This window comes from Zosterops lateralis (genome assembly GCF_965231275.1).
Source record: "Zosterops lateralis genome assembly, chromosome: 5".
Classification (NCBI taxonomy): Eukaryota; Metazoa; Chordata; class Aves; order Passeriformes; family Zosteropidae; genus Zosterops; species Zosterops lateralis.
Genome location: NC_139766.1, coordinates 67,023,853 through 67,095,941, shown reverse-complemented (window position 1 = coordinate 67,095,941; position 72,089 = coordinate 67,023,853).

The window sequence follows — 72,089 nt, the reverse complement described above, 5'->3', positions numbered from 1 at the left end:
AAGCTGAAGCAGTGGTATTGGAAGTTTTTGAGGTCAGCATACAGGGATAACCAGAAATTCAGAGAATAACTATTTTTATTAACTCCCAATTTTATTACCCAAACACAGGCGAAGTGAAAAAATCTGGGGCTGGGCTAATCCAGTTAATGTATTGATGGATTTTCTTCTCCATTTACAGGAAACTTGGAAGAGACAAAGTAGACACTACAAATGCATGACACTTAGGATTTCAGAGTAATTTCATAGTCAGCTATTATTTCCTGATTTTTCAGATTCAATGTTAATGAGAATGTGATGAGATATAGATTACTAAGAAGATCAGCAGACTTGCAGTCACATACTAATGGTTAAAGGAGAGAATGTTGCTTCCACTGATGCCAGTTCTACATCCTGCCTAAATATGTGGTCTTGCTTTTAGACAGAAAGTATGAGGGAGCCCAAACAGTGTAATATTTTGTTTTGAAGCCAAGTCCCTCTAGACAGGGACCCATCCTTGACAGGCTGTCATCGGGCTCCTGCAAGGTAGGGTTGAGAGCCCACCTACCAGTGACTGATATTTTCCTTTTTGGACAGAGCTGAGTGTGTGGCTTCCAGGTCAGACAAAGCGTATCCCCCAAGGAGAAAGATCCGACTTATGGATTTCCTGTACTTTCCTATTGTCTAGCAGTGTCTGGGAGCTCATGTCAGTACTGTGCCTAGTTATCATCAATCCACAAATTACATTCATTTAGAGGCCAAAAAGTCCTCTCTGAGAGCCCTACTTGGTTCAGATTTCTGAAGCAAACCTTTTCACTCATCTGTGATCATTTTGGTAGCCATGGCTTTTCTCTGTGCAGATCACATTTGAAAGTTCAGCCTGTAATCAAATGAAATGAAAACAATGTCTTCCAATGTTTCTTTGGGTTAGTGGGTTTTATGCGACTCAGCGGCATCTGGTAATTTCTTATCATTATTGTCCAATTGCTTTGTAAAAGAAAAGCACATTCAGCAACTTGGCAAAATGACTGAGAGCTGAAAGAGGAGCACCCATTTTCCTTTCAAAGCTCCCTCTCTTGGAATGTCCTGGGGTGAGCAGGCATTATCAGTCCACAGTTACACATCCCTGGAAGTGTTTAAGGCCAAATTGGATGGAGGTCTGAACAACTTGGTCCAGCAGAAAGTGTCCCTGCCCATGGCAGGGGAGTGGAACTAGGTGATCTTTAAGGTCCCTTTAAACCCAGGGCATTCTGTGATTCTGTGATGATCTGATATGTATTATGGAGAAAATTTGTTTTTCAGTCTTGGAGGCCTGAGACAAAGAGCCAAAAGGAGAATCTCAGTTCCAGTTATGCTTGTGAACACAGATGCTTTAATACAAACCAGGAGAAACATGCATGGCCTCAGGCAATCTAAGAATACTGTGAAATCACAATCAATTTACTTAATTTCTTGATGTTCCAACTGGATATATACACAAACATTACCAGTGCCTGTTGTGTGCTTGATCTAAGTGATTCTGGAGAATGAAGCAGAAAAAGACCAGAGTCTTCCTTGTGAGTCTGTCTCTAAGTTTATAAGCATGCAAATACAGTACAAAATACTGGGGGGAAAAAAATCACTGCATGTAGATGTGTTATATACAGTACAGTCAGGGTTTAAAACAGATGTAGTGGGGTAACAATGTCACTATGACAAATTGCAGGGTCACTTGATAAACTGAGCCCTCCTCTGTTAAAGGGCACCCCAGTTTTGACCTCTTCACCTACAAAATATTTTTGCACCAGGATGCTTCTCAGGGCATTCAGAGCCTCTAACAACAGCTGCCTTGGAATAATAACCAAAGCACATGCATTGCCCCCTCCCACACAAGGTATTTATTTAAGATAAATATATTGCTCCAGATTGGAGTCTGCTGCAACAGTTGACGCTGGGTTTATTACAGGTTTCGGATCCAACAAGCCATTGCTTTCAATGCTAGGAATGTGTTACATCCTGACCTGGTTCTCATCCACATAGTTTTGGGTCTTTCCATGATGGTCCTTTGCAATCTCAGTCATTGGTCTGTGCAGTGGTGCTCCTAATTACTAAGTACTTCTTGGAAAGGAGCCTTGTTCACGTCAGCTCTGCGTGTTTTTCTGAAGTCTGCTCATATGGTTTTGTGGTGCAGGACTTCACAAAAGAAGGATGGAGAGCAGGAGCCTATAAAATGTATTTTGAGTTCTCTAAGGAACATCCAGAATAAGAGTTCTATAAAATAAGTGCCATTTACAGAAGGCAGAGTGATCTCATTTGCTCATTTACTGGCAATTGTTTTAGCCAGTTTGTACAAACTCATTGTGGATGTCTACTCTTTAGAGTAACTTCACAGATTCTACCAAAAAGTATTTTTAAGTTGTTGTCCCATTCCACGGTGCATAAATACCCATTCCCCATTTCAAGGTTATTTTGAGACAACAGAAACACTTACTGGAAAGCTTTCCAAAAATCTGGCTATTCAAAAATATGGAGTTCAGGTGAAGATCACAGTAAATCTTTTTTGCCCATGAGATCCACAGAATCACAAAATTCACTGCAAGGAATACAAAACCTTGAGCTGTTTTGTCTTTTCATCTCTCATGTCCTTATACTCTCCCCCATTATTTCCAGTTGTCGGAGTTATCCATCTCCAATGGTGTAATAATTATTAATTCTAAAGGTAAGAATGGATGGACAGATGGATGGATGGATGGATGGATGGGTGGATGGATGGATGGATGGATGTTTGTTCTTCCCAAAGCTGTCTGGTGGTTAGTATCCCAATTGTTTCTTAATGAGGACTGATGAGTTGTAGAAGTTGAATTTTCATTTCTGAATTTTTACGAAACTGTCTGCACTGTTAGTGTAGCAAAAATAAGTATTTATCATGTAGTTTTTTCTCTCTTTTTTATGTCTACTAACACATATACAAGTATTTCTTCCAGTTTTGGGTTGTGTATCAAGCTTCTTCTAAACAGGGTGTAACTGGGACCTGATCTCCCACAGATAAAAGTACAAAACATTTACCTTCAGCTTGTAAATATTGGTATCAAAGAGAGTTTTTACTTGCAATATGCTTTAATGTAAGAAGCGTCAAATGGGACTGAACAACCAGTAACCCACGCACCTGTCCACATTTTTCAGTGGCAAGAGGTGAGCTTCTTTCAGCTGTTCTCACACAGCTTGGTGTCAGCTCTTTCTGAGTCTGTCAAAAAGATTAAGGTTTGATTTTTGTAATTCACAGAAATGTCATTTTAAAATGAATTGCCCAACATGCCCTGCACAGAGGCAGCAGTTACAGACACTTATAAAGAAATATAAGTGAAATTCATTATATCTATGACTAAAATCCAAAGCCAGCCATAATACTGAAAATAAGAATGATATGACATTTTATAATGCCTTTTATAACTTTGGCATTTATTTTACACTGCATCTGTTAGGTGAAATTACCTGGGGCAGGCAGGAGGATCTAAGAAACCTTTCTTAAAACCTGAACCTCCACTCTTCTGCTACTAAACTAGATGCAGAGGTGTTTTCTCTTACTGGTGTGCACATCTAGCACAGCCAAGACCCTTCCTGCTGGGCCTTAGCCCCTGAAAAGTTTTCATGGGAGCAACACTTTTTTGAAGATCTCTTCTTGTACAGCATGTTGACTCTGCCTATCTGAGGTTGTTTGTAACATCAGGAACATAATTAAGGTCTGATTTCCAAGACAATAGCTGTCATGGCAGTTGTGAAGTGTTACCTTTCATCCTGACAGAAATACATAAACAGTGAGCATCACTTTCCTTCAGCCTCTGTGATGTGCTTGGCTAAAGTTGCTTTCCCAGGCATGGAGAAAATTAATCAGCCGCCCACTCGTTTGTGCATCCCCTAATTGTACACACAGCTGAAGTACAAATTGCACAGAACTGGGCTCCTGGAGCATGTCAAGAAGCCTTCCTAATGAGCAGCTCTGATGCTGATCACATAACAAGCACGAAGACAGAAGTGTGACTGTGACACTTGTGCAAACACACTTGGCTCAGCTCCTTTTTAATTAGCGCCTGGAAGCCGGGCTTGCCAAATTCTGGGGGCTGCCTGTGAAGAGGCAGTTTGATTGGGGTCAGCATCCAGTCGTGTGTGCTGCTGAGCCCTCGCTGCTGCTTGATCCCCACTGAAAGCTTGCAAGGCTGCAAGTTTTCCCTGTCCACGTCCAGCTGAACAAAAGTGCCTTGTCAGGCAGCTGAGGAGAATGGAAGCGGTATGAGGGAGGCAGAGAGTTTCTCATCTCTGCCATGCTTCTGTGAAAATGGTACCTTTTAACTTGCTGAGAGTCGCAGCCTTTCTTCCCTGGAGTTATGTCAGCTAGGTCCCTTTTGCTATCTCAGCAAATAAAAATGATTTAGTGCTGTTTCCTCATGCATTATCATGAACTGAAAATATCAAGCACAGTACACTGTGTGGTACTTGCTTCCTACTGTGCACAAAACACAGAAAACAACTTAAATTGTACATAACATTAAGCCTAGAGGGTAAACTCCTTTCGGTATACACATGTGCTATTTATAACTTCTAAATGTATTTCCTGGCAGAAAGTTTAAGGAAAGCCTGTGCAACATCCCCAAATTGCTTACACTACAACACTGTTTTTAGAAAAGAGTCTGAGGAAGAAAAAGGGGTTGATCTTCAGTTTTTATCCTTTAAGGAGGTCATGGCCAGTTGAGGAATAAGGAGTGAAATGAAAATACATCAAATGAGATGTTTTCTGAAGCTTCACTTTTTACAATTCTTTTGACATGTCTTCTTGAGAGACTTTGAAGGACTTCAGAGCTGTCACATGATTTGTGGGTGTCAAAAACAATCAGAAAGCCTTGGGGATAAAATCTTGGAACAATGTTTTTATTTCTCCAGTGTGGTGTAGTCGATGCAGAATAATTAATGTTAGTGAGATTCCTGAAGAACAAGGTACACATTATGGGCATATTTACAGAGTAAGTTTCTTCTACTTTATTTCACAGAGAATTATATGAGTAACTCACCAACTTTAAGTGATAAAGCAAATTAGACTGCTGGGAAACACAGAGTAGCCAGGCTGTTAATACATGAAATTGGTGAAGAAAACTATGTAAAATATTTTTTTGCTCTAAACTGAAGGGAATTGTACAAGAATTTAAGTCTGGAAACATCTGAATATGTCTTCATGTATTGTTCTACTTGCAGGCCCAGGGGCTCGAATACCAAACATAATGGGAAAAGCTCTGCAGTTTCTGTAACAAAAAGCTTTAAAAAAGTGCATTGGAAATCAAACTAAATAAAATAGCTTCAGAGAAACAAGAGTTGGCAGCATCTAAGAGGCCAGATATCTCTTAGAAGATATTTTGTAAGACTCTGGAATAGTTGGTCAGATAAAGAACTTCAGAGAACTTGCAAAAGTACAGAGAATCTGAGGAATAACCTGTTAGGTAGAAAGAGTTGAGGGCTAGATTGGTAGAGATGGTGCATGATGTTTAGTTTTTTCAAACCTAAACAGATGAGAGGAAGAAATAAGCAGTTGGGAATGGGGTGGAAAGAAAAGGAAGATCTATTGAGTCAGCGCTCACAAACCACTGGGACCAAACTCACTGCCTGGCAGGTTCCAGCTCTAATTTTCAGCTTGTTGTCCCTTTCTTTTTTGGAAAGTTTCTGTTGTGATTTGCAAATGGAAACCAGCCAGACTCAAGGTATTCTGAACAAAGGATTCATAATCTTGGCACTTTGTCTGTTACTTTGACAGAGGGAGGGACCAGCAGAAGATATTCTTTTAGAAAGTGAGCTGTATTTTGAATCCTGTTTTACAGCCTCTCTTCCTCCTCTGTTTAGCCAAGGAAAAGTTCTTTTTTGACCAAGTAATGTTTCACAAAATAAGTTGCAAAACAGCTGAGAGCTGCTTTCATGGCTCTGTGCTTTATCCATCCCCTCCCAGCACTGCTGGCATGGAATGCACCAAGCTCTGGCTCCTCATGGAGATCGAAGAGGACAGTGGTGCAGAAAGTGACAAACTGAGGGGAAATGGAACCTTGAAAGCCCTGCAAGTCTGGCATAATTTTGAAAGCCTTGGTGTTGGGCAGCCACACTCTCTATAAGATTTTGCCTGCTTAAATTAACCAGGAATTTATGACAGAAAAAGAAACAAGCCACAATGGGAGATACTTTGTCAGAAAAAACCCATCCTTTTATGAAAAATATTTTTGTGTGAGCATGATTTATTAAACTGCACATAATCTGACTACTGTGATTTTAAAGTAAAAGATTTTCCCCTTTCTACCCCTTATAAATATATTTTGACCCTTTTTTTTTTTTTTTTTTTTTTTTTGCCTCTCTTTAAGGGACAAATGAGTTCATGAACTTTATTGATAAACAACATTGCTCCTATCTGGACTTTTGTTTTCTTTTCAAGAGTTTTGCTGAGACATCTGTAGTTAAATCTTCATTATTTTGGACATATACTTTTCGAACTATTCCCTTCTCCTAGCTCCTAATATGGCAAAGCCATTCCTACTCAGCCATGCTCATAAACATTTGCATAAAGTGAGTTGTGTACTTGAACTGGGGCCTCCAACATATCCTGTTTGATATAATAGACCTCATAAAAACAAAGACAAGACAGATGCAATTTGTGCCTGTCTGGAATTGAAGTGCTTCTCTGCTTCACTCACATAAGCATCACAGTCTGGCAGGGAGCAGAACATCTGGGCACGGCCTGCATTTCAACCAGCCCTGACAGAAGAGGAATATTTTTATAATGCAATTAAGTAGTAAGTGTGTGAAAGCCATATCTGTAAAATATAAATAGTTTCTGAACAGTCCAAAGCATTTTTGGCCTTGGTTGTTGATATGAAGTGCTATATGCAGATTCTGAAAGTTCTCTGTCAGTAGTGCAAACTCTGCTAAAGTTAAAATGTGAAGAGTGACCTGAGATAATTTTAATTTTTTTTTTTTTTTTTTTATTAACAAGCAAGCCAGAAATGCCTGCAAAAGGGAAAGGACATACAAACTTGCCTTATTTTTTCCTAGCACAGGAGTGCAGAAGCACTTAAACGAAGGTCAATGTATTTTTCCATTAAAATCTCAATTAAAATGTAAACACTTTGTAGGGTAACAACTACTGTTCACGACTCTGGTCTCTGTAGAGAGCGTGCTTTGAGTCTGTATTAAGTCTTACTCTCTCTTCTGGGTACAAACCTTTCCTATGATGAAAAACCTAACCAATAGCAAGGTGAAGAAAGCCCAGCAGTCAATTTCTTGCTGTTAGCAAAAACACCTGGATATTTGGTATGAGCTTGGACAGCATCAGCCAGAGGATCTTCCACATGCTGGGCAATTGCTGAGGGCTTTGCCTTGAGATGTACACACCTTCACTCATTACTATTTTCTTATCCACTGCTGAAGAGTGTGGATGGTCAAATAAGTTGGGAATGCCTGATAGAAATTGATTTAATACATTGAACACCTCCCTGCAGTCCAGTCCAGACATCAGTGTTGGAGGAAGCTGCTCAGATGTGTCCTTGTTCATCAACTCCTTTTTTTAGGTCCTGTGCATGCCCTGGGAGGTACCAAACTCTCCATCTTCCAATTGCTGAGTCACCAGTGCCAGAACTGAGGTTAGCCCTTTCCAGGGAGTATAGACCTGAATATATGAAAAAGGCAAATTCTGTCATCTTGCCTTCCAGTAAAATCTGTGTTGGGGCAGAGAATTGAGCCTGGATCTCTGGAAATCAGCTTATATTGCTGGGCCTTCCTGCCTTTACACACACGGAGGACCTTAGACAAGAAAATTTATAGTTTATACATTAAAAAAAATAAAATCTCGGGTTGTATTTCTTGTATGATGTGCAGCAGGACTCACAAGGAAACACTGAACTCCCATCATTAAGGATTAACTATGTAAATACGACCTATCAGAGAGATTCAGTGAAGACCGTAGTGCTCTGTGGAGAACTGAATCATTTAGGTCAGGGGTTTTTTTTTTTTTTTTCTTCACTATTATTTTTAAAGGAGAAAAACAATCACAAGGTGGCCAGAAAGCCTAGGGGAACCATCCATGCTCAAGGTGTTAGTACTAAAAGGCACAGTAGGAGCAGATGTGCAGAAAAACAAAATAAAACTGCAGGCAGGAAGGACTACCTCGGGCTACGACTGTTCCTACTGTTACTAGTTAATGAGAACTCCACAAGGAATTGCTGATTTAATTACAGCTCACAGGCAACATGCTAGCTTATCCTTTTTAAATTATGCATCAGAAGTGTGCGTAGCAAATGTAGGCTTTGGCGTGGTTCGACATCTCACGAGGAGGAGGAGGAGGAGGAGGCCTTTGATATTAAAAATATTCAGTGTACAGGGGGCAGGCATGGTGCCAGCTGTCCAGAGAAGAGCAAAAATGCCATGTGGGAAGAATATCCTCCGTGATATCAGGTGGGAGCTGGATCTGGCTCAGAGGCCTGCCCTGTGCTGTAAGGTCAAGTGCTTGGGCTGAATTAGGGTTACCCTAATCAATTTCTCCATCATATTTCAGCAGATATGGCAGGTTCTAGGTTGAGATACGCTGAAATTATTATCAGACCTGAAAAAATGACTTTGAGTGAAATTTCAGATCATTCCCAAGGTTACATGAATCAGCAATTCTTCCTAATCCTTTTAGGTTGAAGAATGAAAGCAAAACCCAGGTTTCTAAGCTATTTTAGAGTCCATTTCCCTATTCAGATAAAAAAAATAATTTTAATTTTTTAGTTTGCAAGGGTATTATAGGAAACGTAACCCAGAGATTTACCCTGGTTTCTGCTCCTCTTACTAACCTGGTCCAAAAAAGGAGAAGGCAGAAGAGTCAAAATAAAAAAAAGCCTGCTGATACTAAATGGTCTCCTGAAGACAGAAGATGCCGTAAGGAACATTAAAGGAAATTTATGTACAGCTCCTGTGCTCAAATTTTTCCAAAAACTTTATTGTTCAACCGGATGTGTCAGAAACTAAACTGAGTGCAATTCTATGCCAAGAAGCTGATGGTAAAGAGCATCTAACACCATATATCACTGAGAAATCATTCCGGAGGGGATAAAGATATGCAATGATTGGAAACGAAAAAAGTAAGTTTCCCCATAAAATGGGCTTAGGAAGCACTTTTCTATTATTTCTACCAAAAATTCTTCTTAGTGAAAGATTTTGGGCTCTCAGTATGAATAAATATAAAGAGAAAAAAGGGGAATGTTAGATTTTGATAGCAGTCTCTGTGTCACATCAGCAGCAGAGGGCTGGGCACATACCTGGGCAGGCACTCCTGGCAGGGAAGAGCATTGATCCACAGATTCCTGCCAATTCGGGAACACCCATATTGATGCATGTATCAGATACTTGGGCTTTTCCCCGCCATGTGCAGACAGATTTTAGAGCACGGCTAAGAGATTTCTGTGTCAGGATTATTCTGACATTTGTTCCACATGAGATGGAAAAGGGCCAGGCTGGAAAAGCTGGAGGGAAGAAACATCCTTCCAGGCGGGAGGCATTTGGGGCTGCCCTCCCTGTGCTTTGCTTTGTTCCCTCAACATGAGAATGAGGGGGAACAGCTCAGACCCACTCATCCCATTTATCACCCTAATTCAATATTTGTTGCCTGGGTAATGTGGATATCAAAGAGTCCCTTGGGTGTTTTTTCACATGTGTGCTGGGCTGGATGGGGGAGCTGGCTGCTCTCCTGCCCTCCTACACATACAAGCCCCAGACGTGTGAGTGGTTAGTGTAATTCTGTACATGCAGTATGGAAACAGCTTTGGCAGCAACAAATAGGTTTTAGTTAGTCAGCAGCATCTAATACATGTATGTGTATAAGTTTAGAAATATAAGTATATATTGTTGGTTTATGGAGCTGTCTCAGGTGAGTGCAAAGTCTTCATTTCTTCTCACTGATCACAGAATGGTTTGGGTTGGAAGGAACTATTGGAGGTCATTTAGTCCAACCTCACTGAAATGAGCAATGATACCTTCAGCTAGACCAGATTGCTCTCACACAAGTCTTTTCATGCTGAACAAGCCTCAGATATTTTCTCAGGACCACTGAATAAATGTTTAGCAAAGGTAGTGGAAAGCTGTAACTGAGCAGCCTGTTTCATAGACCACACTGTCACACTGGAGATAATCATCATTTTGGCCAACAGCAGCAGGTCAAAATGCCTTCCTGAGTTTGTTTTTTCTTGATGCTTTGAATTATGTTTATTTAGAAGAGAAAGGATCCTAAGTGGTATTTCCATTGCCACATGTTAGGCATTATAATCCACAAACAAACACCTAGACAGCCCAATTTTTGTCAAGTTTTCAAAACTCAAACAACAAACTGCTTCATCCCTCTAGGTGACTAATGAAGAACTGAATTGGGATTGCTGTGTTGCTCTTAATTTAGTTTTGCAGATCCCTCCTGAAAACCAAAGTGAGCTCCAAAGGACAAAGCTCCCCAGCCAGCTGATGCTCTCTGTGAATGTTGAACTGCACAGTTCAGCCTGCTTTACTGAGTGGGAAGATATTTATTTCTCCCTCTTCTTAAACTGACTAAATGAATTAGGGTTCAAACTGTATATTTGCTCTTGAATTTCATCTAATTCCACTCTCATTGCAGCACAACATTTAAACATAAAATAAAATAGTAAACTCAGTCTTTCCTAGTCTGTGGCTTGTTGACATTGAACTTCACACAGTCCTTACACCGTCTGTTTGGGACGACATGGCGCTATTAGATCAACAATACCAGCTGTTTTTTTAATTCTCTTGGGAGCCAAATTTTAAATAAAGCTAAATATTAGGTCTGTGCTTAGATCTGTTCTATAAATATTGTCATTAATTTAGGAGACATTTGTTTTGATTTTTTTTTTTTTTACGTTTAATTTTTATTGTTGATCTTTGCAATCTTACATTTGTCATTGTTTTTTAAGGTATTCATAATAAGTGTTTTGTTTAGCATACTTCTGTGGTGCAATTTTTCTGTCATGATTAGATGTTTCTAATCTGCTCTGGGGTTTTTTTTGCTTTGTCTTTGTAGTAATTTTAATTACAGGACCACATTCTATTTGTCACTGAGTGTCAGAAAGAGCAGGGGGCTGAGACTTGAAAGGATTTGGAATAATTTGCCTTGTTCTGGGTGTTTCAGTGATGTTTTTTGACCCTCCCCTCTCCCACCAAATCACTTGCATCTGTGATATGAAATGTTGTGAGCTCTCAAATGGACAGCAAGAATCATGGGATGATTTGGGCTGGGAGGGACATTAGGGATTGTTTAGTTCCAACACCCTTCCACTAGACCAGGTTGCTCAGAGCCCCATCCAAACTGGCCTTGAACATTCCCAGGGAATGCTCTCTGGGCAACCTGTTCCAGAGCCTCACCACCCTCACTGTGATGAATTTCTTCCTAATATCCAATCTAAATTTTAAAGCCATTCCCCTTTGTCCTGCCACTCCAGGCTGCTGTAATAAGTCCCTCTCCAACACTCCTGTTGCCCCTTCAGGCACTGGAGGAACTCTAAGGTATCCCTGGAGTCTTCTCTTCTCCAGCATTAACACCCCCAGCTCTCTCAGCCATGGTGTGTGTCCTGTCAGAAGGAGGCAGAGTCATTCAGTATGAGAATACATCATGGAGGAAAAAAATCCCATATATACCTAAGACTAATGATCATTTGCTAAAGGTAAATGACTTTCATGCATGAAGATGCTGAGGGGTAATCAGCATTTGCTACCAGCAGATGAGATATTTTCATAGCACAGCTCCTATGTATCCAGAATTATCTGAATTCAGGATTATCCGAATTATTTAACACAAAGCTTGTGTGTTGTACATGGCTTTGCTCTCTGTGTTTCTTTTGCAGAGTTGTATCAGGTCACGCAGGCCCCAGAGAAACCACAGCAGTGCCTTCCTGCCATTGTGCACCAGGAAGGGACGGCTGAATGCCTGCATTTCCCCTCCCTCAGCTCTGGGATGCATTATTTTTAAACAGCCAGAGTAGCAGGATCAGAAAGCTGCTCCTCCATAGTGCAGGAACCACTGCTGAGTTATGGGACAAACAGATCCCCACTGCAGCCTCCTCAAGCTGGTACCAACACCTCCTCCACCAGTGCTGTAATCCAACATTCTTAGTGCACTAAAAGCAGAAAAATAATCCCAAATTTGTGTCACAGACTGAAAATCTGCGACCAGATTCATTGAGACCCTTCTGTACCTGGAAAGCAGAAGCAAAATTATTCAGCCCTTGCATCCCTTCACATATCTTTTGGTCCAGGACATATGAAGGGATGAAGCTCTAGCTTCACATGCCACAGTGAGCTACTATTCCCCCAAAGGTCAAATACTCTCTGTCTGTTCTGTTTCCTGGAAGATTAAGTTATCATTTTGGGCTGGAAAGGTTGTAATTTGCAAGGCTTCGCCAGAGATAACTGGGTTTTGTTTGTTTCTGCCTCACATGGGAACGTGGATAAGAGTTAACCACAGAAAATAGTATAATTTCCAACGTATTAGGGAGGATGAAGGACGGTAGCCGGAGAAAAGATGGTGGTGTTCTAAGCCTGATATTCCCACCATTTATGCCACAGTAAATCCGCAGGAATTGTCATTTTCTCTCAAATGCAGAGAGACACACCATCTTTAAAAGACTATGAAACTGTGGGAGGAAAAATGTCAGGGAAAGGGCACCAAAAAGAGATGTGAAAGGCTTTATGTAGGAAAAAAGTTAAGAAATGAAGCCTGTATGTTGGATGATTTGAAATGTCAAATACCTCAGCTTACACCATTGATTAAAAGTACACTCAGTATACCCCAAATACATGTGAGAGTCATCTGGAATTAGTGATGTGTTCCACCACATAAAGCAGCTATGGAAAGAACTTGATATCAGGTTTTTGAGGCAAATTAGAAAAATAAGATATTTTCTGCTTGTGATTTGACTGGCTTGCCAAATAATTCTTGAATATATGCAGCTTCATAGTCTAGATAGAGAAATAAGTGTATCAAGTTAATTTTTGCTTATGAAAAACAGAATTAAAAATAAATAGGTGTTTTATTACATTTTGTTATATAAAATCATATTTAAATGAAATGGAGGAAATTTTGAATACACCCTAATACAGAAAAGTGCAATTGGTCACTTATGTGTCAGGCAACATTTTTTCGTGTGCATGTTCTGGTCCCGTTTTCTTTATAAGCATTTAAAGTATAAAAAGGAATGAAATAGTGACAATAAAAAAAAATAAGGAATGAAATAACGTCCTGGGTTGCAGTGTAGGCTGTACACAAAGTATTTATTCTATCACCATCTTCATAAACTGTTGAAACCAGGTGGGCTAGTGTTTTCCCAAGCCCCCTGCCTTTTTCTGCTAATGGCCCATTAACGCCTTTGGGGTGTTTTCTGCTAATGACCCATGAGTCACAGGTAACTCCCTCCAGGGGTTATCTCTGTTAATGGGCCATCAAGGACCCATTTCACACTTCTCATGCTATTGTGAGATGCTCTGCCCAGGAGGAGGAGCCAAGCATTCCCACCTGGATATAAGCTGGGATTTGGGACAGTACAAGTAGCACTTATCCACTGGATTCCCAGAGGACCAGAGATCCCAGACCTTTCTACAGGATCACTGCTTCAGGAAGAGGACCTAACCTGGACTGCTTCCACCATCCTGCTCAGGTTGTATTCTGACCCTGTCAGTGATTCTTTGTGTTATTGCATTTATTTTATTTTATTTTTACCTTTTTACCTTTCTTCTCATTAAATTATATCTCTGACTTGGAGCCTCTCACTCGTTTTGCTTTCAAACCACAACATTTTTTGGCACCCAACGTGGGGCACGAGGCACTGAGAAAAGTCAGAACTACAGTTTTGTATTTGAGAAGACACATGTTTGCTATGACGCTCAACATGCTTACATGTGTCTTATACCTATCTCTCTATATTTTTCCACACATGGGGCACTATCGGCCGGTCTTAATGCTCCTGTGTAGACCAGGGTATGGTACTAAAATTGCCTTATTGGTCTATTATGCCCATTGCTTGATAAACTCCAAGGCAATGAACAGCATTCAAAATGTATACCCAGTTTTGGATTCGTGTCCTGGTCTAGGATGCTACATCTGGGGCCTCAACAATCTTACCCAGCCCCTGTGGGGAGGAGTAAAGAATGATTTTTTCCAGCTTTTCAGGCATAACACAGCAGTTTTTGAAAATATGGAGTACCCTCTTGATACCAAGGATAGTATGATGTTGTTGTTAGTCCTGCTTTCTCTTCTCTGCACAGCCCTTTGTTTTTTCTGCACCATGCTAAGGATCAAAACACTACATGGTGTGATACAGTGTGTTCTTAAGGAAGAGGAAGAGGGAAAGAGAAGCAAAACAACAGCATCAGCATCTACACAGACCATTGCAGAGGAGAAAGAAGCCAAAAGTGAATCAACAGTGTCCACGTCTACACAGACTGTCACAGAGGAGAAGGGAGCCAAAGGCAAGACAACAGTGTCCTCATCTACACAGACCACTGGAGAGGAGAAAGAAGCCAAAAGTGAGGCAACGGTGTCCACATCTATGCAGACTCTCACAGAGGAGAAAGAAACCAAAGGTGCTGCCAGCATCTCCACACAAACCGTCACTGAACTGGAACCACCTAAACCAGTAGCAGTTGCCACCACTCAGAAGAAGAAGTCAAGGAGCAAATCAGTCCGCGTAGTGACTGACGAGGATGCAGCAGGACCTTCGCAGCCAGCAGAGGAGACAGAGATAGAGATCATCACTCGCTCTCTATCCCTGGGTGAGTTGCGTGACCTGCGAAGGGAATTCGCCCACCAGACCAACGAGTCCATCCTGACCTGGCTGCTCCGCATCTGGGACGCTGCAGCCAATGACACCATTCTGGATGGAATTGAGGCCAGGCAACTGGGATCGCTGTCCCGGGATGTGGTCATTGACCAGGGGATTGGGAAAACCCAAGAACCTCTCAGCCTCTGGCAGCGACTGCTAACAAGTGTGAAAGACAGATACCTTTGTAAAGAAGACCTCCAAGTGCACTAAGGCAAATGGAGCACAATAGAACAAGATATCCAACGCCTGAGGGAATTGGCTGTGCTGGAGATCATTTTTTCAGAAAACGAGAGATTTCCTAAAAACCCAGATGATGTCCAGTGCACATCACGGATGTGGCTGAGACTTGCACGGCTTGGACCAGAGATGCACTCACGTTACCTGGCAACACTGCAATGGAGGGAAGGTGAGGACAAGGTGGGTGTCTTGGCTAATAAATTAAGAATTTACGAGGACACTGTCATCGCCCCAGTTTGAACCCATGTCTCGTCTGTGGAAACAAGACTGGCTGAGCAAGTCCGGAGCTTGATTGAAGAAGGCCATCAGAAATTAAAAGAACTTAAGGAAGAAATTTACCATATCTCACCAGAGCCGACGAGAGTCTCTGCCATTAGGAGCAGGCGTCCCCCAGCCAGGGAGAGAGGATACATGCCACGGGATAACCTCTGGTCTTTTGTTAGAGAGCATGGAGAAGATATGAAGAAGTGGGATGGAAAACCCACTTCCGCTTTAGCAGCCTGGGTACGTGAACTGAAAAGAGGAACACCTACCACAAGAAGCCCATCTAGAATCAAGGTTGCCCCAGTCTCTCAGAATTCCAGACGGTACAGGAATGATGATATGACTGATCCTCTGGAAGGGACCTCAGAAACATACGTACAGGAGGAGAACAATGTATGCCATGACCAGGAATAGGGGTGCCCTGCCTCTAGCCAGGAAGAGGAAAGGGATAATCGGATCTACTGGACTGTGTGGATCCGATGGCCTAGCACATCTGACCCACAAGAATATACGGCGTTGGTTGACACTGGGGCCCAATGTACCATGATGCCATCAAGGTATGTAGGAACAGAATTCATCTCTATTTCTGGGGTGACAGGAGGGTCCCAGGAACTGACTGTATTAGAGGCTGAAGTGAGTTTAACTGGGAACGAGTGGCAAAAACAACCCATCGCAACTGGTCCAGAGGCCCCATGCATTCTCGGCATAGACTATCTCAGGAATGGATATTTCGAAGACCCGAAAGGATATCGTTGGGCTTTTGGAATAGCTGCAGTTGAGAAAGAAAACATCAGACAGTTGAATACTTTGCCTGGTCTCTCAGATGACCCCTCTGCTGTGGGACTGCTGAGAGTCGAAGAACAACAGGTACCAACTGCCACAACAACAGTACACCGCCACCAATACCGCACTAACAGAGACTCTGTGATTCCCATACATGAGATGATCCATAAACTGGAGAGCCAAGGGGTGGTCAGTAAGACTCATTCACCTTTCAACAGCCCAATATGGCCTGTGCGTAAGTCCAGTGGAGAATGGAGACTGACGGTGGATTACCGTGCTCTGAATGAAGTCACGCCACCACTGAGCGCTGCCGTACCAGACATGTTAGAGCTTCAGTATGAGCTGGAGTCCAAGGCAACAAAGTGGTATGCGACCATTGATATTGCCAATGCCTTCTTCTCCATTCCTTTGGCAGCACAGTGCAGGCCCTAGTTTGCTTTCACCTGGAGGGGCGTGCAGTACACCTGGAACCGACTGCCCCAGGGGTGGAAACACAGCCCCACCATCTGCCATGGGCTGATCCAGGCTGCACTGGAGAAAGGTGAGGCTCCAGACCATCTGCAGTACATTGATGACATCATTGTATGGGGAAACACCCCAGGGGAGGTCTTTGAGAAAGGAGAGAAGATTATCCAAATTCTGTTGAAAGCTGGTTTTGCCATTAAACAAAGTAAGGTTAAGGGACCGGCTCAAGAAATCCAGTTCCTGGGAGTCAAGTGGCAAGATGGACGTCGCCAAATCCCCACAGAGATAATAAACAAGATCACTGCCATGTCCCCACCTACCAACAAGAAAGAAACACAAGCTTTCCTAGGTGCCATAGGCTTCTGGAGGATGCACATTCCTGAGTACAGTCAGATCGTGAGCCCTCTCTATCTGGTTACTCGCAAGAAGAACGATTTTCACTGGGGCCCTGAACAGCAACAAGCCTTTGTTCAGATCAAACAAGAGATTGCTCACGCAGTAGCCCTTGGCCCAGTCAGGACGGGACCAGATGTGAAGAATGTGCTTTACTCTGCAGCCGGGAACAACAGTCTGTCCTGGAGCCTGTGGCAGAAGGTGCCTGGGGAGACTCGAGGCCGACCATTGGGATTCTGGAGCCGAAGCTACAGAGGCTCCGAAGCCAACTACACTCCCACAGAGAAGGAGATCTTGGCCGCCTATGAAGGAGTGCAAGCTGCCTCAGAAGTGATTGGCACTGAAACACAGCTGCTTCTGGCACCCCGATTACCTGTGCTGGGGTGGATGTTTAAGGGAAAGGTTCCCTCCACACATCACGCCACTGACACCACATGGAGCAAATGGATTGCTCTCATCACACACCACGCCCGTATTGGAAACCCAAATCGCTGTGGGATTCTGGAAGTTATAACAAACTGGCCAGAAGATGAGAATTTTGGATTATCGTCTGAAGAAGAAGAAAAACAAGTAACGCGTGCCGAGGAAGCCCCACCATACAATGAGCTACCGGAGACTGAAAGACGATATGCTCTCTTCACTGATGGCTCCTGTCGAATTGTAGGCGCTAACCAGAAATGGAAAGCTGCAGTTTGGAGCCCCACACGACGAGTTGCACAGGCTACTGAGGGACAAGGTGGGTCGAGTCAGGTTGCAGAGCTTAAAGCTGTCCAGCTGGCTTTGGATATTGCTGAACGAGAGAAATGGCCGAGGCTCTATCTCTACACTGACTCATGGATGGTAGCTAATGCTCTGTAGGGATGGCTGAATCGCTGGAAAAAGGCCAACTGGCAGGGCAGAGGAAAACCTATCTGGGCCGCTGACATTTGGCAGGACATCGCTGCCCGAGTAGAGAGACTGACCGTGAAGGTTCGACACGTGGACGCGCACGTACCCAAGAGCCGGGCTAATGAGGAGCATCACAACAACGAGCAGGTGGACAAAGCTGCCAAGGTGAAAGTATCACAAGTGGATCTGGACTGGCAGCACAAGGGAGAACTGTTCTTAGCTCATTGGGCCCATGATGCCTCTGGTCATCAAGGAAGAGATGCGGCATACCGATGGGCCCGTGACCGAGGGGTGGACCTTACTATGGACAGCATCTCCCAGGTCATCCACAACTGCGAGACCTGCGCTGCAATCAAACAGGCCAAGCGAGTGAAGCCTCTGTGGTATGGTGGACGATGGCTGAAGTACAGGTATGGGGAAGCCTGGCAAATTGACTACATCACCCTTCCCCAGACCCGCCAAGGAAAGCGCTACGTGCTGACCATGGTGGAAGCCACCACTGGATGGCCGGAAACCTACCCTGTGCCTCATGCCACTGCCCGGAACACCATCCCGGGCCTGGAAAAACAAGTCCTGTGGAGACACGGCACCCCTGAGAGAATTGAGTCGGACAATGGGACCCATTTCAAAAACAGCCTTATAAACACCTGGGCCAGAGAACATGGTATTGAATGGATATATCACATTCCTTATCACGCACCAGCTGCCGGAAAAGTTGAACGGTGCAATGGACTACTAAAGACTGCCCTGAAGGCACTTGGCGGGGGGACCTTCAAGAATTGGGAAATGAACTTAGCCAAAGCTACCTGGATGGTCAACACCCGAGGGTCTATTAATCGAGGTGGTCCTGCCCAGTCTGAACCCTTGCACACAGTGGATGGAGATAAAGTCCCTGCAGTACATATGAAAGGCATTTTAGGGAAGACTGTTTGGATTAATCCCGCCTCAGGAAAAGGCAGACCCATCCGTCGGATTGTCTTTGCTCAAGGACCTGGTCACACTTGAAAAAGAAAGATGGGGAAACCCATTGTGTACCACAGGGAGACTTAATTTTAAGTGAGAACAGTGTGTAACATTTTATTCTCTATGTGTATGCATATCTTTGTAAGAATATATTGATTTGGATATGATGTGGATGGTAATAGAATAAGGGGTGGATTATGTCCTGGGTTGCAGTGTAGGATGTACACAAAGTATTTATTCTATCACCATCTTCATGAACTGTTGAAACCAGGTGGGCTAGTGTTTTCCCAAGCCCCCTGCCTTTTTCTGCTAATGGCCCATTAACGCCTTTGGGGTGTTTTCTGCTAATGACTTTTGGGGGTGTCTTCTGCTAATGGCCCATGAGTCACAGGTAACTCCCTCCAGGGGTTATCTCTGTTAATGGGCCATCAAGGACCCATTTCACACTTCTCATGCTATTGTGAGATGCTCTGCCCAGGGGGAGGAGCCAAGCATTCTCACCTGGATATAAGCTGGGATTTGGGACAGCGCAAGTAGCACTTACCCACTGGATTCCCAGAGGACCAGAGATCCCAGACCTTTCTACAGGATCACTGCTTCAGGAAGAGGACCTAACCTGGACTGCTTCCACCATCCTGCTCAGGTTGTATTCTGACCCTGTCAGTGATTCTTTGTGTTATTGCATTTATTTTATTTTATTTTTACCTTTTTACCTTTCTTCTCATTAAATTATATCTCTGACTTGGAGCCTCTCACTCGTTTTGCTTTCAAACCACAACAAATAGTGACAATTGCTTTGTAGAGGTATGTGCTAGAGAGAAGTTTTCCCACCATGCAGAGGGTGGTGAAAGCCTCTCAGACAGATCCAGTGGGTCCCTGAGCAGGAGCTGCACACTCCTACCTTGAAAAAGCACCTCCAACACTGTGGACACTACAGAAAACAAGTATCTTATACTTCATTTGCTAATGGGTCAGGCTGTTTGGGGTAAAAGCATCTCATGTCCTGAGCTTTTTGTTTCTCAGTCTCTTCCAGTCACATCTTCCTGTTTGTCACGTTTGTAGAAAGAAGTTCCAAAGAGCTTTGGCAAAGATTCCTAGAAGCACTGTTTTCAGGTTTAAAGGTCCCCTCCAGGAACACCCTTGTCCCTCTGAGCTGCCTAGAGAGGGTTTTTGAGGCTCCAGACTTGTACAGTCTTGTTTTTGTGATACTTAAGTTTTGGAAAAAAGAAGCAGAAAATATCTGTCTAATGAACTGCACCCAAGACTTAAAGACAACTCAGATTAGACATTGTAATTAAATCCTTAGCCTTAAAAATCCATGCTAAGCCTCTGAGCTGTATCAGCAACACCAGGAAAAAGCTTTTCCTCTCTGTACCTCCAGCACTAAAACTTGGGAAAGGCTTTTACTGGTGAGGTTGGAGTGGGATTTAGCACTAAAGGCCAGAGCAAAAAGGGTGTTGTGAAGGTAGGGTGATAAATCAGACAATTTATTCCAGCTGTGGATTTGGCTCCTAATAAATTGTTAGTTTTACAGAGACATATTAAAATAATAAAAGTCAGTGAATCAGCAATCTTCAGCAGCAAACCAAGTTACAGGAAGTTCAGCTCCCGTAAGAAGCTCTCTTTCTCCAAACATTTGGACATCATCTCTGTCTGCTGTGTCTTTTTGAGTTTCCCTTTTCTAATTCTGAGCAAATTACTGCATGGAGTAATGCAGTAATTCCATATGTCAAGAGCTAGTGCTGAGAAGCAGCTACAGCCAGGATACACCAGTATTGCACCAGCCTGGTGCAGCCAGGGAAGAAGCAAGCTGCTGTCAAGAGGATCCTCTTCTCTGGCTGTTTGCACAAAAAAAGTCTTGAGTTTCTGAAAAGTGCAATGCTTCTGTCCCTCTTACTCACCCCCAAAATATCATAACTTAACCAAATAAGTGGCTTTTCCTGTAGGAATTATCTTCTTTATTTTCCAGGAATCATCTGCAAGTAAATGAGGGAAGAACAAGGGGGTCTGTCAGGCCATGAACACTGGCAGTATTAGCAGGGAGGAGCCCTGGGTGTCTCAGGGTTCTGCTGGGGCTGTCTGAAAAGTGCCTTCAAACTGATGGTTATATCTTCTCCTGGGTAAGATTTGTCCAGGGAAAAAAAAAAAAAAAAACAACAACCAAAAAAACCCAAAAAAACAAACCCCCAAAAAACCCACAACAACAACAACAACAAAAAAAACAACCAAAAAAGAGTCTCCAGTGCTTTTTATGCTTGGTAATAGACATGTATGTCTTGGGAGAAAAAAGTTCTTAATTAGATTTTGAAATTTGCTATAGATGTATTGGGAAAGTAAGGGACTATGCTCATAATCAGAATTCTTCTCCCACTATTTCCAGCTTTTTTAGTTTATAGGTAATGGTTGGGTTCTGCTTTCGAAATGGAAGTAAAGAGTTGGGAGTGAAGTCGCACACATGACACATCAGTGGAAATAAAAAAAAGCAGCTAATTTTAGAATAAAAAGTCATTGGTGTCCTCTTTCACTCTGTTTTCAGCAGCTAATCACTTTTAATGAAAACATCTTTGGTGGATAGGAGAAAGTAGATGGCAACTAAACTGGAGGAAGTTGACAGTGAATACATTAGCTGGAGAGAGTCATCTGTAGCTCTTTAGCAAGTGACCATATATTTTAAATTTGTGTTACATCAGAGCTGGTAAAAGTGTTGAACAGCTCTGCTGAGTGTATTGAAGTCGACTCATGAACGTTGCACGCAGAGATGTTTGTTCATGTTAACCAGACAGAAACATTATATTTAGTGTTGCTGTGACTTAAATCCATCTGTCCTGACACACAGAAAGGAAGCTTAAATATGGCCTGTGTTTATAACAGCAAAACTCTCTGTGTGTGTATTTACATGCATATATTAAACAGAAAAAAAATGTAGGGATTATGACTGCTAAATCTAGATATTATATTGGCTTATGGACCTGCAGTAATACATACATTTGAGAGAGCCTGTATGGGATTTTTTTGTTAATATGTATTTATGAAGTCAACTAAAATAATAGTCATGACAGTGGGTTTTCCCACAAAACCTGATTTGTCATGCTCCTGACATATTTCTGTTACCAAATAACACATAAGCTTTATCTAGATCTTCTCCTGTTTCATTTTTCCCCCAAAATAATCTACTCTGAATGAATATGAGCTATGAGTTTTAGTTATGACTAATGAATGAAAAGGAGGGGGAAGAAACCAAGTGTTGCTTTTCCATAATTTCTTCACATATTTCATTTTTGAGAGAAAATCAAAACATTGTATTGTTAGATATAGGTGAAGAAAAGTCAGCATTGGGTTCTGCTGAAAACAGAAAGATTTGTTGCAGGTTTCCTTGCAGTTTGCTGCTTTGCAGAGGTTCTCATATGTGATAAGAGGACAGATGATTCTCAGAATTAACTGTGACACATGCAACAGAAAGCAGAAGTCTCTGTTTTGGTTAAATAAAATTGTTTGTCTATCATGGTGAGCCAGGTGACTGAGTTCTCATGATGTTATTTAATTTTAAGTATAATTGGTGGAGGAATACTGTAGGAAGAACTGTTTAGAAGAAGCTACCTGGTGCAATGATATATATTGCATTTCAACTAATGAAAAAGCTATTAAAAGCTGAAGAGAACTCCTTTTCCAACCCAGCCCTAAACCTCACACCAGCAGCAACAGAGAGACCAGCCATCCCCAGAGCATCCCCTGACCCACATCATTAATCAGGGCCATAATATTGAAATAAACCTGCATTTGGAGACCTGCCAGAGCCCATCTCCATGGCTGTGTTGGTGCAGCACTAGGTTTGCAAACGCCAGGCTTGAATGAAGCAGACAGCAAGCAGTCAGGGAGGTGTGATGGCTGGCCAGTCCTCTCCTGGAGAACTCTGAGTGCAGTCAAAATGCTACAGAGCCAAGGGATTCATCTTGGGATTTATTGGCTTTGCAGTGATGAGTGGATGCAGTGGGGAAATGATGAGTGGAAAAAACCCAGAGCAATTAAAGCCATGAAATATGACTGCAGCCACCCAGCCTACACCTTCTCCCAAATAAATGAAACTCACTTCCAAGTCAGAGATGGGAGCCAAGGAGTTGTGGAGAGGGCAAAAAATAAAAAAAAAAAAAAAAAAGCATCCCCTCCATCTGGGCATGGGATTTATATCCATAATCTCCGAGGAAACCAAATAAGAGAAGGATGCATTTTTCATCCCTCTCCCACCGTGAGAACTGCAATTGTGGTAGAGGCTCCTGCTCACTTTCATGTGAGAACGGAGAGAGGGTTCCACCAATGAGTGAGGAGTCTTGTCTTCAGTATTCCCTGGAGGACAGAAAAGATGGAACCAGTAAAGCCCCATCAAGTTTCTTTATTTCTGTTAGAATGTGGGAAACTGAGCTTTTAGGTATTGTGAAATCTCAGCTCCTTCTACCCAATGAACTTAGAAGAATTTATTGCGAGAAGAGATGATATTGAGGTTCAGTTTTATTTGTATTCAAAGATCTGGTTTTGAACTTGGCAGGACAAATTTTTTGCAGGGTTTGGCTGCTCTTGCAGAACCTAATCCAAAGCCCATTGAAGTTAGGACAAATCTCTCCCTAGACTCCAGTGAATTCTGGGTCAGACCCCTACAGTAACATTGATTCTGATGGTTGCAGAGGTTGAGATTTTATTACTGCAATCAACATAAAATATGTTTGGCTTTCATTTTAGAAATTTCCCTCTTTCTTTTCCATAAAGTTCAAGAAATAATAATATTTACTTTTTCTGGGGAAAATATTTATTTATCACTATACAAAATTAAGAAGTACAATTATTGTTATATGAAGTTGCAGGGAATTCCATGAAAAATTGTACTCAAAGTCCTGTACATTTCTCTTGCTTAATTTCCTTATGTCTTCCGATGTTTATTCCATTTCTACAGTACAAGACATGCAGCTTTTAATTCCTTTCCCAGATGAAGATTTTCCCCCAGAAAAGAAAATAGCATAAGCAGAGACTTCAACAGACATCATCCAGGCTGGAGCACTAATTCTGCATATGATTCTGGCTATATTTTTACTGACAATAATATTGGTGAATTTTGCACTCAATACATGGCTACCTTTGAATATAAATTAGGGTCTGCTGAGCCATTTTGAGGCCATTGTAGAGTTAACACCGTGGCAAAGAGCACAAGCAGGTGGTCCTTCCTTCATAGGAGGTCTGGGACAATAACAGGATTTTTTTGCTGTTTATGGACACATTTATTTTTAAGGAGCTTTGTTACGCTCTAACAACCTATGGTTTAACTTTAAAAAAATTTATAAGCTAGAATTCTAGTAAAAATTATTCTTTTCTTTTTAAAATTTAATTAATTTTTTTTTTCATTTTTAGTTGGCATACAAAATAACTTTCTTAATTTGAGGTTTAAATCTTCTTGGGCCACGTTCAAAACCCTGCGCCTTCTACTCAGGTGACTCCAGTAAACAGTGCCTTAACATTTTGAGGTTTGCAATTTCAAAACCAAAAATCATTAAACAGGGAATTCTGGGAGGTGTGAGAGGTTGTGGAAACGGCAAATGTTCTTTTGTGTCACAGCCTCAAAATCTGTACTGTGCAAATAATGGGTGGAAGTATTCCCTGTCTGGAATGACAAATTTATGTGGGTGAAATTGCCATGGTGTGAATACTTTTAGTAAGAAAGGTGAGGTGATTTTATACCCAGTACTACTTAATCCCCAAGGCTACTTTCAGGTGGAGGAAAGACAGAACATTTATACATAAGTGTTGTGCAGCTCAAGGAGTGATGGATAGTCCTGTTATAAATTCAAATCACCCAGCCCTTGATTTATTCAGGAATTTTCAAGAGTATGGCAATATATACTTCCAATTTCCACTGAGGATGAATTTGGTGAAAGAAAAGAGAAATTATTTGCTAAAGTATAAGCTGGAATGAGGTAGAGGATGCCAATGTTAACACTCCTAAAGAAGAGTTGTTTCCTGAATTAGGCTGCAGAGCAAGGAGCACTTTCAGCGCTGGATTGCCAGAGCTGCTGACAGACAGTCCCCTTACAGGAGGGCTGGTGGGTTTGATTAAAAACTGGTGATGAGAGCTTTCACTGCCACTCCTACCAGAGCTCCTGGCCTCCACAGCAGCCTCCTGGCTGAGGAGAGAGGCAGCAGGCAGCAGGGAAAGAGGCTGTGGGTATTCCTCTACCCCTTCTGGTTCCTCATAGGATTATGGAAATTATGAATTGCAGCTGCATCAATATGAAAAGTGACAGTCAGTTTGATGGAAGGTGTTCACTTAGCTCAGAATAGGAATAAAAAGGCACCTGAGTTACAGACATCTCATATAGCTGAATATCCCCATTATCCCTAGCTCCAAATATAACAATCTGGGCGTGAATAGCACTTTTCAACTGAGAAGCTGAAGTGGCTTGAAGATATTAACAAATTCCCTCTGTCACTTATGGAGACAGGAAGCACCATTATTGCATTTGGGATCTGGGGAAGATTGAGATACCTCAGCGTTAGTTTGTTCAGGCTGGCAGGGGGAATCAGTGGCACAACAGGATAAAGCTGTGAGGACTATGCTGAACTCTTGCTGCTTATTCTTTCTTACTCTTTCCTGGTCTTTCATAGCATGTCCCTGATTAAAAAAACCCCACTTTTTCACATGTCAGACTGTAGTAAGGGTCGTGTGAGGCATGGGGTGACCCTTGCTGACCAGCAGACTAGGGCTGTGAATGACCATGACTGTGCAATGTATTCAATTTACAACTCTGTACTTCAACTACATACTGAGCATAAGGCACTGTGACCAAAATGTGTTCTCTTATTACTCAAAGAGGTGGAAGACAAGGTCAAGCTCTTAGAATTGCAGTCATGTTTTTAGAAATTGTTTTGGTTTTTATTGCTGCTGTGAGGGATACCAGTAAAGCCAGTCTAAGCACACAGGAATTTCAGCTCTGCCTCTACCCTAAAATATTTAAATTTCCTTGAAACTCTCACTCATAAGGAAAAGAAAGCCCACACTGTGGTGAACTTTCTAGACTGTTGAAGGGTGCTATTAGGTTTCTCTCAAGCCTGGTCAGCAAAGGGCTCTGCAGCACATAAAGAAAAGAAAATAGCTGGTTTTAGGGCTGCGTTCAATGTGCCTTAACTTTAGAAGAAAGACTAGGAAAGCAGAAATGCGGTGAGGACAAAGCCTTTTGCTGTCAGTGTTTAAAGTGCAGAGGTCATAGCCAGCCCCTCTGCCAAAACCTTGCATCCACAGCTTGTTGTTTCTTTTAAAAAATTCTAGACAAAGGCAGTGCACTGGTCTAAATTACTGGATCACCGAATTTCTTACAGCATCCATAAGCAAATGGAGAGTCTGGAGCACAAATCTGGTGAGGAGCAGCTGAGGGACCTGGGGCTGTTTAGCCTGGATAAGAGGAGTCTCAGGGCAATGTTCTCACTCTCTGCATCCACCCGCAAGGATGCAGGTGGGATTGATCTCTTCTCCCAGGTAAGAAGAGACAGGACAAGAGGAAACAACTGTAAGTTGTGCTGGGGAGGTTTAGATTGGATATTAGGGAAAAGATCTTCAGTGAAAGGGTGGTCAGGCAATGGAACAGAGAAATGGTGGAGTGGCCATCCCTGGAAGTGTTCATCATGCTGGGGACATGCTTTAGTGATGGGTTTGGCAGTGCTGGGTTAGTTTGACCCATTGATCTTCAGAGTTGTTTCAAACCTCTCCAATTCTATTCTCTGGGTCTGTGAGCCATTTACAATGCCGAGGAAGGTGGTGGCAAGCAGTGTTTTCTTGATGGAAAAATCCAAATAGTTTGGGAAAATATGAACCTCCAAACTTTGAGAATCTGTTAACAGACTATGGGGAATATGAAATAACATGCATTTATTGAAAAGGTCTTGATGAAGTCTTTTTGAAAGCCTCTGCATTTAAGAAGCAGAGTCTTTTGTGATTTGACCTCCCAACAGGAACTTTTTTTAGCAGAGGGAAAGAAATGTTAAATGCTATGACTGCAAGACTGGGAACTTAGTTCAGCTAACATCAGGTTTATGACCCAGGATGGAGGTAAATAGCCAAACCCGATCAACACCCCATTAATCCAGGGATGATCAAGTAACATTGCATTTGGCAAAGCCACAAATAACCATGTAATAACATTGTAATTCTATGGTAATTTCTTACACATGGTTATTGATGCCCTGTAAAATAATGTGTTACCAATAATCCCATATTACCTCTCTGCTCTTAAATATAAGGTCACTGACAGACCATGACTGTTTAATGTACTTTCAGTCTCAAAGAGAAATCTTATACAATGGTTATAAAAATGAACCTTAGTGGGTGACCCTCTTTTCTCCTCTTTAATTTTTTTTCTTCAGCACGTGTCACATATACATCAGTACTACTCTAGATAGTTTGTGGGGTATTGGATTTCATTTACACTTAGCATTTCCTTTCCACTTTTCACCTACCTACTAAAAATTACGAGCTTTGTCAAAGATTTGGATTATACAGGTTGTGTTCCCACTTTCAAGGGTGGAGACTGAGGACCTAGTTGAGAGGCAAGTGACTCCTGCACTAGGATTCAAACCATCCCTAAACCAACCAAATACCACAGAATTTGTGCCATGCACCTAGAGCTTATTTCTACCATCAGTCATTGGTGAATGGGTAAGAAAAATTAGATGCTCCCATTCCAACCTCCTACTGTGAAGATACCTAGAAACCAGCTGAGCGCCACAAATACTTGTCAGTGCAGGGAGAGCAGCCAGGAAGACTTGCCTAAGAGATAAACTTGTGTCATGCTAGGTTTGTGTCTCTCAAACCTGGACCTTATTTAACTCAAAACAACTGTAATGTTTAATATAAACTTTTCCACCTGTGTGCAAAGAAATCCATATCCCTCCATATGCTGCTGGTTTTATGTGGAAGAAGTTTTGGGTCTTTATAGAAGGTCTCACTCATAGTCTAGACTTTTTTATAATGGAATCATGGAATGGTTTAAGTTGGAAGGAACCTTAAAGATCTCTTTCTAAATCTCCTAGCATGTGCAGGCACACCTTCCACTTGACCAAGGTGCTCAAAGCCCATTTTTTCCCCCTTTATTCTTTTCAGAAAAGATTGAAAAAGAATTAATTCTAACTTTAAACTTTGGTCTTGAATACTCTTAAAATTACAGAAGATTTTTAACTGAATTTCGCCTGTATTTTAGGACTAACCCTCCTTTGGTAACCAGACATTGGAAAATACTTATCTGAATCAAATTGTGTTTTGGCAATTTACATGTAACTTTAATTAGAAATATGTAATGAATTAGCAGTCTGGGCACAAAAACCTTGATCAGGCACACAAGCAAGAACACATTCTGCTCCCACAGCTGAGGCACCTCAGATCCTCTCCTGCTGCTCAGCTCTGCCTGGGCTTTCACCTTCCACAAATCCACACTCTGAGGCAAGGGAGTGCTCGCACACTTTAAAATCCCATTTTGTTCTTTTTGCTTATGCACAGCCCTGGGATTGTGAGAGTTAGTTTTATGTCTGCAGTTCATCAGGGCTGGTATGTTTTGTGCAGTGGGGTAGCAAAATTTAACAGCAGTTATTATCATTCCTACGCAGGGGAGATATGTAGCTGGGGGTTTATAACATTCTCCAAGAAGCTGTCGAGGACAAGGCTGGGTCAGGCTTTTGAGAAAAAACAAACAACAACAAAAAAGTACTTCAAGATGGAAGAGGAATCCCAAGAATGGTAACTGCCCTCTACACAGAAAAGAATGGGGAATCCAGTAATCTCACCAACTTCGTATTCCTGAGAGCTTGGCTGGAATTAGCATCTATCTGGGCTTCCTTTCACCGGCTGTGATTGTCAGGTAAACAGAGCAAGGGGAAAATAGAGACATCAGTGCCTGGAAACGGCAGAATTCCCCTGGCCCATAAATCCGCTGCAAGTCACATTTGCTGGCCTGTGCTGGGCGCTAACGAACAAGAACAGCATCTCTGTCTCTGACACAACATTCTTCAAACTGCACTGTTGAATTTAATTAGTTCTTAGGAGCCTATTTTTTGTGTTCTCCATACAGCTGTGGAGCACAAGGAGCTGTGTGGTTTCTGTGACCTTTCATTGCTCCTCGCGGCGCTCTCTCTGATGCTGCCTCTCAGCCATTCCTTCCACCCCACTGTGTTATCCCGTGCAAGCATTCACATTCCCCAAACACACAGCTCGGGATGCAAACACGATTCATGTGTTTCACGAGGTCTCCTTTTTCTTCTGTACCAGTAAGAAAACCTTAAGGCTCCTTTCCAGTCTTTCTGGCTGGGATTTAGCTGGTGCTGTCCACGGCCTGGAAACCCCTGCTGATCTTCAGAGATGTGAGCAGCACTCACTCCTCACACAGACCCTTATGAGACAGGTTTTGACCTGGGTGTTGGCAGATCAGTGGATATCACTGGGTGAGGCAATTCTGGTCATCACAGCCAGGCTGGAAATTAGGGGTGAGCCTCAAGGCTGCTCTAATCTGCTCCAATTTGATCTCCAATTAGCAAAGTACAGCTTTGCAGGTGTCAATTCTGGTCTCTTGCAAGCAGATTCTGCCTGGCTTTGTATAAATCTATCACATAAAAACAATGTTCTTGTGAAGCTAAATCATGAAGATACGATTCTTCTAACTTCTAAAACAAAATTTCCTTATTTACTGAGTCAAGATGAGTATTTTAAATGCTAAATTTTAACTACTTATTTTTTCTATTAAGAGACTGAATAAAGAGAGATTCTGTATGGCTCAAGATTACATGCCAAACTTTTGAACCTGCAATGAAGATGCAAAGTTAAAAATCTACTTTTTATGCTAATTGTCAGGCTTACAAAATTTTTGAATTTTCTAAGTCCATTTGTGTGTCCTATAGTCACTAGGGTCATTTACTGGCAAGATTACTACAGGCAGCAGCTCGTCTCTTCTTTTCTGCAGCTTCCATCCCTCTTCCATAATAATCCTTGGTCCTGACACTGAAAATTAGCCTTTTTCCAAATAGAGAAATACAGCTGCTCTTCTCTCACAAAGTTCAATAATACATATTCTGTTTGGTGATTAGCTGAAAGTTGCAAACTATTATTTTTAAAACTTTTGTTTAATGAGGAGAGAAAATAACTGTAAATGTGTTGTTTAGGCTCCTAAACCACCTTACACTCTGAAGGGTATACCTGGGCATGAGGGTGTATAAAAGGTTCTTAGGCCCCTAGGATTTAGCACTAACTTCCAGGCACTTGCCAACAGTGAAGTGCTAATTTGAAGCCTTTTGATTTGGCACAACTCGCTTCAACACGCGGAGGCAAATGCAGAAAGAAAGAGCGCCAGCCCCCTTGGAAGGGACAGCGTTCCAGCACCAACAAAGCCTCATTGTTCTCCTGCCCAGAGAGCCTGGAAGCCGTGGTGACCCCAAAGCAGTCCCTTTGGAAAGGGAGGACTGCTTTGCAATAATAATTATTCCTAGAGTTCAAAAGACTAAGCCGTTCCCCGAAAGAAATCAAATGATTAAAAATTCGCACAACAGCTGGCTGGGGCTGAATGAAGACGTCAATTACACTGATAAGGAAGAAAGAAATGGTGCCTTCAAATGCTTCAAAGGAACAGCTATGTATAAACGTGTTTGGGCTTTGTAAAAATAGATCTACAGTGCTATGATCGGGCTAATTAATGTTTCTCTTTTGTGTGGCATTCCTGCCTTAAATGCTTTCAGTTACTCAAATAACCACAGATTTCTCTGAGTGAATAAACCCTCCTGTTATCTTTTCAAACTGCCTGAAAGCATGATCTAAAACATTGCTTGATCCTCTCTTTCTTTCTCAGCCAAATCAGCTGTTCGCAGATAGATCAGTGTGTTGTGCTTGCTTTATGAACAGCAAGAATAGACTCATCCACCATTTTCCCTGAGGAGAAGACACAACTTATTTATTCAGTTATAGAACAGACCTTCCCTCCTGCAGTTAAAGGCATGGTCCATGCTCCACTTCATGGGCACAAAACTTGGCCAAAATGCCCAAGACACAGATGAAAGTTGAAATAAAGGATGGCTTCCTGAACATAATTTAAAACAAAACAGCAAAATACCAGCAAAAGTCTGGTGGTTTTTTTTTTTTTTTTTTTTCCTTGTAATACTTTATGATCCTTCAATCAATGAATGTGTGAAGTGTGCATTTCCAGGAAAAATTAAAATTGATTTTGTTTCTTACTGCTGCTTACAATTCTGAGTGTGGCAAAGTTACCAGGCAGAATCCATTGAATCATCAGCACTTATGCACTGGGAACAAAACTGTGCGTGAGAAAGGGGAAAAGGAACTTTTCAGGCTATTTAGACAAAGTGTTCCACATATTAACACTCTTCCCCTTATCTGTGTGGGCTTTGTCTGTGACACAGAATGAGTTTAACATTGCAGGACCATGCAGTCACTCAAGGGTGAGTGATGTTTGTGTGAGAGCATTTCCAAGGGTAAAGCTCAGGAAACATGAATGGTACATGATATCCAAAAGAAACTGGGTTCTCAGTGTCACTTTGTAGAAGACTTTTTTTTTTTTTTTTTTTTATGTGGAAGGGCACTGGCTTTGAGCAATCTTGTGTCTTGCAGCTCAGGTAAAGGGAAGGGCTCTACATTGAATAAATACATGGATTCTCTGCAGCCCTGACTTCCCAAATAAAAAAACAACCTTCAAATCATACATGTAGCTACCAGCTGGCAAATAGTAAATTATGCTCTCATTAATGTAATCCAGTTGAGATTTTGTGTCTTAGTTTTTTGGTTTTTTTCTTAGTGCATTTTCACAGATGAATGATCATGCCAATGAAGTCCCCTTCCAGAGGGAAACTATTTGTCTCCCATAGGTTATCTATGCATTTTCTCAACTCAGACATTTTATTTTAAAAGTGCGATGCTGGGAAATGTTAAAATGCCTTTTGGGCTCTTTTCCCTCTTTTTGGCTTCTCCACTTCTGCATATAAAATTCCCAAAAATATGGCTGTGCAGTTCCAAGCTGTGCTTGCATCCAGCTAGATAGAATAGATGTACAAAATAAGAAAAGGTTAGAGGTTAAAGGTCAAGATCTTTGGGAGTCATGATCTCTCCAGGTCTCCCCACCTCAGCTGTTACCACTGTCCTCAGTCATCCTGAATTGCTCTTGTCTTTTATTGGTGCTACCACAGAACTGCCAGTGAACAAATTCTCATCACTGATGTGATGAAATGTGGGACAGAGCAGAAGACCCTACTCCCAAAACCTATCTGTGAGTTTCACTGAGCTCATGAAGTTCATAGCAAACAGGTAATCCTTCAAATGGCCATGTCTTCACAGCACTGCTAGCTGGATTTATTTCTCTTTTGTTTTCTTTTCAAAATCCACTCTGAGTGCCATATGCTTTTCTGGGCTGGTACAAATATCCAGGGCTTTCACCATCACTGTCATTGCCATCATTCAACAGATAATATCTTCCCTGGGTTGTGTTCTTCTACTCCCTGCTGGGAAAACAACTTTTTGGATTTTATTCATGTTGTTATTTGCCTTGTGAAGGATCTGTTCCTGAAAGAGACTGTGTCCTCCAGAAACTGTGACAGACATTCAGATCTTAAACTCGTCAAATGATAGCTAAAATATGTGGGTTTTTTCTCATTTTCCACCTTCTTCTTTTGTGCACTTCTTACAAATATGCTAAATATCAGAAGTACCTTGTGCCCAAGCCTTTCTTGCCACGCATTACTTGGCTTGGAAATTCCTAAAACTTTGCTAAAATATTACTGACACTCAAATTCTGCACGTGGATGGTCTTCCACTGACAAGGAAAATGAAGTCTATTTGAATGGCAGAGGTGGGTGTATGGAAAATAAATTCATCTGGGAAAATTAGGGAATAGAGCTCAGTTTCATATTGATCATCAGCTGGAAATATTATCACACTGTCCAACTTATCAAATAAGTGCTGGTGTCTCTAGAAAACTAACACACTGACTCAGAGTAGATGGGGGTGATGGAATAGTAATTCTTGATTGGGTTCATGCTCCTATATATATACAGGACAGCATCTTTTTCTTTTTGTGTGCATGGCACATTCCTAAACTGTAATTGCTAGACTCTCCAAGTTTCTCTGGCTGCCAAATCCCCCCACAGTGACTCCAGCAGTGTTTTGCATTAGCTGTACTGAACAGTAAATATTATAAAGAAAATAACCAGCACTGAATATTTTGCTAATGCATTTAAACCACCAACCCCCTGAAATTACTTTTGACCAGTTGTGTACAGCCCCAGATTTCATGGCCATTTATGACAGAATCCAATTTATCTTTTGTAGTTGTAGTCATTACTCTTAGTCCAGCAGGCACTGCAAACTCTGATAGCCTCTTTATCTTCCTGTACCTCACCTGCAGTACTTAAAATGTTAACATCTCTCCTTTGTTACTGGTTCAGCACATTGAATATTGAAGCTGTGCTTGAAAATGCTGAAACCTTCAGAATATAATACAAAAGAGAGAAAAAAAATTTCCTGTTCCACAGGATAAAATGAGGACAACAGAAATCTGTTGACATAGTGGCCACTGAAATAATACACTGCATAAGAGGAAGTTCAGCAAAATGAATGGGCGCCAATGCTTGGCAGCATCCCAGGCTTTAAAATTAAATAACAACTTATTTTTCTTTAGAAAGAATGGAGAGATAAAACTGAAATTATTCTTCCTGCAGTTAAGAACACTGAACATCTTATGTGCTCTTAAGACTTCCAAAATCCCATTTGAAGAATAAATATTTCTTGTAATACCTTTTTTTTCAATAAGGAGACGGCATGTACAGCATTACTTTCTTGGGATGTTTTGATTTTTATTTTATTTAGGAGTGAGTTCTAATGATCAAATAAGTTACAGTGGCACAAGTCATTGTCCAGAAGTTGATATAAAGTTACCAGAGGTGCAAATAAAGCAAATTAAGAAACACTGCAAGGAAAATTGCCTAAAAAGGTATACTGGTTACAGTCAGGCAACAAATTTCTCAGGTTTTGAAGTAGGGAGTAAATTTTCTCAATAAAAAAATGGCTCTTTTCTGTGCTCTTTAAATCAGCTCTCTGCAGAGATCAGGAAGCATTCTGTGGATACACAAAATGAGCTTGGGAAAATTATTTTGGATTAGGAAGATTGATTGGTAATGACAGAGCTTGCTGGGGATCAGAGAAGTAGTTTTAGTAATGAAGACGGGCTTGGGGTTGGAGAAAGGATACAGGGCAATAAAGGTATAATCAGAGGAGGAGGAAAGATGAGAAGGATTACACCTGCACAATGGGAATGGGATTCCCTCTGTGGGGCTGCTCCCAACATGCTCAGTAAATGTCCTGTGAAATGCCTGTCTGAGCATGCACAGCCTTTTCCTCTCAGTTATTTGGACTCCACTATTCCAGAGAACTACAGAGAACAAGCTCACTGGGAGGACTTACAGCTTAGGAAGGGTCTGCAGTACCCATGCTTGAAACAGAAAGTTGGGTTGGAAGAGGCAATTTGCCAAGAACAATTAAAAAATGTGTTCTTGCTCACCTCCGAGGCACCTCATGGAAGTTTTATTTCATCTTTTGGATCCTTCTGTGACAGACAGAGGTGATAACTGTTTCTACAACTCATGTCAGAAAGATAACTCTTTCTGGAATGCAGTTTTTGTCCCACAAAAAAAAAAAACAACAACAAAAAAAAAACAAAAAAAAAAACAAACAAAAAAAAAAAAAAAAAAAAAAAAAAAAAACAACAAAAAAAAAAACAAAACAACAACCAAACAAAACACAAACAAAATAACCTAAAATGTTCCCCTGTTGACTGTGACACAGGAACATGTGGAAGCCAGACCTTCCACTGTTCAGAAGGCAGAAAGCAAGAAGGGCTCTTTATTTGTTCCACTGTATTTGGAACCACAGGTCTTAGTAGATCTTGGAAAGGCAGAGCAGAGCATCCATGATGTTGCATACTTATTTTCCTCGACTGTGAATTTGTCCCTATTGTCTGAAGTTACATTTCTTCCCTGCTGGGTTGAAACAGTAAGGAATGGAACTGAACTTCATCAGCTGAAGTGAGAAATGGTTTGCAGTTCAGCTAGGAATTGGCAATCCTCAGTTTAATACTCTCTTTCAAGATACACTAAGTTTAGGAGAGCTACTTACTTCATATTTATGTAATGCTCCACTAGCACTACACTGTTTCAACAAATCCAGTCGGTTAAGCGTTCTCTTTGCTGGGGCTGAAGATGTCAGGTTCCACAAAAGAATACATAAATAATTTGCATCATCCAGGCATGGAGAATTGTGGTTGTGGCTCTCTCTCCTTGCTTTTTTTTTTTTTTTCCTTTTTATTAATTAAATGCTGTGCTGCCCCACTCAAGTGGTGTGCCAAGTGACTGTAGGCAAAGCGTATGGTCAAAATGCTGTGCTTTGTCAGCTAAAACTCCCTCTCTCTTTTAAAACAATGCTGCAGCTTTAATTTATTACCACTTTTCTGTGCTCTGGGAAAGCTCCTGTGAAGGAGGGTGTTGATTTCCAGGCTCAGTTCCTGAGGAGTTTGCTTTATAAGGTGAACTCAAGCAGTGCTGTGAACATCTCAAAGTCTTCCTTCATCTGCTCAGAGGTCAGGGAAGTGTAGGAAAAATTTTCCCCTGCCATCTGAGTATCTGATTCCCTCATGTTGAGTGATGCATCACATCTTGGGGAGATTCTCTTCTGAGACTGATGTCCTCTTCTGCCAGCTACTGCAAGGCTTTTTTCTGCAATATTCACAGACTTTAGCCTGGATTAATCAGATTGTCTATTCTTATTATGGCAGTGAGACTTTACATACCAATACCTGCTGATGATGGCACAATGTTTGAAAAGCAAATGGCAAAGTTAAATGCTGTAGCAAAAGCTGAATATAAAAGAAGGCTTCTGTAACATATTACAAATATTTGTGGTTTGCAAAGCAGCAAGAAAAAGACAGAATTGCCATTTAAGAAAACATTTATAATGCAACTGGATGACTCTGTGACAGATTAAACATTTTCATCCTGGAAGAAAACATGGCTAGCTGGCCAGAATTTAATAAAGATGAGGAAATCCTTTGCATATATAGAAGTGTTATACTTAATGGGGAATTCAGGTGTTAGATATGATTTAAAGTGGCTCTGATATCACACAAATGTAATGGGGCAAATGACAGAGGAATTTTTTAATTGTGCAGTCAAAAGTAGAAGAAATTGGAAAATGACGTTCCAGTTTTATTTCATGTCCTTTTCGGTTATTTTTTGCAACACTTACAGCTACTCTAAAATACCTTGGAGGAAAAGAAAAAAAAAGGTTTGCTCAGTTCAGAGTTTTAATATTTTTTTTTTCTTGGCTCAGACGCTGAAATTAATTTGACTTCATAAATTTCTTTCTGATGTAGTGACCGGTCATGAGCCTTTCACAACTTGGAACACTACATCAAAATAATGAACACAACTAAATTATCTGATGGCATTAACCAGCTCAGTCTGTCATTTGCCATTATGCTCAGAGGGGCAGCAGGGCGTGTTTGTGCAAACACCAGCCTCGCCAGGGAGTGTGACTGAGGGAAGCACTTCTGGCCTTTTTCTGAGGAAGACAAAGCCAGAAGTGTCATTCTGGAGTACTGGAATAAGATCCTGCTGCTTCATGTTCTGAGTTGTGGTCTAACATGGCAATCACCAGTGAGTTTGGGTCCTTTTTTGAAGTTAATTTTTATATTAAACATCATACAAGGTAGACTGGTTAATGCTTTCATTCCTATGCATAGGGGAGGATTTAAATACATAGTTGAGAGAGTTTTACTCTGGATATTCTCTTCACGCGCCCAACATAACCCTCTTTTCAAAAGCAGGGCCCTTCATGCTCTGTTCCACTTCTTTACATGTTCATCTTTCACCAAAGGTCAGAGAGTTTCAGGCTTGAGTCCTCAAACCAAATGCAGACTCAGTCTTCAGGAAGCACAAAGATATTCCTGTAGACTTACCAAGCCACCCCAGAAATCAGACTGCAGAACTCTCCCACTACTGAGAGGACACTCAGTAAACTCCAATGTATTTTTGTTTTTGATAAAAATAAAAATTAGAAATGTTAAAGATTTGAAGAGTTGAAACCCTTGATTGTCATAGAATAAGTGTATTAATATTTAAAATGTAATAATCTTAAATTGTAATGTAACAGTAAAGAGCCACCTCCGTGGTCCCCCTGGAGGGGGCAGTGAGGGGGGGGCTACTTAGTCGCTGGAAGCCGCCCGCAGGCCCCCCCCCGACGCCGGAGTGAACTGCCTGCTGCCTTGAAAGAGCCTGCACCCCCCCAGACCCCGGACCACCTTAAGAAAACCTTCACAGACCCTGGAGCGGGCTATCCCAGCCCCAACCCCCGCGAAATGCCAGCTGCCCGCGCCTTCTCCCCTCCCCGCTGCCACCGCCGCAGCTCTACCGACATGGCAGCCCGTCCCCAACCCAACCCACTCCGGAAGGACCCGCTTCCCGGGCCGCCGCCGGGCAGCCGCTGCCGCCGCCGCCACAGCATAGCTCTACCGGCGGGGCGGCCCGTCCCACCCCAGCCCGGCTCCCCAGAGCCCATAGAGCCGCCGCCGCGTGGCGCGGGCTGCTGAGCCAGCCCAAGCCCGGCGCAGAGAACTCGCGGCTCCTAGCACGCCGCCGCCGCTGCCTGCATGGCTTTGCCAACGGGGCGGCCCCCACCCCGCCCCGCTCCAAAAAGAACCCGCTTCCCCGAGCCACGGCGGTTCGCCGCTAAAGCGCCGCCACTGGCACCTCCCCCCGCCCGCCACCATCGAGCCTGCGGGACCTCTGAGACACCCCCTCTCCATGGAGCGCGGCCATCTCGCTGGTGCTTGTTGTGAAATGCCATGAGGCTGCTGCAGCCCCTGCAGTCCCTGCGCCCCCGGAGCGACCCCATAGAACATGCAGATTAGAAATCCCAAATGCATTCTGGAACCCTTTTTAACACCAAAAACCCCCTATAAAGATAAATCTAAGTAAGATTTAAACCCACAAAACCCAATACTAAGCTGTATATACCCTAGAGCATCAATAGAGCTAATTAATCCAATTTTTGTAACTCGCTGTAACCTAAAAATACCAAACAAAAGGTGAGACCCCGAGGCAAACAAACAGAAGTCAGAACTTCTTGGAGACCCCTGACAAGGGAAGAGTTCTCCAGCTTTGCAGGAACATCCGGCTGCAAAGCTGACCAAGACCCTCCTCCTCAAGGGCGAACCTGGTTGCTGTCCTCTCGAGACACCCTTGTAAGAGCTGATTAATAAAGGCGTTTTAAGGAGAAAAATATTGCGTTTTAAGGAGAAAAATATTATCTCTGCCCATTTTTAACAGTTTTAATTATGTCATCAACAAAAGGTCTGGAGAAATCTTAATAAGGTTCAGTGTTGCTCAAAAAATTTCTTTCTGGCTCATTGAGAGATGAAAGGTATCTGAGTGGATGGATTAAACATACGCCTTCCCTCTAGCCAACTGTCAAGAACCATTACAGAGAAATCCCATTTTCTATACTTCAGGCTTATTCTATATGAAATTCTTGAAGAGATTTTGGGGGGAAAGGTCTAGGAATTTGAATTCCTCTCAAAATGAAACTGAAAGGTAGGAAGGTTGCACAAGCACATACCACACCTTGGTAAGCACTTGAGGGACATTTTGAAAGTCTGAAATGGACACACGAAATAACTTTTTCCTCATATTCAGTAAGAACCTAGGAACGATTTGTGGAAGCTAAAATGCTTTGTAAAATTCAAAAGTGGAGACCAAGCACACACATGACATGAAGAAGTTCTTTCCAGCACCCTGGCTGTTCTTATTCATACTCAAATTACTGACAAGAGTCCTAATAATTTCAGGAAGAAAGAGCCTCAAATATTCTGAGACTACAAACAGAGGCTGAAATCTGGGGCTTGGTCATTAAACAAATAGGTTAATCAGGAGATCTGAAAGGGAAGATGTAAACAATTTACATTCCTAGTGAAACTGGAAGCCTTTCCATAATGTTTGCTTTTTTTTTTTCACGGCTCATTTGAGCTCACTGGAATCCCACTCAGTAAAACATAAGTTCCCTAAATGAGTTTGGTATGTGTCAGACATGCAACAGCTTTGAATGCTGAAGGTCTGTGGTGCAAGGCTCATCGCTGAGAGGGTGCACCTTTGTGTTCCAGCCCCTCGATGTATGGGAGGAATGTTTCCAGTAGGGCTGGATTTGCTTTTTTTTTTTGCCAACAAAGGGCCCATAAAGATTTGCAAATTTAGCAAACGGTTGCTCTCGTAACAAACATTTTGGCTTGTACCCTGCGTAATCTGTGAAACACCACAGCACAGTGATTGCCCTCAAATCCACGGAGCACAACAATAAATCAGCTAAAATCTAATATACTGTCTGCTTAGATGGAATGTGCCTGTTTCTTTGGGTGGTTTTTTTTTTTGGTTTTTTTTTTTTTTTTGGTAAGAGGTATGCATAAATCTTAAGTATTCAGTCTGATACACAGTAAAACTTACAAAAGATATCTTCAGATATCTTTAGCTGTATTTCTACTGTTTTCATTGAGCTTTGTTTTCCAGACTCTGGTAGCTCTAAAACCACGGTGACAGTACAAGAAAAGAGCAAAACTTCTGCTGTATCTCACTGTAAACTGCATTTGAAGTGTTTGTTAGGTCTGAATTCTTTTAGAGGAACTTGTCTTTTTGGGTTTCATTTCCCTTTGAAGAGAATGGGACAATTTAATGATTTGGCTATTATAGGATTTTGCAGTTAGATACCTTTATTTCAGCAACATCCAGCATTTTTTTCCTACTTAACAGAGAAGACAGAGGCAAAGACCTCAGCATTGAGTGGCTGACTGATTTGAATTTCTAGAGGTCTGACTCTTCTCTGATCCAAAAAGTGCTTCAGTTACCAGACTCTCCAGTCCAAAAATTTTAAAGCCAATTCACTGCTGTTTGAGCAGTCATATGGAAGTGCCAACTCAGTGAGAGTTATGATTTTGCTAAGAAGAAATACCGGCTAATCCCATTTATTTCAGCATGACTTTTTCTCTCACATAGTAAATCTTGCTCTTAGCGTCCCCAGATGGGATCAGGAGAGCACAAAATCAGGGAATGGTTAAGGTTGGAAAAGACCTCTGAGACTGTCAAGTCCAAGCTGTAACCCAGCACTGTGTTCACCACTAAACCATGTACCCAGGGGCCACATCTGCGTGGTTTTTGAACAATACATGTGTTCAAAGGGTTTGTGAATGCTCCTATAGCCCTAGGAGAGGTACATTGCTCACTGCAGAAGCTGCATGTGGCCCCACCTCATCACAGTCTGCTCTTCCTATGTCCCACTTGCTCAAATTTTCCTCTAGGTAAGGGGAAGGGAACATTTTTAGAAGTGATCTCCTCCTTTCAAAGGGAATGGCCCTTTGAGACCACATAAAATTGGTGTTGAGATGCCTAATTGGAAATGATTTGGTCTTGCTAATTACTTGCTTGGGTGTTTTGTTCTCAGCTGTCTGTCCCCAGTGTTCAACAGCCATCATCATCGGGACATTGTTTTTACAGCTCCCTCAACTTCCCTTTCAAAGTGATGCCTAAACTTCAAACTGTTTTCCTTGCAGGCAGGTCTACAGAGATTTACTGGAATCATGGGAACCACAATGAGTGAGCAGGCGAGAGGAAAAGGCCCCATTATTGGCTCTGTCAGGAAAACTCTGCTTGTAATTAAATTCTGCTTAAGATTTATGAACCCAATGCAGTGGGCTTGATTGGGCTGCTTATCAGTTTAGGGGAACATCATTATTTCAATTTTCAAGTGAAATCTGCTTCAGAACAGACACAACTCAGCAGGACCTTTTATTGAAATATTTGGTCTGCTTAATAACAGGTGGCTACTTGTTAATTATTGAGGTGGGGAAGCTGGGCTCATTATTGGGATGAGTAGTCACGTCATCCCAATATTTTTCACCTCAGTTCTTTGAAAAAGTCAAGGAAGACATGAACAATAGCAAGGGAGTTCATGCAAGCTCTGAACTTTCAAGTGAAATAAGTAGTTTTTCACTTCAGAGTAAGAAAAAAAATCCTCCTTTTTAATTGCAGAAGAATTAAATTTTCTTTTTCTGTATAATCTGTATAAGGGCATTAACACTTCTACTGGCTACACCAACAATAAAAATAGAGTAGCAATTGTTTCACATTTGGAATCAATCTATTAAAACCTAAAAAACTATCTCTGGTCACTTGTTAAGGCAAATACAAGTAAAAGATTAGCCAATTTGAAAACACAGTGAGATTTGGTTCAAAAATAGGAGAAAAGTGAACATCATTGGAGCAAATCCCCAGTGTTCCTTGAGAGCCTTGTTAAGGTTTTGCAGCCAAAACTGAAAGGAATATTGGGACGGTTTTCTAACACTACTGGAGCTGTGGCACCCCTTGGGTACTTGTTAAATCAGGTTATTTCTTTTCATCCTCTTGTAGCTATATTATCTAGTGACCAGCCCTTGTACAAAATCAAGAGCAGAATTATTTAAACTTAAAAATACAGACTGATCTGGTGCCTGTTAATGGTTTCTTAGTTGTATGTTACTCCACTCCACTGGAATGGATGGAATTATTCAGTACAGTCAGGTGGTGATCACTTGAAGAATCTCTCCCCCTCCACCCATCCAACTGCTCTTCTTGCCATACTTGACAATACCAGTTTTGTTACTTTTCAGATTTTTTTGAAGGGCGGTTTTCCTGAGTTCTCCAATTTTTCACAGAAGGTAACTCCATATCTTTGCTGCTACCAAGTTGATATCACAAGTAAAACACCACTTTATGAGTGCTCCAGCTTTCTTTTTTTCCTGTTTTCCTTTTTTTTTTTTTTTTTTTTTTTTTTTTTTTACAGGAATGAAGTGAAGTATAAACATTTCCTGCAAAAGTACATATAATAGAGATTTGTTTGCCAAGTGGTTTTATTTTCCTCCTTGGCTGTGACTCTCAGAAAATGTTTAAATAGCAATGTAAAAATAAATGAATAGATTTTCTTCATTACTATTTTTTTTCCCTGCAAGAATGTGTGCCTCAGGGACACAGGGATATAGAAACAGATTAATAGGGAAATTTTAGTGGGAGCACCATGTTAAATATTGGCAGTACATCACTGTACTGGAGAAAAATGAAAGTTGGTGCCCATGGAGCTCTGCCTGATAACTGATTGCAGGACGCCTTCAAGGCTGCAATTTATCTTCAAGAAATAAAATAATTAGATCTGTGTAAGCTTGGTCTGTCTCTCTTCAGTAAAGAGGCAGATATGATTTCATTATTCAGCTCCTGTGAGGTCATTAGTGAACCTGGAAATCTGTTCAGGCTGTCTGTGTTAGCTTGGCTCCCAAGAATGAGAAGAAAGAATAAATCTATCCCTAACAGTGTCAGAGAAGGACCAAAGTCCTACAGTTTATTTGGACACACTAAAGAAGGAAAAAGGGGAATTCTTTGGTGCTGCCATGCCATCATGAGTCTCAGCAAAGTGCCTACTGTCCTGCCTGCTTCCTGAATCTGAACACCTCTCCTATTCACAAAAGTAATTTTTAGGATCTTGCAAGTTCTGTGTTATTAACACATACTTCTTAACTCCTGGGCATCATCAACACCTACACTGGCCAGGTATTTCTAAAGTAAAAATGAGTACTTACCCAAGGTTTTCCAAATACCCCTTTTTAATTTTTTTTTTTTTCTTTCAGTAAGAAAAGCTTTTACTGAGAGAAAACTCTTCCCATGGGGGAAATGGGATAAAAAACACACGGTTTGGGTTTTTTTTAGAAGTATACTTTTACATGTAAAAGGTTATCATCTGTCACCATCTCAAAGCGTTAGCTCCTGTTTCAATGCAACAAGGTGTTACATAAGGCTTAAATCACTTCACCAGCCACAGAGAGGAAAATCAGATGGTGTATATTTGATCTGTCCAAGCTACCTCACGTTTATTACATATGGGTAGCACCTCACACCTTCACCCAGCCACAGACCAGCCAAAGAACGAGTTGTCTTTTTGCATTACACCACTACCAGGTACTCTAGGAGGGTTTTTTTTTTTTGTCATACCCAGGAATACCTGTTAGGAGATGGTAACAGGAGGTAGGAGCATAATTAAGGACTGAAACATCTCAGAGGGAATTTATTCTGTACTTTTGGAGTAACTGTATTTCAGGCTAACCCAATCCAACTCTCCTGATTTCAAAGTGGCAGCAGAGGAGTGAGCGAGCGTGTTTTCATTGAAAATGCCAGGAAGGGAAATAAGAGGAAGAACTGCAGAGTGGGATCCAAACCAAGAGCAGGAAGATCAGAGCAATAACAATGAAAAAACGTTGCAAAAATATAAAAGGGAAAGCAGGAGGAAAGCAGAAGAATCATGTTGGGGTTATCATAGCAGAATTTGGAGTTCTGTCCCTTTTGTATTTTTTCCTGGAGGCTGCAGACACAGTGAATAGGAAAGCAGAGCATTAAATCAGTCTAAAAAAATCCATTCGTCTACAGTGAGCTGTAGGAATCCCTTCTATTGTTTTTTCAGCTTGAATTCTCAGAAATGTTAAAAGTTACTTTTTAAGTAACTCTCAAATCTTTCTTTTTCCCCCTCTCTCGACCTCTATGCTCCCAAGTGTTATGTATTTATTTGTTTGTTTATTTATTTGTTTATTTGCATTTATACAAATGGAAATTACAGTCCTGAATACAATTAGGTACTAATTGCACTGCTAAGGGGAAATCTTCCCTTTCATCATCCCCTTCCCCTTGTTCAAGTGCTGTGCTGGGCTTTTCTTGCCGGCTGCATCACAAATGGAAACAGCCAGAGGAGCCATTCGTTATGAGTTTGTGAAACAAGTGTTCCAAATGCCTTGTTCTCGAAAAAGTCACTGGGATGTCACTGCTTAGGGCAGTATTAATGGTTAGGCGGGTTTGGGGATGCCTTTGGAACCAGCTCAAGAAGGAGCATAGGATGTGCAGAGGACAGTGTGCAGAGCAGCATTTGCTCACATTCCCTGTCCCCTGGTTTTGATTAGGCAGCAGAGGCTGAAATCCACTGACATAGCCTGTCTCCTGCCTAGGAGCTCGCTGTTGTGTGCAGGGCTGTGCCAGTTTCCCAGCCTCCTTTCTGGACACTTATTTAAATCAGATGTCTGTATTGTAGGTCCTGCAGCTTTCCTTGGCTGTAGGGGGAGGGCTAAACAACCAGCACAGAGCTGTTCATACAGGTACCAACCTCGATAGGGCAGGAATTAAGAAGAAAGTGACAGCAGCAGCAAGAATTTTTATGGTGAGATTGGAGAGAGATCAGGTGTGAAATCCCACTGCAGCATCTGTAGGGGCTTGTACCCTGAACAGACAGGAGTGGCCCATGTGAATTTTCTGTATAAATCCCTTCTGTGAGAGAAACGTGCAGCGCTGGTGGCAGCAGCAAGAAGGGAGCTGATGGAGGCAGAAAGGAGCTCTGCTGGTGTGTGTGGAACAGCTCCCTGCATCAGCCCAGATGCTGGAGCAGACAGTAACCACACATGGCCTGGAACACCGAATTTCTGCACTAACCAGCAGATTTTATGTTATGACTGGCCACCGAGCAACAAAGCCATCCAACTCTACGTTTCCCTTAATCATTGCAAGTGCTTACTTTGTATTGAAATGAAATGCCTGCAGGACTGGATCATAACGAGAGCAATGATAAATCTTGTCAGAAATCCCGCTCGCCGTGGCAGGATGCAGCCTCTGTGGTTTTGGCTGTAGCGCATCCACACCCTTCGCCGCACCGAGGGCATCACACATGCCTATTTAAGGCTCAGGTTTGGCTCTCCCCCAGCTGCCCTGGATACCTGTTTAACTCTCCCTTTGGAAACCAAAAAGTTCATTTTTCCAGGGGCAAACTGAGGGCCAAAGGAGATGCTACAGCAGGATGGTCTAATCCTCTGTGTTTTGTCAACTGTAAACATTTTTGAGAGGTTGGTGCTGAGCTTGAAGCATGTGGTGGGTACCTGTCTATGGTTCTTCTGAGCTAGTATCTTGGCAAGCTTGCTCTTCAGATACCATATAAACGAGTTACTCTTTGGGTCCAGGTTTCAGACAGAGATGTGACCTTACTTGGAAGAAGGAGCAGACTCACACTGGGTGGTAAGGAAGGTGTTTATTCGTGAGTGTATGAGTCCCGATTTGGGCTCTTACTTGCCCTTATGAACAGGGGCGTTACTGACAGAAATGAGGGGGAATGACTTAGGTAAAGGAGGCATTGACATGGCCATTTTGGGACAAGAGGAGTGGGGGGATACCTGAAGCCTTGGCTGAACCATCAGGTTTTGCCAGGGCCATCAAGTACCAGGGTATGTCCATAGATAAGATACAATAGAAGGTACAATAGACTGGGAGAGGGGTATAGAGGAGACATACAATGGGGAGGGTGAGGCCTATTGAGAAGTTTAACAACAGAGATTAAGGAAAGGGTAGTGGGAGTGGATGGACTTTTACAGAAACTCAATAATAAAAATCATACAGAACTTTAGAAAACCCAAAATGCACACTGCAACACCTGTCCCTTGATGTCCTGAGGTCTTGCCTGCTGCTGGAAGTCCAGCCCCATGTCCACATCTCCCTCCTGCACCCCTGGGTTTCCCTCCCAGGGAAGGCAAGGCACAGGCAAAGAAGAAATATCTGTGGGCAAATCTCATCCTGATGTAAGTTCAGAACCCAGCTGGGCTTAGCAGAATTCCTTCTAGCCTGTGTGTTTTTGAAACTTCAGTGTGTGAAGCTTGCCACTAAAGACAACCTCCTAAGTGCCAGAATGGTTTCTGGGAAAATAAACTGTGTTGTACTCTGGATGTGTTCTAGTTTTTATCTTTTTGTAGCAAAATGCTTCTTGGAGGCTTGTGTCTTCTTGATATTTTATCAGGGGATTTCATACTGTCCTTGGAGTTATTTTGGTTTGCAGGGTAGAGAACAATGGAGGAATGATAATATCAATTGCTTCCTCATATTGTTTTTATTTATTTTTTTTTCCCTCCTATGTTTTGGGAAATTGTTGAATCCTACATGAGGCAGCACATTGAATAGTCATCTGCTGTCCTGGGTCAGTTCATACCAGACAAATTACGCTGGGAAACAATTCTCTTCTGACCCTCATTTTTATGAATACTTGTATTAGTTGTTCATGTGGATTATGTGGAGCAGTTTTGTAAACATATTTTTACCCTGTGCTTTTCATCACATATTTTGTGAAGTGCAGTGAAAGGACAGCACATCTTTGTAGACTTTAGGGGTATTTTTGCATGATTAACTGGTAATGAATCTGCAAGTTAGATTAAGTCTTCATGTAAATTTACCACAGATTGCAATATAGACTCTATTCAAATGACATAATTTTCCCCAGATTTTATTTTGTTACTCATAGTATTTTACTGAGGCTATTCAGTAACCAGGAATGATAATTCCACAGCATTTCATAAAATAAGTTGCATTTTATTTATTGGTATGAAATGCTGGCCACCAAATTCCAGATATCAAACTGTAAAAGAATAAAGAGAGTTCCAAAATCATTCCTCCAGGGACTGTATTTTTTTTTTTTTCAGAAGAATAGCTATTCACTGATCTCAGAAAGCATGAGAAGGTGTACACCAAAAAGTTGGAGGGATTTCTGATTGCATTCACTTGTATCCACTTCTCTTTCCTTTTGTTTTGTTTTCTTTTGGGTTTGCCAGCTTTTAAGCAAGATGACAAAAAATTCCTTCACTGCTTTTGAAAGTTTATGAAACAATTGCACAAACAGGGTTTATTCCTCCAGCTCTGCTATGGTTCAGTGGGTCTTTTCTGGTTTTAGGGGAAACAACCTCAGCAGATGTTTTACATCACCAGGAACATGACCAGGAAAGAAGGTAGTGTGCCCAGAGAATTCCAGTTCCAGCCTGGGTGCTGCAGTGGCTCGGGGAATACGCAGAGAGTCCCCTGGCAATACACAAAGGATGATTTGACTGGCTGCAGAATTATAGAGGAATTTAAATGCCTTGTCCTAACTTTGCACATCCTCTCTCACACTGGTCTGTGAGCATAAAGATCAGAACAAACTCTCTTTGTGTGCCATTGTATTAGGAAAGTAAATCTCTTAGCAGGGATGTCCCTGGTTAGTCATTTTGTGGTGTGATAACAATTTTCTCCACTAATCCATCTTCCCTAAATACACTGAACTGCTTTGTTGTTTGGATTGAGATGGCCCAGGCTGCCTGTGAGTAATTTATTTTTCCAATTAAGGCATCTTTATGGTTTTCTACATTTGTTGACTGGGCTATGAAGGCAAGTTCCCAGAAAATCTTTGAGATGCTGGGGGGAGGACAGGGTGGGCAGAGGGAGAGAAAGAGGGCTGCAGCATGTTGGTTTCCTTGTGATAGACACAAACCAAACTCAAAAACCTCTTTCTGAGCTGCTTTTTTGTTTGTTGGATTTTGTTGATTGTTTGCTTGTAGGATGAGATCTACGAGGTGTGTTACAGAGATTTCCTTTGACATCAAATGTCCTTTTCATTTTTCCAGCAGCAATCAGGCCTGCCTGATCAGAGAACCTGTATATAGCACACAGAGCTATATACAGCTATAGAGTTGCTTCAGTATGCAGCTCTGATGGAATCTCATATGCTTCTTCCAAAATTCTGCTTCTTCATGCACCCCCGTGCCCTGGACTGTCACAGCCTTTGCTGCTGCTATCCAACCAGCCACATTGCTGCTCCTGACCTTAAAATGAATGCAAGGAGCAGACTATGTTCTGTATGTCAATATTTTAAAGTCAAATCAGGCAAAATTGGCTCAAGTAGCAGACAAAGGGACAGGAACCAGGATGGGCAGGTGTTTAAGGTATCAGGCTGAGGCTTGGCAGATCTGGTTTCAGTTTCCAAACCTGTCAAAGAACTTTTGTACCATCTCCAACAAGCTGCTAAGACTTTTGGGCATTGGTTCTCCAGCCATAAAGCAGGGGATGATATCATCTCGCCTTGAAGAATAATTGTGGGGATGAAGTTGTTTGCTGGGGCTCCACAGTAAGACAGTAAGGGCTATTGCTTTGCAGCCTGATCTCACAGAAATGATCTCATTGCTTTAGTGGTCTAGGTTCCAAATCTGCCAAGTGGGAGCAATAACTTTGCTGCCTCTTCAGGTCTGTTATGAAACTTACTTCGGGAATATTTGAAAAAAAATCCCCACTTTCCTTTTACGTTCTACTTTTTCTCATGGGACTCCAGGGTAAAACGGCAGCTTCCTCACAGTCACCAGAGAGTTTTATGCTGAAGGGGCTTGGCTCAAATATCTGATCCAGTTGAGGTTTTCCAATGTAAACCCTCAAAGAAGGGATCATTTAATGATTACCATCTTAATTTAGATTCCTCTTGGTCTTTTGCCTTGCACATTGTAACTCTGACCCATAAGTTCCCCCAGCAATTTTCTCATGTTGAATTTGTTATTCCAAGAGCAGGAGAACTGGGTTCATTAGTTAAACTCCTGTAGAGCAGGAAGAATGATGCCAATAACAACTGATTGTCAGTGCTTTTCTCTTCAAGGCTGCACTTAGTCTCTGCTGTCATTTGAGCACTAAATCACTTTCAAAAAGGAATAGAGAAGTGATTCTCAATTAAAGAAGTAATAAATAAAAAAAGGTGATGATACCTCTCCCAGTTTCTTCAAGCTAGAATCTTGGAAATTAGGATGGTGCAACAAGTTTGAAAGACACAATCCGATGTTTTGTGTGCACTACAGGAATATTTCCCCTCCCAGTATAAATTAGACATGTATGTTCTTTTATACACTTTCCCTCCTTCTTGTCAAGCCTCATTTTGTTGCATCTTTTGTATGTCCAGCTGTTCTTCTCAAAACCTTAAACCAAATCACAGTAATTGGAGTGAGATTTGCATTTTGAGGCAAGATAAGAACCCTCACTTCGAAGTCTCCTGAAATTCTGAAGTCAATTCTACCATTATTGATGGCAATACAAAAGTTCACCTTTGATGATAAACAACCCCTGTACGGAGATGTCATTTCTTACAAAAAGATCTATGGGCTATAGATCTATGGATCTATGAGTTCGCTTCAGTAATCAGAATATGCTCACTGCATGCCTGAAAGAGACAAATGTTGCACTGTGACAACCCCAAAATTTTGGAAGCTGTCTTGGTAGCAACACACACATGCAAGCTACGTTTATATTAGAAATTGTTTAGAAATTACCTGTGCTAAATTCAGCTAAAAAATGCTGCATCCTGAGCCTTCACATCCCTATGCTGTGCCCAGTTGAGCTGCCTTGATCTTTTCTTTCTCAGTAAAATTCCTAAAAAGGGAAATCATGTTATTCTAGAACGAGTGAGGATTAACAGGATGCACATTTCTTTTTCATATTTTCTAAGCTTTCTTTTATATTGGCACCTCTTTTCCTGTGTTTTTCATTTTTTCCAATAAACAAAGATCTGTCTAGTGTTTTTATTAATCTGGTTCATATGAGGGGTCTCCCAAACAAGTTATTACTCTGCAGGGGAAGAGAGAGCAAATTTCTTAAAGATTTTTTGGAATGTGAGGATGTCAGCCAAGTCTCAGGGAATTTGCTGGGGGTTAACGGCAGTTCTAACTGTGTTTTCTGACATGATCTGTTTTAGAGGGATTTCCCTTCTAGAGACCCAAGGAATTGTTCCTGAGTCAGGCTCTTCTTTAGGGCAAGAGGAATTAGCCCTCCTCAGTCCTCTCTCAAGGCTAAACAAGTTTGCACAAATGTACAAGGGGAGCTCAGTGTGACAAAAAAAAATGCCAGTGGTGCTCATGCTTACATTGGTTCAAGACTGAAAAATGAATGCAAAAGAAAGGTCAGTCTCAAAAGCAAGTTGTGAAAATCTGTCATGTTTTTAAGAGGCATAAAAGCAAACAGATAAGAAGTCTGAAATCTGATTTGGTTTAAGAGGAGCCAAGTAGGACAGTAATGTTTTGTTGTCCAACCATATTTAAAAGAAGAAGATATGGGAAAGGGAATCCCTCCCAAATTAGTTTTGTTTCTTTGTTTGATTTTTTTGTTTTGTTTTGTTTTGTTTTGTTTTGTTTTTTGTTTTTGTTTAACAGAACTGTCTGGTTGAGTTATGTGTTTTTCAGACCTAAATTTCTCTAGAAATTGACACTTAAAATTTTAGAAAGTCTCTAAGATTCTCCTCTTTTTAAACAAAAGTATTTACATCAGCCGATAAGCTGAATTCAAGGACAGAGATAACCAGGCTTAAAAGTCAGCAAAGGTGTAGAAGCTACTGATGTTTCCTTTGCACTTCTCTTTAAAACAAGAGGTAATTGATGAAATCACACATAATTGGTGAGAAGGAAAAAATTATATTTATTTTTTAAAAAAATCTGTCTTTTTTTTTTAAATATGAAAACAGATACAGAGCTGTCTCAGGTTTCTAAAAAATACTGACCAACTTAATTCTTTTGCTATAGAAAAAGCAATGAAGAAGGACATATTTTTAAGTCCATGTGAAAAAAAAAAAAAATAACAGACACAACACAATGTGATTTCTGTCACAGATGCACACGGTTTTGGCAGACAAGTGGTCACGTATTTTACAAATCTCTCTGGCAAATAATGAGAAGAAGAAAAGCCTTCGCATTGCATCCGCATTAAATTATTTTCAGTCCTGGTTTACATGCCAAAAGTTTACACTGCATTTAGCTATTATTTCTTCCCTATGTACTTCTGACCTCGCCACTCTGAAGAGCCAGAAAATTGCCTCCCTTTCCAGAGCAGAACAATAATTCAGGATGGAGCAAAAGGAGCTGTTTTAAATGGCTGGACTTCATTACCCCTTATCCAAAGCTGACCTCACCTAGACTGGCCAGTATGTGGGATCTTAGCTATTCCTTCAAATATTCATTTGTATTCCAGAGGTGTTAAGACCTAAGTTTGCTTGGAATTTTGGGCTCCATTGAGCAGGACTGGTGAGTTCCCAGTGCAGCTGGTCCCCATGGAGTGCCTTAATCCACTCCCTTCAGGCTTTTGTGCTACTCCTCTACTTCCTGTGTGCCTGTGACCTTGTCCCACCTCAATTAGGAGTCAGAAAAGGGCTGGTTGATACACCTTTCCACCAGAAATGAGAAATATCCTGGGTCCAACAACACTGTCATTGTCCCTTGGGGGTCCACCAACCAACAGGGTCATGCTGCAACAGAAATGCAATGCCCTTGCTTGAAACCTCACTCTAAGACTGAAAACGAAAACCAGCCATTTGTATAAATGTTTTGTTTTTCTCCTCAGAAAATATTGTATTTCGATCCTCTCTATCCCTGCTACTGTCACAGAATGGCAGAACTTTGGCCTAGTTTCAGTTCTGCTAGTATTAAATCAGAAGGGTGTCTCTCCCTCTTCCTTCTTCTTGAAATACATTTTCCTTTTAAGAACCAACACTCCACTTTAACCTATATAAATCCTGTTGAAAATTATGCAGTACGAAATATTTCAATATATCTTTTGCAGTGGTCAATTTAACTGTAACACCTCAGTCCTTGGTATATAAACAAGGTATCAGTAGAAACAGATCTTTGAATAGCTTTCTGAACAAATTTGCTGCATTTTGCTTACCAACCCTTTATCAAAGCTGGTATTACAACTTGTAAGAAGAATACTGCCCTGACTTTTAAATAATTTTCATGAGACAAACAGCAAATTCTCTCTGTCTGGTTTTCACTTACATAAATGTGGCCTTCTTTCTCAGTTTTTTTGCCTGCTCCCAGGAGAAATCTAATTTTATTTCCCTTCTTTCAGAAGCCCTGATATACTATAGAGTGTCTGGTTTAATCATGTTCTGACCATACAGAGTGTTTGACACTGTATTAGAAATAATAATAATAATGGAAATAATAATTTAATGGATTGCACAAGTGTTGCACCATGTGTTTTCCCTTCCTTATATACATTAATATTCCCTCTGTATTCTTTGGAGTACTAAAAGCAGCAGTTTATTTTGGCTTTGGAGTTGTTTGTGGCTGTGTTTGCTCCAGCCATGGAGGCCTGCACATGAGACTGCCTCTCTTAGAGCCTCACTTTTTTCTTTGATGTGCGCTAACATAGGTGACTTCACTGAGTGTGTGTAAGGACAAGACTGAAATGGGCTCTCCTTTTCAAGCAATAGGTGGAGGAATTAAATGAACAACTTTTAAATTAACAATTTGACAATTTTTTTGAATGAACAAAAAAGTTCCTCTGATTTTGACTGATGCTCTGGTGAATTGCAGTCCAGCTTCTCAGACTGAGGTTCTCATACCTCAGTCATTCATTGCCACACCCTCGAGGTTGCGTTTAAGATATCACAGTTGTCTACAACGTAATATCAATACAAAAGTCAAAACAACACAACTTCCAAAGTTCTCTCCCTATTCTCATTGGGGAGGCAATATCCAAATACAGGATTTTGTGACTTTAGGCGGATTTAGAAATGTTAAACTAATAAATGGATCAAATCCCCTCAAAAATATCTCCTCCAAATTCCACTGAAGTTAACTGGGAAAAAAAATTCCCATGTGACTCCTGAGGGATAACAGTTGTTAGCATTCGCAAGCAATACTAGTTAGATATTAGGTTTAATGTCATGCCTGCTGGGTTTTAACCACCACTCCAAAAGCCCTGTAAAAAGTATGATGGCTTTTCTTAACAAAGCCCTACTTTCCCTCCACCATTCCCCCTGAATCCCAATCCTGCCCTGCCACAGATGTCAGGGCAAAATCCTTTCCCTTTCAAATTGCTGTGATTACAGGCTGAAATCTCCAGCTCCTCGTTTTATCTCCATGGATTATCTATACTAGATAATGTTCGAGTAAAAGAGTCTAATGATCATCTGATCACTTTCTGAAGTCAGATTCATCCTCAGAGAAAAAAAAAGATAGAGAAATTATGAAGTGGAAGAAGTATGTTCAACAGATCTAAACAAATCTTTCAGGCTAAAGTCACATGTTGAGAGTTTATGTGCAACTCAGATATAAAGCCTGGGGCCTTGCAAGAGCATTTACTCACATGAGTGCTCAGAATTTTTTAAAATGAGTGTGAATTTGGGCATAAAAAGATGGAACACATGGTCAGCAGCTGGAATTTATGAAGACCTCTATTTAATAAAACAGTAGTAACTACTTTGTGCTGCTGCTGCATTCTTTTCTTGGCAGCAAAATGGTTGCACACCAGAAGAAAAAAAATCTGTGGTTTTCAGTAGAAAAAGCATTTCCCAGAGGCTAAGGGGATGGAGAGAACAATGTTGTAGCAAAGGGCTGATTTTCTGATGGTGTTCTATAAGTTGTTGGGTGGTGTTGATTTTTTTTTTTTTTTTTTTTTTTTTTTTTTTTTTTTAATTTTATGGGTGATTCCTACTGTTCCCACTTGTGGCTGCTCACACACACCACCTTCCTCTGAGGTTTACAAGGCTTGTTTGGACAAAGCCACCACTGACTCAGCTTAAGGCTGGTTTTAGTCCTGTTTAAGACAGGGGGACTGGAGTAGATGGTGACCAGAAGTCCCTTCCAAGCAATATTTCTATGATCCATTAATTTTGTGTTCAATTTGAAAATTTTTATCAGGCAATAAGAAACTTCTCAGCACAAAAATTGCAATTGGACCTTCTGCCACAGGGAAAAAAAATCCCCAAAAGCTACATATTCCCCATTTCAAGTAAAACTAGCTAACCAGTGTGTATTTTCCCAGATGTTGGGGCTTCCTTGACAAACACTGCCTTTCTCAATTCATTTCTTTGTGGGAAACCATTTGTTTCAAATCCTACTCCAGCTTGCACCCAGAACCAACCAAAAGCATCCATTTGGAGCTCAGGAGTCAGACCACTTAAAAAATGAAGCCAGCAGTGCCAGCTCTGTTGTGTGCAGCAGGCATGCATAAACAGTTTGAAGGACATTTGTCATGGCTTCAGCGCTGGCTTCACACTAAAGACCAATAAACATTTTAAAATAATGCAGTTATGTGGGCTGGGTTGTTCAGGGAAGCATTTTCTGACTGGGGCAGCATAAAGAGGGTCAATTCTCAATATATATGAGATACATATTCTCAATATATATGGATTTGTGTCTGGACACGTTCAATAATTCATGTTTGAAATAATACATAGGTTTATATTGGAACAGAGAAGGTATTCCAGCAGAGAAGGTAATATTGGAAAATCTCTAATTACCTAATCCCAATGTTATTTTCAGCATACCACATTTGCTTGGTCTTCATCATAGTGTACAATGGAACAAAAATTGTATAAATTTATAAACAGTAAAAGGAAAATACAATGCCAGGTTCTCGAGACAGAAACATGAAAAACAGCGTAAGAGATCCAGTAAGAAAAATAATAAAAAACTACTGAAGAGGGGAGTAATAATATAGAGCCAACAATAGTCAATCTGAGAACACCTTTGGAAATTAAAGGAAAGTTGTGGAGGTAGGTTTTAAAAAGTTAGAAGGGAATAAGTAAAATCAGTTTTTAGGGGGATTGTAGTGCCCCCCGCAGTTAAAAATACCATCACCTGCCAATTCAGAAGTGATAGCAGATTCTTGAAAGAGCAGGTATTGTGTTACTCCATGTCTAAAATCCAGCCAGGCCAAACACCTTCAAGGCTTTCAAAACTAATAATCCCAATCGAAAGCCAAGCAGCCGCATTATAGCAGGCTGATGCAAAGAACATAAGGGGAGCATAATGTGGTTACAACAGCTCAGAGCAGTACTTGCACACTGATTGCATTCTGGGCAAGACCCAATCCCTGACATACCCCCATCAATGGGTTGGAAGGAGGAAAAAATTCTCTCAAACTGTGCACTCACAATAAAAAAAAAAAAAAAAAAAAAAAAAAAAAAAAAAAAAAAAAAAAAAAAAAAAAAAAAGGGAATCAACAAACTTTCCTCAGTACTTTTCTTAAAGTTTCCCTCTGGTGGAGGGTATTGCTGATGTATTTTTCATCCCTCCTGTTTTGACTGGGAGGTTCTGGTTTGCTGCTGCTTTCAGCAAAGGGGTTACAAATTTGCCTACCAGTGAGATGGGTTCTGCCAGCTGTTTCAGGGCTGTTAGTGAGAACTGATTATTGACATTGAGTGATATTTCTAATCTGCAACAACCAGGAATTCTGCTAGGAGCAGCTTTCACTGGAGAAACCTTAACAGTGATTCAAATACATAGGGCAATTTACAGCAAATTTGGTTGCCTGGAGTTGTGAAAACATTAAATCCCAAAAAGTTGCACTATTTACTCAACATTTTGCTCATGCTTGTTTTTCTTTTCACGGCTGTTTCCCATTAATACACCACAGAAAAAAAAAGAGACAGAAACGATCACAGAAACAATTTTGCCAACCAGAGATGAATTTATATCAGACATAAGTTGCACATTTGTGAACGAGTGCTCGCAATGAATGTGTCATTCGTAGAGTGTAGCCATGCTGCAGTGACAGGAGTGACTTCCAGTGATGCAGGTAGCCAAGGTAAGTTAGAACTAACTGCTTTTGGAGCACACTAATTTACCTCTTTCTTGACTGTCTAGTAGAGATAAACTATGAATCCCTGGAAGTGTCCAAGGCCATGTTGGATGGGGCTCTGAGCAACCTGCTCAAGGGAAAAGTGTTCTTGCCTATGGCAGAGGAATTGGAATGAGATCTTCTTCAAGGTCCCTTCCAACCCCAACCATTCCATGATTCTGTGAAAGCCTGGACCCAATCTATGTCCTAATGTATATTTCTATAAAAATAGATATGGATGTGTGCAGAGTGTAAGTTGCATGTACACCCATAAATCCATGGATACTCCGCCAGGAAATGCAACTACTTCCCAAGATGAAAGCCAGCAGAAGCAGGACTGCCTGTGATAGTTATGTTTGCCAGGCCTATGAACTGTTTGACATTTCTCCAAAGAAAAATGATAACCACAGACACCCCACCAACAGGGCACAGCATTAAAGGCCACCACCGAGTCAATTGTCCAATATGCATTGCTTCTTTTCAGTAATGTGTTACAGCTTGTGCATTCTGTTTAAGATTTAGCTGGTGAGTTAAATGGAAATGGTATTAATTATATGCTAGAAGTATGTCAAGCTTCAAAACAGCTGTAGGTTTTTAGTCCAAGAGTAAAAAACCATAAAAGCATTCTAAGCTTTTTTCTCCAAAGGAAGGGGGTTAAGATATGACCACAAGACCTTTCATTATCTCATGAGGAAAGCTTCCAGTGAGTCCATCTTCATCCCCTTCTTTCACCTCTCATGGGTCTCAATTCCCCCCTCCAGAAGACAGAACTCCAGGAGAACAGGGAATACAGGGAGTGAATTTGGGTCCAATCCTTTCTGCTGCCTGTTCCGGGCTTTGTTTTCATAGAGAAACTGATTAAAGCTGCCAAATTTCTTATTCTTTTCTTAATTCTGCCTGTGTGCTGCTGCATGAGCTTCATCTGCTGGTAAACTTGGCTGGAGCATGTGTGCCTACCCTGTCTATAAAGGACTCAATGGTCACCCTGTATTTAGGTTTTCTGTTCACCCTGGGGTTATCCTTATGATATAATGAGGCTCTTGAGGCCACTGGTACTGGCAGAACACTGTTTTTCTAATAGCCTTTCAATAGGGAAGGAAAGCGTTGACAGCCAGGAACACAACCACAAAGACACTGAATTTGAGGAATGGAAAGAGCTTTTTTCTCCCCTTCCTTTTTTTTTTTTTTTTTTTTTTTTTTTTTTTTTTTTTTTTTTTTTTGCTGGTGGGCTGCTTTTCCAAGCCAAGGCACATATTTTGATGATGACTGTGTGATAATGAAAAACTTGTAACTACTTTACAGGCAACTGCATCACTTCAGAACAACACACTTGGTTACTTGGTTCCTTGTCTGCTATTTTATTTTACCAAGTTAGTGATATTTGGTCCAGATATCACCCAGAGTTTGGTTCTGTCCTGACACTGTTTTTGAGGAGAGTCTTGTTATCACTTTTTACTAAGCCCACAGCGTGTTCTCACTAAATAAGTGATCATTTTAAGTGGAGTTGGGCAGTCATTGTAGCAGGCAGGGATCTGAATGAGCTACCAATCCAAGGAAGGTGGAAAACATGAACCCAGTGCAAGTTTAAGCCATCATCTAATCACATTTGCTGTGTTTGATTGGGAGGCCTTTGCAGTGATAACCACACATTAATTCCCCACTTTTCTTTCCCAGTCACTACTAGTGGATTTTTTTCTGCCTTCTACCCTGATTATCTGCTCTGAGTAGCTCAAAATGTGCAGCTCTGTGTGTGTGTATGGCATTTCTGACGTGGCACAAAGATGCTTTTGTGAATGTTCAGCATGGTCAGTGACAAGGGCAACATCTACTGCAGATAATAAATGCAAGTGTAGAGATGAATTTGCTGAAATATGAACCTATATTTTATATTTTATATTTAGGCAGACATGGTTTGGTTCAGTTACCTATAAAGATACAGGGCTTTAATTTTTTTAAATGTTGGAATATTTTAGCCTGATTTCTTTATAAAAATTTACATATCTCGGCCACATGCTTGTTAACTCTCTTTCTGTTTCTTCAAAATAATATTGGAGTTACCTGATGTTGGAGCATTTCATTGGTGTTCTTTATACATGTCACATTTTATCCTTTCATGAAAACAACATCTACCAGCTTTGCTGTACCTGTGGTCAAGCCTCTCAAGATTTCCACCCAAAATAATTCAAAGGTCCCTTCTGTAACTTGGAGGAATTACTGGTTTCAAATAATTTTATAGTAATCTGTCTGTTGACTCAAGCTCCTGAAGAAGATATGAAAATTCAGGAGATTTTAGCTTCTGTTAGGGGTAAATTTTGAGGGAGAAAAAGTGTCAATTCTCTGTTATTTTCTTTATCTCATAAATTTAACTTATAATAAACAGGAAGATATATTAGAATTAATGTATAACTGGGATTTGGTTTTAAGGAAGAGGGAAACCTTTTTAGAGGTAATTTTTTACCTCAGAACAATTAATCTGCCCAGAGGATCAACCTGGGGTGTTGAATGACACAGCTGAACTTCCTAAGGGAAGGTTCAAAATCAATCACATCTTTAAAATCTTTTAATCTATGTGGAAACTTGTGAAGAAAAAATTGTGTCTCTTTGTAGCCACAGACCTAAATGAATGTCTAGCTTCCAGTGAAAACTCTTTCTGGAATTTTCTAGCCATTTCTAGGAAAGAAAGTTTCTAACCATGAAGGAAGTGTATACGAAAAATGTGAGTATCTTACATCTGCAAAGCCACACTGAAATATCCTCCCTTCTGCGATATCAAGCTGGAATGGAATTCCTGGGAAGTAAATTCAAGTCCTGTCCTTTTTCTCTCACTGCATAGAACTGATTTATTAGGATGGACTGCTAAAGGCTCGTTTAAAATCAATTATTTAGTTTTTCTTGCACATCTTAAGAATTATCAGCATCTGCAGATAAAGGCAGGTGTCAGGCCTTGTATTCCCATGAACTCAAAGTTAAAAACACTTCTAAGTAAACCACCATGATTTAATACTCTCTATGCATTTGATAACTCAAATTATCATGCAGATTTAAAGCCAGAGATCCTGGAAAGTATGTGTGTGTATATCCATCTTGATTTTCTGATCTGCTCTTTCTCATTGAAAAACTCCCAGGAGTGATGACTTCTATTCTCTTCCTCTAATTCATAGATATGGTTTGAAGTTGACAGCTTTTGATCACAGTTTGGAGATTAAAAAAAAGAAAAAAAGAAAAAGAAAAAAAAAAAAAAAAGGAGAACATCAAATGAAAGAATACTTTTCTCCATGGAGGATAAAATGTCATGTGAGGCTTACCCTTACTGATGGTAATTATAACATGATTTAGTTATGATATCAAGTAAAAGGTTTTTAATGCCCTTAACAGGGCACAAGTTGGGTTTTTTTTTTTTTCCTTTTTCCTACGTTTATCATGTCTTTTTCCAAAGCTTCCCAATTTTTTTAAAAAAATTTTTTTATGGTTTTGGACCACAAATTGATGACTGTGTACCATTCCTACATAAGTTTACAGAATACAGAAGCTTTGACAAAGAGCCATAAGGGATGAATTGTTGAGATTCTTTGTTGTTTTCCCCCTATGCTTTATTTTTTTCTTTATTCCTTCTTTAGAATAAAAGAAGCAGAGATTAATTTGTGAAGCTGAGCCGGGGAGATTAAAAAATAAGAACTTAAACCTGATGAGATACATTCCAGTACTTTTCAGTGTTACAAATGGCCTCTGACTTTGAGACTTTATTTCTGTCAAGAACCATTTTCCTCTCCTTTCTTTTGAATATCATGCATTAAAAAGCAACTGGACCTATTCAGACAGGGCCAACAATTCCGGAACAGACAATCTCACAGCTAAAAGGAGGACCTGGGGTTTTCATCTTGTTGTGTTTGGGGGTTTTTTTTTGGAGTTTTTTGTGTGCGGTTTATTTGTTGTTGTTGTTGTTTTGTTTGGGTATTTTTTATTATCTTTTACTGCATAGGGATGAGCTAAACCCATAAGCTGTTTATCCTGTCTTCAGCTCTTGAAACTTCTGTTCAAATGAAACAAAACTCAGATTGAATTATTCCCTAATCTGGATTCCAAATTCAAATCCAGCCAAAAAATGCTGTAAACTACTAAATGTAATTTCGTCGCTATTAGGTTGCTCCTTTTCATCATACATTGCTGTTTACTCAGTGATTTTCAGGTGTGTGGCAGAAGTGAACAGATCTGAGCCAGCAGTGCCCTGGTGGCCAGGAAGGTCAGTGGCATCCTGGACTCCCTTCCAGCCTGACCCATTCCCTGATTTTGTGATTTAGATCAGAATCAGCTTGAACTTTTGCATGCTTTATTGACAGACTGATTATCAGCAGCTGTCAGAGCAGTGGTTAAGAGTCACAGCAGTAAAATTTGGAAAAATGAATGCTTTTCATCTGTCTCTTTTCAGCTGTATCTAGAGAGAGGGACTAATGAAATTACTTGAAAAGCTCCTCCTTAAATTAATCCTGATAGGGATGAAGCCAGTAAGTGCTGTAGCTGAAACTCTTTTGTTGCATTGATAAAGTAGATGTGAGCTGAATTTTCCTGTATAACTTCCTTAAAATGGAATTACACTGCAAATTAGGAAGAAAATCTGCTAGCTTCATGCCACTTACCTGAGTCTCCAGATAAAAAGACCCAGCTGAAGAACTATTTGAACCAAGGAAGATATTTTAAATCTTAATTTTCCCCTGGTCATGGTAGCAGAAGTATTTCTGGGATGTATTGAAGTATTTCAATGGCCCATTGAAACCAGCAAATACAAGAATGAGGGAAGAAAGCATAGAAGGGGTTAAACTTTTTTTGGATGTCACCTTGCTATAAAACCTGATTTTCTAGAGGTTCTCAGATGCTCAAAGATACCCCTTATACTTTTTTTTTTTTTTTTTAAATCTTCCTGAAAGGGAAATTTAAGAAAATCATTATTTTTTTAAATTATGGAGGGAAAAAAAAAAAAAAAAAAAAAAAAGAGAGAGAGAGAAAATTTCCAAATTAATTTAGGGTTTGAAACTCAGGCTCTGGAATCCTATGCCCAAAATGCTCTAGTAAAGATAAGAAGGCATAAAGAAGATAACAGCTATGATCAAAGCCTAAAAATGTATGAAATTCAGAGGAAGCACTTGGAATGGATGGAATGGAATTCTGCTGAGAAAGAGGAAACAAAGCAGGGGTGTGGGATGGAAATCTGTACATTAATGAGTGCTACTAAGGTGCTGAGTTTCTGGATATTAGCTGTTTTTCATAAGTGAGAAGGAAATCCTCTTGTGGAAAAGAACAGATGGAGAAGAAGAGGAAATGTCAAGGTTTGAATGCAGTATGAAGGCATTTCTCCACTCCCTGCTTTCCCAAACCTGAGCTGATCATCCTCTCCTGGAGAAAGAGCAGAAAGAATCCCTTCAGTGAAAAATATTTGTTATTTCTGCTCTGCTATTCTGACTTGGAGGGGTATTTTTTGCATGCCCCACAAGCCTGGCAAGGGATTTGCTGTTTTCCACACAAACTTCCCAACTTTTGCTGTGGCAAGTCCCCAAAGTCATCATTAGTGTAAAGGGTGTGTGAAAGGAGAGCACTCTTCTTCAGTTTCATTTTGAAAATTAGGCACAGTGGGAATTAATTTCTTTTTAATTTAACTAGAATATCAAATGCTGGAGAAGAAGAAAAATACACATTTTTTGCGGGATAGCAAAGCAACATTAGAAGAGAAAATAAAATGGAATAAGCTAGCTTAGTTAAATCAGCCAAAACTCCTGCATATCATTAAATATCATGGTTAAAAGGGTGACCTTAGTGGCTGCCCTGGGATGCCCAGAGAGAGCTCAGCGGGAAATTTGTAAACTCTGTATTTCTTCAATTTATTTTGTAAGCAATTATTAATCAGATATTCTGCCTTCCCAGGCATCTGTTAAAAGCATCTTCTTTGTATAAAAAAAGGAAAGGTTACTGATATTTTTGAGCATATTTTCATCTGATTATGTCAACAGCATGATGGCTAAAAATCTCAGTATTATATTCCCTGAATGATTAAAAGATGTGGGACAAAGGATAGCGAAACAAGATAATTTACCTAGAAATGCTTGATAATCTTTATGCATAATGGTTGTTTGAGATCTGCCACTGGCCTGGGCTGATTTTGTTGTTCTTGTGGGGTCTTTTTTACCTTGACATATGACTGTCAGCCATAAATACTTGATACCTTGCTTAAAAATCACTTATGCCTATATATATATATATATATATATATATATATATATATATATATATTTCCAGTTTTCTTATTGTGGTTTGAGAAAATGAATTTGTTCTCCATCTGAAGAAACACCTTGTAAGACAAAACACATAAAGAGGGGGATTTACTTGCGTTCATCAGGGAAAATTTGTATTTTCCATTCCTTTTGTGTCAACAACAACATCATCTACCAACAAAGATGACAAGGCTGACATTACCAGTAGCCAAAGAATTTGACACTAATATTAGTTACACTTGCTGAATTACAATACCACTGAAAATTAACTCAAATCAGCACAATTTTGCCAAGCACATCAGTGGATTTGGGATTAATTCCATAATTGATAATATATCTGAGACGATGGTTTACAGGGATTATGAAATCATAAATGGAAAATGGGCAGAATGGTTGAAAATAATGAGAAGAAAGATGCCAAAGCCTGATGAGATATGTTGATTTAGGTTTTCAGCACATCATCAAGCACACAGTTCCCCCTTTTGATCAAATTTAAATGGCATGCATGTTTTTATTTGCAGTTTTATATGCTGAGATAATGTTGGAATAGACCTAAAATATCTAATATTTTCATACACAAGCAAACAGGAGTTTTAGGGATGAGATAATTTCTGCCCACTGTGAAAACGTGCAGAAAGTAAAGCATAGAGGAAGAAAAATGTAGGTTTCAAGGGTATCAGACTTGTTAAAGATTTATACCTTCATTCATGTGTGTGTTTCAGCAGAATTCAACCGCCACAGGACCCCATAAATTCAAGCCTTGGTCCTTCCCTTGTGAAAAGCAACTCTCCATAATATTCTCCATGTAAAACAGAGCTCAAAGGCTTATTTACAGAGTGGCTGGGGGGATACTCAGAAGTATTTGAAAGCCTCCTGAAGTAAATGGATAGATTTATAACATTCCTTGAGTGTGAGCTGAAATCCACACTTGCTCTGTGGTCGGGCTGTTTGGATTAGAACTTTGAGATTATTCTGGGCTGTGCCAGAGGAGGAAGGCTGTAAACTGCACAATCTCTGTCAGAGCCCTTCCTCTTCAAATAATTTCAGGTACAGAAATTTGAAGGTACAGCAGACATCACCACATGCTGTAACAGTGCCACTGCCAGCTGAGGGAAAAAATATACTTTTGTTTTTGAGAGCATTTTTGGTCAGTTTTAAATAAACACATATCTGTATCAGTATGTTAACTGCAAATAGACGTTTGCATGGTTTTGAGGAGTTTTCTGTGACAACTAACCTTAGGCTGAGTAGAACAGCAGTGGTGTGACAGACAATTACACTTGTGTGATTGTAGTGTTTATTCATCGTTGTCAGAATTATTGCTACTTTTAGGACTCTTCTATTTAGAAGGACTGCAATTTTCACTGTACATGTCAGTGAAAAAACCCCAACTGGCCCTTTGTGAGTCTCTGATTATTTCACTTTCTTTAATCTTTCATATAGTTTTCCAGGTCTCCTATTGTTGCTCTTGCCTCTCAAGACTCTCAAGTTCTTCTCTTCTTTGGTAATTGCCTCATTTCTCCTTTGTCGTTTTGCTATGAGTACGTAGTTCATCTCATCTCCATCCTTTTTATTCTCATTTTTCTTCTGCTATTCTTTAAAAACTCCTACCTGCACCAAGTATTGCACTACAACTCTCTCCATTAGCTTTTTAAAATTCTCTTCTGTTCATTCAACCTCACCAAGCTGTTATAAATGCAATGGCAAATATTGGATTAATAAAAAGACGATTTATTAATAACACAATATCGAACACCAGCAAAATGAGAAAACCACAAAATAGGAAAATATCAGTGCTGTGCCGGGTGGATAGGAGTCTGCACACCAGGGTACAAGACGCCCAGATCCACACCGTGCAGTGTTCAGTCCACCGTTTTATAGGATTTTTCTGCCCTTAGGCAGTCCAGGTGTCCAGGGTGGGCTGAATAGTCCGAATTTCTTTTCGATGGCCTTCCCAGATCTTGTCAAGTCCCGTTGTTCCATTCCGGGAAGGTTCTTTCTTATGTCAATTACACAGGTCAGTCTTATGTTGATTTCAGTTTGCATATCGTGCCAGGGCATTGATGGAATCTGCATCGTCGTCAAGAAGGAATTCTCCTTGCATTGGCGAGGAAGTGATTCTTATGGAGGCTGGCTAGCGTCTTTGTCTAGTCTGATGATCCTTGTCCTGTCTCGCAACTGAAGCCGTGCAGGCTGGAGGGGAACGATTTGCTTCCTGCTGGATTTTACATTTTATTAACATTGTTCTTATTATACATCGGATTATTATTATTTCATACACGAATTTTTACCCCAAATTTATCACAAAGCTACTCAGGAAACTGATTTGTTGATTACATATTTATTCCTCCCTTAAACAGAGAACTTATATTCAGGGAACATGTCATCTTATGTATGGCTTATATACACCATCCTTTATTGTTGGATAAATATTTTGGCCTTGAAAAAGGCTGCTAGTAACCAGACATTAAATTCAATAAAAGGCTGCTAATCTTCTGATAAGTGAACTTTTTATAAGCAGATATCTATTCATGACAACTCTTCCCAGCTGTGAAAATCATAAAAAATGGTGTGTGAGGGTTATTCCTTCTTACTGCTTGGGATAAAATAAGGATAGCCTACTTTTGGGGGAAAAAAAAATATATATATATATATATAAAAAGGCCCAAATTACTAAGTATATTGGACAATTTTCTCTTTATCTCTGCCTTTCAAATCATTTCATTAAAATTTATGTTAGGCTTTTACCTGGGTGACTACAATGAAAAAAATGGGATAATTATTTCTAACAACTTACAGTGGGATTTCAAAGATAGTCCTCTGAGAATCAAATCAATTGCCCCTTCATTGTATCTTCTATTACCAACGTCATCTAGGTTGCTAAACTTGATTTGTTTCAAGTTAAGCAGATTAGAAGTAGCACTTTTAAACTTTGGAGAGACTTTTCACTTATTATTAACTTGCAGTATTTTTTCAAAAGTAAAAATTTGCCTTGTGGATCAAAAAGCTGCAAAATTGTAGAGTTTATAACAAAGAACACTGCAAAAGATTCCATTAAAAAAAATAGTGAGATGATTGAATTAATAATGAACTACAAAATATGCGTTTTATGCATGCTCAAGAAAAATGTGCTAAACTCTAAACCAAATATGTTCTGTGGTCTTCAGGAATTTTGTTAAACTTCTCTATTTCTATGTGTGTCCTATTCCTTTTCCCAGCAGAGTTTATGTCAACATTTATGTTGATGTCAGCAGGAAGGGATCAAAACAAATTGGTAAAGCTGATGATTTGTGTCTCCTTTAATTGGCAGCTTTTAAAATCTATGGTCTTGTAATATTAACTTCTTGGTTTTCCCCTCAAAATTATATTTCATACATAATTTAATGAATACATGTAACATAAAAACAGGGTTTGTATTTCAGTGATCAGGCTTTTCTGTCATTTTCATTTTAAAGCCTTTAAAGCTTGTTTTATTTCACTACTGTGGGATTTATGTTTTAAAAGGATTCAGTCTCACCCCCTATTTTTTCCATGGAAAGTTTCTCTCAAATTCCAACTGCAATGAAGCCTATTCAGGGAAATGCTCATTCTCAGGAGTTATTTTTTGCCATTTTTCCAGTGCTATTGTAGAGCTACAGTAGAGAGCAAACACCACAAATACACCAAAGGTAAAATTGGAAACCTCTGCTGCTGCTTGGAGAACAAAAGACTGTGATCTTTCTGTTACTATGTGGGTATATCTTTCCAAGTTCTATCAAACACCTCTAAACCTCTAAAATATTTCTGCTTACACTGATGTGAATTTATTTTTTCCCCATGTGTATTTTTTTCCTTGTGCTTCATTTAGGTTTTGCTCACTTTGTCCTCTCCCTATCTGTAAAACTTCTGGCCACATGTCAGGCTCAGCTACAAAATGGAGCAATACTTTTAAAGCATAAAATTAAAATGGCCTAAATTAAAACATATTTCTCTTTGACCAGCCTGGAGAGGGTCCAAGGTCCAGAGGGGCTATTTTGAGTGGCACCAGGCACATGAGTCTGGTTATCACATTGACACTGCTACCCGTGATCAGTGACTTGTGTATCAGTGCAAGCTCAACAGACGCAGAGAGTGCATTATGTACTCCACTGATTTTTTTCCTAGAAAAATAAACTCAGATTTTTTTCCCCCATTCATTAGTTTTTTTTGTTTGTTTGGTTGGGTTTTTTTTTTGTTTGTTTGTTTTTTTTTGGTTTTTTTTGTTTTCCTTGTTCTTTTTTTTTGTCCTGTACAATCTCCAAAAAGTCCTTGCAGATGGGAGGTGCATGCTCCTGCAGCTTTACAGCAAGGCTTCCCACTGGCACGGACAGCTGTAATTAGCCAGAGAAACAATGATCACATTATAACACAGACTGTTTTGCAAGGAGGGTGGTGGTTTTGATTTTTTGTGAAAAAATCATTTAGAGCTGTTTGTCATGGACACTGCTTTATCAGACAGTCTCTGCAATCCACTTTAATTTTAAACAGTTATTTAGAGCACTTGGGAATTTCTGGGTGGTTGATAAATAGTATTGTTCTATGTGTTATTATAGTATGGGTAATGCTCCCTAACCCTTACAAATAAATTTGAAATAGAAAGAATTCATGACATTAACAACCCAGCTCAGTCTCATGTTTTACCATGGGTTGAACTCACAGTTCAAATGAAGAGCAAATCAACCTATGCAAGCCATAAAATTCTTTCAAATTTAACAATGCCCATCAAAATTCTTTGAGTTCAGACATTCATGACTCGTTTTAGTGGTTTTCAATGTCTGTTTAATGTTAGGCTTCTTTTCTTCTTCCATTCTCTTTTGTCCTTTCCTTTTCTCTCCTTTCTTCTCTCTGCTTTGTATTCCCTGAGCAAATGCATCTTAATTTTTCCTGACTTCATCTGAGGTTGATTAGCATGTAGAAAACCTTAGCAAAAATTTAAATTTTTTAATTTCTGCTTTCCTTTAATTAGTCAAAGTGTTCCTAAAGCCACGAGCAACTTAAATTTACTTCCTTTCCCTGAAAATTTGAATAAACCAGATTAAATTTATTATTATTCTGATACACTGACTTTTTTAAACTCTTTCTCTTTCTGAGTAGACAAATATATATATATATATATATATATATATATATATACATCAGAGCTGTTTCAAGTTTTGGCAGTTTCATTTTGCTGAGGTTTGTGCCATTATTTCCTTCAGTTGTAGTCCAGATGGGTTCACACCCCTAAATTTAACTTTGACTTTCAGAATTGAGAAAAGTCAGACTCTCAACTGAAATTTAAGGAAAATGACCTGCACTTGAGAGACATATGAAACCACTTAAATCCAAAGCTTGAGCAGCCTCTTATTTGTTTGAAATGTAGGCCAAAGGTATGTATTAAAGCCACAAAGATTACCTGTCTTTTGTCAGACTGACCCAAGTTTCAACTAAAATCCAGATCTATTTTCTTTGTAAGTATGGAAAATGGTGCCCGTGGTAACATCAGGGTCTACAGCCATTTTTTAGCACCATGATGGAGCAATTCAAATCCCTTGTTTGCTACATAGCCAGAGTAGCAATATTGGGATGAGGTTGTTTTCAGCTTCCTGTTGGAAATTAAGAAATGAAAACCCAGCCCAAATCACAGGTGTTTGCCTCAAACAGTAAGCTTAAGCCATGCTGAATGAAAAATCATGGCTTTTCATTTTTTTCCCCAGTTTGTTGGTTTAACTCTGAATGGTGAGTTGGATCCTTTAGAATGAAGTGTGAATTAAGAAAATATATATTGAATTTACAATCTTGTTATCAGAATGAGTCTCGTTATCAAGCACTTTCCCTGTGGTATCTCTTGCCTTTCCCAAGTTTGGCTACAGACTGACTTACACACTTTTTCCTCTGTACCTGAGAGAGTAGAAGGACTGATCAGTAAATCTGGCATACAACACTGTGAGTTTCATTCCACGATAAGTATTCCCCTCCCAGAGGAGTAATTTGTTATCCTGAGTAAGTGTTGGACAAACCCTTCAGGCCTATTATGAGATTTGGGTTAATTCCTTTCCTCCAGCAGTGAATCCACTGCCAGCTTGCGCTCACCTTAAGAACCATGGGTTTGTCTTGAGATGCACTGACTCAAAATGTCTCCAGGCAGGGATTAAATAATTGCCCCATGTTTACCTTGCAGAAATCCCCAGAAGTGAAAATTGTCCAGCACTTTGGAATATTGCTCCATGAGAAGTATGAACTTCCCAGCTTTGCTCAAGATATGTCTTGACCCAGAAAGCTATTAGACTTAAATGAATAAATTATAGTTAAGGATTGCTCTTTTTCTTTCAACAAATAATTCTCACTTTTCTCTCCCTCTCACTACTGGTTCTTGGGAGCACAGCAGATCAAGTTTTTGTTTCCTTAAATCCACTCCCAATTCCTAGCATTATTCCCTTGGTCTGTGCTGATAGTGTTCTTAGCTACCAGCTCAGAAAACTCAAGCTTCCCAAATTTGCACATTGAGCAGGCAGAAAAAGAGTGAATTATAGTGAAAAATAGTGAATTCGTGTTCCTCTAGAGGAGCAGAGTTCTATGGACACCCACAAATCCTGGTGCACACCCATGCACGGAGGCAGAAAATTGAGGCATTGGGAGAAACAAGAAACATCTCACTGCTGTGCTCACTGATCCTATCACACACATGAGAAAGGAGAAAGTGGCTTTCCCTGTCTCTAATTCCCTCATACAATGCCCCCTCCCACTGCACATGCTGCAGCCACAGATCCTCTGTGTATCCAAGAATATCTCAGAAATCCATATTCTGTCAATCAAGTGAAATCAAGGCTGGATGCCATAAAGAGTAGGATTTTCTGATGGATGCTTGGATAACACTCAGAGGGGTCAGTGCATAAATCAAATCTGAGACTGCAGGACTGACAGGCAAGGTACACTTGAATTCCCTGCTGCAGTTGCAGTTGCCTTTGCATGGCTGTTTTGCCATGTGTCTGATTGTCCTGTAAACCGAATTTCCCTAAGGGGGAAAAGGGGCATAGTGAGCTGGGGGATGAGTAGAGTTAGCATTTTATTTCAATTAAGTGCAGTTTAACAGCTGCTCCAAGACTCACTACCCTGAGTATTGGAGGAGGTTGGTATATTTTTGCTCATGCTGAAGGATGGAAGGTACAAACAGTTCTCAAGTTTTCACAGGTATCCAGGGACACCTGTGTGGTTTGTAATAAAATTCTGATGATGAGTGAGATATGCCAGTCAGTGTTTAAATAGGGAACTCCACTGAGTTAATTAAAAATAGCTTTAAAATCTAAATTGCCAAGATGGATATAGGGGTTGTGTTCTCCTTTTTATTTGCTTATCTGTTCATATCAATTTATAGGTTATTTATAAGGATGCAAGAAAAAAAGTTACTCAGCTACAAACTGTGATTTATAGATCACTACCTTTAGAGTAAAAGGAGAAAAACCAAATGAATGTTCTCTTTTATCCTAATAGAGAAGTATGAGGTGTTCCTGCCCATATGATCTTTAAGGTCTCTTCTAACCCAAACCATTCTGTGATTCTATAAAGGAGAAAGTGGCATTCCTCACTCATTCCTCCTTTAAGCTGCATCCACAAAGCTGCATCATCATGATGAATGTTCTCTTCACACAAGCAAGAACATGAGAAGTATGGCTATTCCTCCACCTGGTAAAAGCAGATCTTTATGCCCCTTACCAGAGCAGCAATCTGTAGCTCTATCCTGGTGGAGTTTCAGGCTGTTCCAGTGACTCTGAAGGAGCAGCTACCCCTCAAGAGCTATTCCTGCTGAAGCTGTGGAATGTTTAGTGTGCTGCCTGACACCAAAGAACACATTGGGAAATACAGTGTCCAGTGAATATTTTCAAGATTCAGGGGGAGATAAAGGCTCCTCTAAACCAATGGCAAATTTCCCAGTGAATCTGTGGGGCCAGGACTCCACACCTTCAGCTCTCCACAGAACACTCAGACCTGCTCCTGTGAGATATGAGCAGTGCTTAAACTGAAACAGGATCTGCCTGTGGCAGCTTTAATGTGCACAATGCCGTAGTTACTTGCTGCTTAATTCTGGCTATTGTATAAACGTTGTGGACAGATAATCTGCAGCCACTAAATTCTGTGTTCCTTTTCTGCTTTGGTACACACTGAGGCCCAGTTAAGTGCATGAAATTTGCTGTGCTGGGACAGAGAGAGCCCATGTGGCACCTGCCTATGCTGTGTCCTAATTAGAGACATAATTAGCATGATGCATGTGAATTACCTTCCTGGTAATTCTTTTCACTGTTCAAAAAGTTGACTTTGTGTCATCTGAAGGCCACAGAAGTGTTCTGAAAACTTATCTTGTGAGAGACTGAACAGATTTTAGGCCACTTAAAAGATGACTTGGCTTCAAGCCTCAAACAGCTACAATAATTCTCTGAAGCTCTTTGCTGCTTTTTTGCTTTCTTCAGAAGCTTGAACACAGATTCAGTCCAAACGTACATTCTCAGCTTTAGCTTCACATCAGCTATATTTATATGGACAAACGGTACAGTTCTCAAACTCCTTCAATTTTCAAGTGGTTTTCATGTACATCTACATCATCAGGTATAAATTCCAGGAGATTTTCTAGTGCTGACAGCAGTTTTGTGGCTAGTTGACATGCACAGGAGTCCTTTACATATTAATCTATGAGTTAGTTATGAGGTTTTTTTTGTTTTGAGTTGACAGAAAGTAAACTTTAAATCTTTTTTTCTCCTATTTTTTATCATTCTAAGGTTAGTTCTTGGAGCAGAGTTCAGTAAAAGAAACAGTCAGGATTTCTGCCAGCAATCTTATAAAGACTGGAATTATTATTATTTTTTTCTTTTTTTACTTTTTTAGCAGTCTAAAAAGAACAAAAGAGCAAGCTGTTACTATTTATTAAATACCTTACACATTTGTATGGGGAAAAGAATGGTTTAGTAGCTGGTGACTTATACAGTCTGAGGGCGCAGCCTCTGCACTCCAGTTCTGAGTGATATTTTTCACCAAATATAACATTTTTTAACATACTTGTTCAAGTTTGAAAGCAAGCTGGTTTGCTGCCACAGTGCCTGAAAAGACTATGAGAGCCACACAACAAACTAATATATTGTCTTTCAAAAGTATTCCAGTACCAGAAGGGCCTCCAGGAAAAATGTTGTTATCAATATTATTTGATAGGATTATCCAAATATGTCTATTGTACCTGTAGGCTTCCAGTTGCTGCAGTCTCACAACCTCTCTCACTTACGTCTGACAAAGTGAAAGGGAAGAAGCAAAACAGCTTATGGCAGCTGAGAGATGAGTACTTGGATGAGTATTCACATGAGGCCAAATTTACCATTATTACAGTGCTGAAAAAAAGTCCATGTGGTTGAAAATCAACTAAATTTCTTTTCCTATTGGCTTTCTGTGGGTATCAAGACAACAAAGAGCAAGACAAATCAGACTTGGGTTCAAGTCCTTGTTCTGCTAAAGAGCCCTACCCCTAGGATATGTCTTCTTTGCATAACTCATTGATGTGTAAAGGTAATTTTCCAGTCCTCAGGAGACATCACATAAGTCTTATGGCAGAGTCTCTCATGTCCTGAGGCAGCATGCCCACTTGCTCCCTGCAAAGTTTGGCTTTTAACTGGTGTGATGTTAATGTCTTTCATTTTTATAATGCAGAATGGTAGTGAACTGTGAAACCATGCTCATCATCATGCTCAGTTAACATGTTCTTCCCACAGCAGCATGTTCCAGGAGTGCCACAGGTGGCCTGCTCAGCAGCAAATAAAAAAATCCAAATGCTATATGCACACATTTATTCCCACCCAGTGGTTTGAGTACCTGTAGGCTTAGTTGGGAGCCAGTTCCTAATGGCTTCAAGACTTATCTAAGGTCTTTGGAACTTCACTCGTGACAGTTTGAAAAAATGTTCAATGTTATTGTCAAATGCATCGGTCATTCACCACCCCAATCCTGCAGCTCCTCCACTGAGCAGAGTTAGTACCTTGTAAGATTATCTGAGTTATTTCCTCCTCAAAGAGTAGAAAATTCACTGAGTGGAAAAAAAGTTTGGGAAGGGCTATTTTGTATAATAGACCTGTAGTCAAATTCTTATTGATGCTGAAGACTCTTTTCCTCTATGCAATCCAAGAGGAATAAAATCATTTTACAGCTGTATGCGACAAGAAATACGACTTAAAAGACTTTTTGGAGTATTACAAGAACTTCTGGAGAAGTTAAAAAAAGACCTAGAGAAATGTGTCTTAAGGGTCCTTCACATAAATATTTTCCCTTAAATTTCAGCCCCAAGATTAATTGTCTCCAGTCTCCAGCCTTACTTCCTCTGCATCAGAGAACAGTCCAGAAGCAAGCTCAGCTTTTTTTGCCTTTTTTTTTTTTTTTTTTTTTTTTTTTTTTTTTGCCGTCTTAGTGGAGCATTAATCTGTAATTTTTG